The sequence below is a fragment of the Camellia sinensis genome, chromosome 10 (assembly GCF_055761805.1).
Source record: "Camellia sinensis isolate YWXY chromosome 10, ASM5576180v1, whole genome shotgun sequence".
Lineage (NCBI taxonomy): Eukaryota > Viridiplantae > Streptophyta > Magnoliopsida > Ericales > Theaceae > Camellia > Camellia sinensis.
Window position 1 is genome coordinate 6827035 of NC_138970.1, and position 72089 is coordinate 6899123.

The 72089-nt window shown below is 36.0% G+C and overlaps 1 pseudogene across 1 annotated transcript; it reads left to right on the plus strand.

The window, feature by feature from the left end:
- Positions 1-34441: 34441 nt before the first annotated feature.
- Positions 34442-40446, plus strand: LOC114307695 (protein argonaute 2-like; annotated as a pseudogene). Its single transcript, XR_014341585.1, has 5 exons — positions 34442-34999; positions 35279-36486; positions 37404-37534; positions 38862-39266; positions 39428-40446. The product of XR_014341585.1 is annotated as a protein argonaute 2-like (transcript).
- Positions 40447-72089: the final 31643 nt, after the last annotated feature.

A 72089-nucleotide genomic window follows, 5' to 3' on the forward strand; every position in this document is an offset into this window, starting at 1 on the left:
CAACAGTTATAGTTCTTCTAGATGGAGCAAACACGGATAACACATAACCAAGGGGTTCTAGATCTGTATTTAACTTCTCGGCAAACTTAGCAAACACAAATGAATGTGTAGAACCCGAATCAATCAATATATATGCATCTTGAGAGCAAATTGGAAGGGTACCTGACACTACTGTCTCGGCGTTTTGAGTGTCTCCTAGCACCAATGCAAAGACTCTGCCCTGCCTCATCTGCCCTTTCCCGACATTACCTTTCTGTGCAGAACCCGAGGTACTCCCGCTTTTCCTGCTATCACTAGCCTTTGTCTTGGGACAGTCCATGACACGATGACCCATCTCTCCGCATTCAAAGCAAGCTCCGGATGCCCAACGACAAACCCCAAAATGTGGCTTCCCACAACTGGAACATGTCGACCTAGTGTCACCTTCCTGATTTGAGTTGCTTGAACTGCCCATATTCGTCTTCTTCTTGACACCAAATGGTACTTGGTGATTGTCATAATTTTGCCTTTTTCTCTAGCTCTCTCCTGAACTCTGGTATCGGTTTAAGTTAGCTTCTTCCAGGATGGCCTTGTCTAATACTCCGGCATAAGTCAGCATGTTGAGCATGTTAACTCGATCTTGTATCGGTCCACGAAGCCCACTTTCAAACTTCTTACCTTTCCTATATTCATCATTGACCATGTGAGGTGCATACCTTGCTAACTCGATGAAAACACGATCGTATTCAGCCACGATTTTGTTACCGTGGGTCAAAGTCTGGAATTCTGTGGTCTTGCAATTTCGGACACTGAGGGGAAAATGTTTGTCATAAAATAACTCCAAAAATCTGGCCCAGGTCAAACCTGGATTGCCTTCTTGGATCATCATCCACCATCTTCGAGCATCGTCGTCCAATATGAATGCTGCCAATGACACCTTCTGAGCGTCGGTGCCGGAAAAAATCTTAAACAACTTCTCCATTTCCAAAACCCACGCTTCGGATTTCATCGACTCTATACCCCCACGGAACCTCGGCGGGTTCATTTTCTTGAATTCTTTAATCAAAGTTATCATGCTGTCCCCATACAGAGCTGGCTGTGAAGGCACCTGCAGTACTGGAGGAGGTGGAAGTGGAACCGCATGTCGGCCGTTCGTATGCTCGACCTGAGCAGAGATAGTACTAGCGTTCTGCTACCTTGCTTGCCTCAACTCATGGGCCAAACCCTCTACCATCCTTTCTAATCTGTCCAACCTGTCCTTAGATTGATCTCGGCTAACTAGAGGTCTAGCCCTTCTCATGATGCTAGGAGTATACAAAATGCGACTTTAAAGCAAAATGAACAAATAGACATATATGCAAGTACCAAATGATCATGCTGCGATGATGCACATCTTATCAAGAAGCAAGCAATATGAAGGAATCCTAACATCATTCTAAGGGACATCTTACGCTTTTTGGGACTCAAGTGTGTGAATAACGTACCATAAGGAACCGGTGCTCTGATACCAATCTGTCACGACCCTATTCCGCCCCTAGTAGAATGGTGCCATGATGGCCAGTAATCCGAGATTACCAAAGGCCAACTTACAAAGTTCAAATAATCAGAGTATACATATGGGGCTTACATGTGCGGAAGCAACGAATTTAAATCTAAGTTGTGCATAGATCAAATGAAATGACATACATTTTAACATGATTTTACAACTTGAATACAAATAAAATACATTACATGTTACATCTTGATCAAAAGGCTTCTCAAGCCGAAATGTACAAAAGACATGAATTACAACTAAGAAGCATAATCTTCGAGATGGTAGAAAAACATGAATCCAAAACAACTTGCAAATAACATCTAGGCATCACCGCCTTCTTGCTCGTCACCTATATATATATAAAGGGGAGGATGAGCTTGGATACTCAGTGAATGACATTAGTAATAAAGGTTTGAATAGATGATATTCAAGATTTTATCAAAACAATAAATATCATAGCTTGTACAAAATCAAGGGGATGAATCAAGTTCATCTATCAAGTCTTTCAAAGCTTCAAGGGATGCGTACAAGCATTAATATAATACAAGGGATGACATTCCTGACAAAACAAGGAAATAATCGATCCAGAATCGATTAGACAAACCCACCCGTACAAGACTGTCGGTGGCAAGGGAGATATCTCAAACAAGGGTACTAGTTGCATTATAGTCCCCTAGCACTAAGGACTTTCCAAGAATGTCATTAAAACAAGATAATACTTGATACAAAACTAGGAATAATTATTCATACTTGAACAAACACTTTTCCAAAACGAACAAGCAAAGCTTTTATCAAAACATTAGAGCATAGCTTTATTAAAAATACCACTCACATAGCTCTTCGGGTGCAGGGATTAAGGCAAGAATCCAAAACCTACAAATACATGACAAGGTCCACTGAACGCATTTCAAGAAGACAAGAAGAGATGTTCAAAGATGGTTGTGCAATGCATTCCTAAAACAAGCTTTGCATGAGTGCAAATGATCTCGGCATTTCTTTCAAAACTAAGTCAAGATAAAGCAAAACATGTGCTGGGGAGTTTAAAACATTACTTCTCATCTCGGGAAAACATGCTAGGTACCAACCAGGTCTTGGTCGAGGTCCCACACCTCTTGGCCGAGGTATGGTCTCCTAGGCTTAGGTGCACATGCAAGATAGACTAAGGTGTCAGTGATCATGCAAGGTAGGCCAAGGTGAGATACGATGTTTAGCCTAGGTGTGATATCTAGGCAAGGGTGGGTCTCGGTGACCACACTTAGGGAAATGAAATCTAGAAAATCTTGGTTTCGTCTAGAAGAACATGAATGCTAAAATCATAGCTTCTTTATTCAAAATCTGAGATTTCACGGCATGAGTTCAATAACATGGACCTAGGTACCCGTGGTTGAAGATCTCTTGGAAACAAACACAAAAACATGGAACTTGTTATAACTTTCGGATCAAAACATGGTTTTCCTTCAAAAACACAAGAACATCATTTCCTCTTTCTAAACAAATTTCAAATCAATGCATGGCTCATGAATTATGCTAGATCATGCAATGTAATCGGATCAACATAAGGAACAACAAGAGTAGATCAAGATTCTAACCTCAAAACACGAATCAAACGGATCAAACTCTAAGGATCAAGCTTGGAAATCTATTTCTCTCTCTAAGATCTCCTTCTTCCTCTTCCTAGAGCTTCTCTCTCTTCTAAGGCAAAGATATATAGCAAATGATATGTTTTCCCAATAGCTTACTGACTTAACCCTCTGCTGGGACACGTGGAAACGTCTGGTTAGGTTTCCTCAAAAGGTGACTGAATGACAAGACAAGAGCATGACAAAGGGTGTACAACAAGTAAGGTGACAAGGGCACTCTAACAAGGCAATGACCTCGGATCAAGACATAGGTTTCGGGCAAGAAGGTTTCGATGATCTCAGCTAGGAAGGATAACACTTGGCCTAGCTGTGCCGCAACTCGGTCTAGGTCATACCAATCCAGGAACAAGATCACTAGGTGCAAGGATCAAGGATGTTGGATGCCTAAATGATAACATCTCGGCCTAGATGATACACAGCTCGGCCTGGGTGTTGTACACCTCGGTATAGATGAAGACATCTCAGCCAATATGCCAGGGTAAAGGTGGAGGTCAACCAAAGTGGTTCCAAGATGGTCCTAGCTGTAAGATGTTCAAAGGTGTGACCTAGGCTTAAGATGACCTCGGCTTAACACACACCAAGCAAGGAACAAAGCATACAAGCAACACTTAGACAAAACAAATCAAGGTCTGTAAATGCAAGCTTAACAAAACAAAAATCATGTAAATGTATGTGAGCATGGCTAAGACGAGGATGAGGGTCATTACAAGCATAGTATATGATTCAATTCAAGACATGTGATAAATCATGTATTCGAGTAAGAATTTGGAATTAATATCAGTTAGTATGATGAGCCAAACCCTAATGTATGCAAAACAAATGTATACAAACATGAGAAATGCTAAGGAAACATGATGCCCTATGTTACCATTATAAGCCGGTAAATAAAAGGGAGAAAGAAGTGGGGTTGGAAATCATACACAATTATTACATATTTTGCCCTCGTGCAAGAGGGTTCGAATGAGTGTTCAAGTGTCTGGATTAAACTAACTATTGCAAATTCAAATAGATGAATTACTTTAACCAAACTAACTATTAACTAGATATCTAAGTTGTCAACTGGCTATCTAAGTTATTACAACAAGGGTATTAACCATAAACAACCATAAGTACAACAAAGATATGATAATAATTACAACAATACGAATTATTACACCAATGATAATTACAACAATGCTAATGAAAATATTAATCCAAGCAACCATAAGGCACAATAATCAAACGAGAAGTGATTCGTAGCATGAAAGAGAGCCTATGCCTTGACGATGAACCTTCGCAGAGATTAAGCCATTGAGCATAGGTCTCTTTCCCATGCCTTGAATAAACATCAATCTTTTAAAATAGCTTTCGCACAAAAGAAAAGAAAAAGGGAGGTTGCAAAGATGATTGTGCGAACTTAATTATTAGGATGAGACTCTTGATATGAAAACTAAGTAAAGAAAAGCCATCAACTCAAATGACTTGGTGCGAAGGCCTAAACAACCAAAACCATGAGGCCTTACAACATGGCATGCTAGATATTTAAAGCATAAACTAATTTAATAAATTAGGACAGCCCCTAAACAGCCCCTAATATACAATAAACAGTAGCTAAAGTATGTTTAAAGCGCATAAAAGATAGGTAAGAACAAGGAGACATCAAACTAGTAAGCAAGACCAAGGAGGGGTGGCTAACCCCTCCACTTTTTGGACTTCTAAACCATGTTTTTCAGCCTTTTTAAACTCTGAAAATTAGTTTGTAAGCCAAGAAAATAGTGGTAAAAGCAAAAGAAAGTAAGTAAAAAGAATAGAGAAAAGTTATGGAACAAAGCCTAAGGAGGGGTGGCTAAACCTTCCACTTTTTGCAACTTTTAATCACATATTTTAGCCCCCAAATAGTCCCAAAATAGTGGCTAAAACTACTTCAAAAAGGTGAAGAAAGTGAACAAAAATAAAAGAGAACAAACTATACAAGAAAGCTTAAGGAGGGGTGTCTAACCCTTCCACTTTTTATGAATTAAATCACATATTTCAGCCCTTTTAAGTAACCTCCAGCAGTGCACAAATTCAAGGAAAATGAAGAAGATGATTAGTAAACACAAAGGAAAAAGATGGGTAAGAAGTATACTTCTTTAAAGAGTATGTATGGTTGTTGATCAAACTTGATTCCAAACACCCTCAAGTTTATGAAATATGGTTTGAAACTTCAACAAAAAGCTTCAAGAACAAGCTCTAATGGTGTATGTATTGTATATGTATTGTTGAAGAATGTTTGAAGATCAAAGGAAGCAAAGAGGATGGTTTTAGTTCTCAATCTCCTTCAAAGCCTTTAAGAAAATCTTCCAACCTTAAAATCTGAATGTAGGGGGTCTATTTATAGAATTTGAGCCAATTTGGTCAAAAATATCTTCAAACAAAACCAGTTGTCCAATTTTCGCCAGCTGCCTATTTGGCACGAATATATCTCCCTCATCTGGACTCGGTTTTAGGTGTTTCTTGAGTCTAAATTAAAGCCCCTGAAGTCTACTTTCCAATGGTGGCAACCTAACATCTAAATTCTAAGTGTGAAAATAGATATGCCTAATTTAGTGAAGGTTGCTCATTCTCTCTTAATGGTTTGATGCTCAACTTCTTCCTAAACTAGTTTTCTTCTCTCCCCTCCTATTTCCTTCAACTCCAAACCTATAACTAAGATGTTTTTAAATATTTTTCAAAAATTCCACCTCCCTTCCATTCATTTCCACTTGGTCCTTACTCGGTTTACCGAAAAGTGCAATATTTTAAACGAAATGCAAGCCTCAGGACATCGTAGAAACATTTGAAAAAAATATTTTGAAAAAAATGGTTTTGAGGTCTAAAAAATAGATTTGGTCAAAATGGGGTATAAGGTTTGGGATTAGAGCTTGAATCCAAATTTCTGCACTGAGAATTCAAAAGATTGCGCAGTGTAACTTTCATCATCGGGTGTTTGGAATAAAACGCCCAAGTCTTAAGGGCAATCAAAATGGGGGTGTCTACAAGGGGGTGTCAATTACTGTAAACTCCGTGCTTACCTTCTTGGTGCTTGCCTACACCTCCAGATTTGTGGCTTCTAGAGGCCATGTCGGCGTTCCATTGAATCTAACCATCGGGCTGTCGAATTGTTCTAGATCATCTGGGTAAAGGCCAAACTCCTTGCAACATCCAACACACATGATATCACAAGAACTGCCTTGATCAACTAGTATGCGCCTCACTTGGAATTCTCCAATCTTTAGTGTTATCACCAGGGCATCGTTGTGTGGATGTTGTACCATATCTAGGTCAACCTCAGTTAAAAAAACCATTGGTCCCTGGGGCTCGTTTGTCTTAGGCTTCTTTTACTGGACCTAATACACATGTTGTAGGTGCTTTACTCTCTAGGTCTCCCCCCGTACATCATTCTCATTGACCTTCGAGTGAATCACATTGATCACCTAATGTCCATCTACTTGCTGTGGTGATGGTAATAGAGGTGGTGTTGCTGGTGCTTGGGAAAGCCTTGCATGTTTTTCCCTTGTCCTGGCCTCATTTACTAGGTCTCTTAAGTGACCTTGCCTAACCAGATCCTCCAAGTGTGTCTTCAGGGCCCTGCCCCCCTGAGTCAAGTGCCCATACTCATTGTGGCAAGCACAGTGCTTCCCAATGCTCCTTCTCATAAACTCGCCAGGGATTTTCTTTGGTGCTCTGTAATACGGCTGGTTCCTGATCCTTTCCAGAACTTTGTAGATTGGGATCCTAAATACGGTGGTGATTGCCTATGCAGCCCTCAACCTTGTCTCCTACCTGTTTGCACCGGAATTACCTCGGCCTCGCTTCGACGAGCCGTTTCTCTTCTATTGCTTTAGTGTTTTCATTTCTAACGTATCCTCTTCTGCTCTGGCATATTTCTCATTCTGTGCCATAAGCTCCTCCATACTTTTTGGTAGGGCCTTTACCAACAATTTTCGAAGCGAGCATTCATCATCCAGGCCATTTTTGAATGATACGACTCCCAGCTCCTGGTTACATGTCAGAATTCGGTTGAATACCTTATAATATCTCTTGGCATAAGCCCAGAGGCTTTCACCCTCACTAATGTTCAAATCCAACAAGAAGTCTACCCTTAGTGGTTGCAATTTGTTCGTAACAAACCTAGCAACAAACATCTCGGCTAGGCCTTCCCAACTCTTCACAGTTCCTTTCGGCAACTTATGGAACCAATCTGATACGATCTCCCTAAAGGATGAGGGGAACACCTTGCACAACAACCACAAAACCGTTGAATTCAAATATAAACTAACATAAAAGTTCAGATCAAACTTACCATTATAAATCTGGAACCTTGACATGTGGAACCTTTTTGAGGCCTCAAACGTATCCAAATCCATCGAGAACGGCGTCCTCGGCTTGATGGGGGGATGTGATCTCGGCGTTAAGTCGCTTCTTCTAGAGGTAGACTCTCAAATCCTCATTCGTTCGACCAAGAGCTCGGCTATCAACAAATTTCAGCCTTTTTGGTGCACTGCTTCCAATGTCATTGTGCGTCCTTTTGGCCTTCCAAAGTTCTTTAACATAGGTCCCTTTGGTTCGCGGTGTCTTCTGCTACTCACCTCTTACTGACTTTGTTCGCCTGACATCCCGTGAAGGCCGATGTGAGCGCTCCTTTTCTTTGCCATACTGCGGGACTACTGAGATTGTTTTATGTCCCCCTTTTTGGGCATCAGTCTTGGCCGCTGGTATCGGCGTGTCCTGCAATGCAAAAAATGGTTGCATCATGACAACCGATTGTAGGTCTGCCAACTTGTTTGCCATCCCTTTCATCTCGGCGTTCCTCCTTAAGCATCTATCCTTTCACACTTGGAGGTCACTTTCATTGTAATGCTCATCTCGGCTAGCTTTCTTCGGGGCATTACCGTTCTTGCCAACGTCCTTCTCCCTAGGATTCAGATCTTGTGCTCCTTCATTATGGTTTTCCTCTCCGATGTTGGAATCTGCATGTTCATAACTCTCACTGTGGATGTCATCCCCAATATTCTCTTCTTGCCCGTTATTGGCCATCTATTCTCCTTAAGTTTCCACAGATAGCGCCAGATTGTGGGTGTTGATTTCCGACCACACAACCAAAAAGGGAACTCAACTAGAGAGCACCGACAAAATAGATTAAGCCCAATAACCTATAACAAAAAGATGAGAATACAGCGGTGGTTCGTCCAACAGTGACATGATCCCTTTAGAAGCCTTACTTTAATGGACTCAGGCTCAATACTTATCATGGGCACTCATCTAGATAGAGATAAACTCTTCTTGAGCCTTATCTTTATCCAGACTGAGATCCTCTCCCGTCCTAGGACTCTTGTCCCTTATTCGTTTATCTCGAATTCTGGCATCTCCGTAGATAACCTCGGCCTAGTCGAGATCATCTCGGCAATATGGCCAAACCACGTGACACCTCAGCTGACACTTCGGCGTCACCTTAGCCACGTGCTGTCATTCTCAAAATCTTTCTCTATACGAGTCATTCCAAATAAAACAAATTCCCATATAAAAATCCATCCCAAATTTGATCCAAGAAGGAAACAAAATAGAAATAAAGATATAACCGTAAACCTAATGTTCAAATAATATATTAAATTTACTTTTCTAAAATTAATGGGACTACATGGTCTATAAGAAAATTTTTGGGACTAAACGGATCACCATTCCTTAAGATGGAATTTATAAATAAATTTTCCTTTAACAAATATATATACCAACACTAAATTCAATAAACAATGTGAAGCATTTTTTGTTTTAACAATTATAAACTAGATTATAGCCTCTTTTGGAACTACCTAAATAAGTAGTTTATTGACTTGTTGATTATGACCACTTTTTTAGTATTTTACGAAAAATATTGTAACAGCGCCCGCGTGGGCCTCGTGCTACAGTTCGGACTCGATTTGTGTCACGGTTCTTAATCTTGAACCAAAGAGTCCAAATCTGGCAAATCGTTTTGAGAAACAAATTTTTTTGAAAAGAAGTGCCAAACACGGACTGCATTGCCAGATACAGAGTCGCCACCTAAATATTTTAAAATGGAGAAATTTAGGAAACCCTGACTCGGTGCCGAAGGCCACATGTCCGTCATCACCGGAGTTGTCTCGGCTCGGGAGCTTAGGTACGATCGGGGAAGGTCAGCTATGAGCACCCCCTTTCGCCCGGTCCGAAGACCGGCCTCTACTAACCGTGATATTCTGTTTTGAAAACGTTTATGTGTTCTTATTCCATTTATTAGTCTAGAATTACTATGTTATGCGCACAGCAAACAAGTATAGACCAAATCGCCCAAATTGGAACAAAACATTTCATGTTTGTTTTGAAAATGGTTTGCTACTCGCAAGTAGGCTAAAATGCGGATTTTGCCACCCTCAAGTGGGCTTTTAGAAAAGATGATTTTGCCACTATCTAGTGGGCTTAAAACTCACAGTTTTAATGCATTATTCCAATTTAGGTAATTCAACCTCCATCCACAGGCATTCAAGCAGTTATATCACATAAGCAGCTAGCCTCATGGTGATCATGCTATCATGGCAACATTCACACGCATGCGATATGCTAAAGCATAAAAGCTTACCTAGTACTCCATGCCAAAACAGTAAACTAGTTAGCAAAAATGTGCGTGTCCTAGTTCATGTTAAATTGCCTAATGCAACACATACAAGATGCAATTTAGATAGGCTCGGTTAACCTAAGCATGGCATATGTAATGCGATCAACTAACAAGTACTCAACTTGGAATTGAAACATACAATATAGTTTGTATGATGTACCGAGCCCGGTGCATGTCAACAAATGCATGAATGCACGCATGCATAGCATAAGGTATGCTAAAATAAATATGCCCTAATCTATCATCATAAGCAGGTAAATAAAAGGGAAGAAAGAAGTGGAGGTTGGAAGACATGCACACACGGACCCACACTTATTACAAGTTTGCCCTCGCTCGGAGGGACCAAAATAATAATACAAATTAATTAACTACGCAAGCTAATTAAATATTACAAATTGCTTAATTAATTAACAAATTAACTAATCTAGGAAAACAGGTAAACCGCCTCGGGAAATGCGCCGCCATGCATAGGCTGCCTCTGTTTTCTTTCCTCTGCTCCTCTGAAGGCTACCAAAACCTCAGGAATGCTTCCTTGGACACTGAGGAGTGCCACCGGCTGAGTAGAATTGCCACCGGCAGTGTGGTGTAGTCACCGGCACAAGATGAATCCATCGGCTGCTTGTTTACTGCCGGTCGGCAATATATACTGCCGGTCGGCAAGGAATGTCTGCAGAACCTGCAATTGACAGCAACAGAGTGCAAAGCAAAGCATGGCAGCACAATTCAAGGCATATATGCACCATTCATGTCCCTTATCATGGTAACGACTCAAAGGGGCATGTGCCTCGATTCTCGGACCACCAATCACGCATTTCCATGCATGATGGCCCAAAGAACCAAGTATGTAACTTTGATTTCAAATGCATGCAAACCAAATAAACACACAAGGAGGCCTAACCTCTATCATACTCATCTCAAGAGGCAAGGTGATGCATGCAAGATGCAATGCAACTTAGGCACACGAGCTAAGGATGCAACATGCTGATACAAGCAAACATGCAAGATGAGCATGCAAATAAGCAAAGGATGGTCTTAAACATGAATTAGGCAGCTCTAGTTAGGCCCAAAACAGTGGCCATAATATGAAAATGAAGTGCCTCGAAACGCGTGCACACGGGCACGCAAACCGAGGCAATGGCATATGCAATGCAATGGCTAAAACGGCATATAGAATGCAACATGGACTTATACTAACATGAGAGAGCCTCAGCCACACTCACATAAGAGGCCGATGAATGAAAATGAAGTGCCTCGAAATGCGTGCACACGGGCACGCAAACCGAGGCAATGGCATATGCAATGCAATGGCATGGAAAATGACATGCAAATATGCTAATGGGATTTCAGCACTGAAATATGGGGGAAAACAGCCCCGGAATGAGGCGAAAACACACCCGATGCATGGAATAGTCCCGAAACATGGACTTTGGCACCCGAAATGGCCTATAGCTATATCAAACATGCACAACATGGATATGAAATGAATAGACAGTAGCAAGGCAGTCCCAAAATTAGCATTTTACTAGTACAACTCATGGCCAAAAAGCAAACAAAGATAGGGCAACAATGGCATACAAAAAACGGCCCTAAACATGAGATTATGAAGCAACTCACAGCTGCTGTCTCCAAACATGTTAGGGCCCTTCAACAACATTGAAGAGGGGCCCAAAATATGCACATTTACAGTTCATGGCAGCCCCGAAATCAGTATACAAACATGCTAGAAATACAATGCAAAATGAGGCTCAAAAGTGGCTACAACATGAGGTATACAAAACATTCACCAAACAAGAAAATACCCTTAATAAAACATGTTCAGGAGGTCAAAATAAAGCCACTTTTAGTTCGGACCAAGGTCCAAAAACAGCAACATCAGGGGCTGCCAAGACATACAAAAATGGGACCAAAAAAAGGATATAAAGGGAAGTACAACATGGAAGTCCCAAACAGTGTTGAGCCCTTCTTCAATGTTGAAGAAGGGCTCAAAATAAGCCTATCTACAGTTTACTACATCCCCAAAAACAGATTACACATAGGCCAAAAATAACATGCAAGATTAGGGCCTAAAGGAGAGATAAAGAAGGAAGTGCTAGCTACTATCCTCAAACAGCAAGAGGTCCTCAATCAAACATGAAGAGGACCTCAAAATATGATGATTTAAATTTTAGGTCGGAGCCCAAAAGTGCAAGCAACTATGGCTTAGATATAAGCCAAAAAAATGCGCAAAAGAGGGAAAATGAGACTCACCCTTGTAGAACCAAACTTTAGCAACCTTTGGACTAAGTTTGGGAGCTTTTAACCTCTGGAGGACAGCCTCAAGCTGCTGGAATGGGCGTTGGATGCCTTGTGCTATGAGTTGATGAAGAAATGGCCCAAGAACAAGGGTGTTTGATCACTATAACACTTAGGGCTGTTCAAAAATCCGTTCAAACCGGTAATCCGGACCGAACCAGACCGAATCATACGGTTTGGTTTGGTTCCATTAAGAATTGGTTCGGTTTCGGATTAAAAAATATGAGAACCGTAAAAACGGTTCGGTTAATGGATTTTATGAGAAAACCGCGGTTCGAACCGAACCGAACCGAATTTTAAAACATATATATATATATATATAATATATTATCAAGTTTTATTTTTATTAATTGGTTTTTTATAATTTTAATGATATTAGGATGGTATAGATATGTAATATTAAGTAATGCCTTAATATTATTAGTTTTATCAAGAGTTAAATGTAATTAGTTTGAGTAATTATTTTGCTAATATTAACAATTTATTCTTGTAAATAGAAATTTTTGGAACCGTAAACCAAACCGAAACCGAACCGTTTTTTCGGTTTGGTTCTGGTCCGGTTTTACAAGTGTAACGGTCTGGTCTGGTTCTCAAAATCACAGAACCGTTAGGATCGGTTCGGTTCTTGGATTTTCTCAGAACCGAACCAATCCGAACCGTGTACACCCCTAATAACACTCCCAAATGTAGAGAGAGAGGGAGATATAGAGAGAGAGGGTGATATATATGTTATATGTATGTATTAGGTCTGGTTTTGCTGAACCAAAACAAAGGAGGAGGATGGCTTCCTTATATAGGCAATACTAAGCTTCCAAGACAAGCTTCAAAGGGTCAAAGGGGTTTAAAGGGGAGGTCAAGGCTTATTGGAGAAGCTTGGACAGCTGGTAGGCTTCTTGAGGAAGCCAAGATAAGGGGTCAAGGCTTCCTCAAGAAGCCTTGAGCAAAGGGTGCAAGAAAAGGGGCCAAAGGGTGTGCAAAGGCTCAAAATAGCCACATATATGCACGTGGAGTAGGGTCTGTGCAGTTGGGATGCACCAGGCTTGGAGGGTGCAAATGGTGCAAACCGACCAGAAAATTTGGTCGTCGGCCAAAATAAAGTGCCGGTCGGCATAATATTTTTCCGGTCGGCAAAATAGATTTCCGATAGATGATGCCAAGGTCAAAAAAATGCCGGTGGGTGTCCAAATTGAAGCCCCGGAAGTTAGCTTTCCAATGGCGTAAACCTTGCATTAAAATTCCTCCTGTGGAAAAAGTTATGCCCTTTTCCGTGAAGCCGCGCAGATTCGATCCAACCGGGATGATGCCCAACTTCAACTAATCATATCTCCCCCACCCGGACTTGGTTTTAAGAGATTCTTGAGTGAAAAATGAAGCCCCGGAAGTAATCTTTCCGACGGTGGTGGCCCCATAGCTAAACTCCAAGTGTACAGATAGATAAGCCCGATTCAGCGAGGGATGCTCGACTCGCTTCTACCCGGATTCATGCCGAACTTCTCCCAAACTAGTTTTCTCCTCTCATTTCCTCTTTTCTTCAACTCCAAAACCCTAAACAAAGTGTTTTGAAAGATTTGCCTCTCTTCTAGCTGAAGAAACTGATTCTTTGCCCTGCACAATCTCTCAACACCGAGCAAACCATCAGTAGTGCCCAAGTCTTAAGGGCGGTCAAAAATGGGGTGTCTACAGTTGCCCCTCTTTGACAGAACTCGAAAGTCATAACAATGACGGGAGTGAATGTCAAAGCCCAGAGACGACCCATTTTTGACATGGCCGAAGACTTGGACAAACAAACAAAATACCGATAAATAAATGGTTGTGCCCACAGGCTGCCTACGTATCCCTTTGTAAGGAATCAAACCAGCGTAGTTCAGGGGCAGGATGCAAATGATATGCAGGAAGACTTTGATAATTGGACTTATACGCCACGCGAAGCCAGTTTTGAAAGTTGGACTTATACGCTACGCGAAGCCGGTTTTGAAAGTTGGACTTATACGCTACGCGAAGCCGGTTTTGAAAGTTGGACTTATACGCTACGCGAAGCCGATTATCACTCATGATCATGTAAAGGGAGCTGTAATGAAGCAATTATGTGAAATAAATGCAACATTTTAAGCGAATGCTATGCCAGCAAGTAGACATGAACCAAACTACATCTCATGCAGAAAGGATGTAAGAGAATTATGCAATTCTCACGAACATGTGCGTTAGATACACAAAAGTGAACGAAGTGTGATAGATACACTAAGTGGACAAATATGCGTGATAGATACACAAAAGTGAAGAGAGTGTGATGGATACACTAGGTAAGCATAGTGTGATGGATACACTAAGGGAGCGTGTGATGGATACACAAAGTGAACGTGTGATAGATACACAAAGTGAGCATAGTGTGATAGATACATAAAAGGTGAAGCGAGTGTGATGGATACACTATATGAAGCAAAGTGTGAGCGTGTGATAGATACACAAAGTGAGAGTGTGTGATTGATACACAAAGCGAGCATGTGATAGATACACTATATGAAGCAAAGTGTGAGCGTGTGATAGATACACAAAGTGAGAGTGTGTGATTGATACACAAAGCGAGCATGTGATAGATACACTATATGAAGCAACATGTGATACATACAGTAGTTGAACGTGTGATAGATACACTAAGCGAGTATGGTGAGCATAGTGTGATAGATACACAAAGGGTGAACACAAAGTGTGATAGATGCACTAAGTGAACAAAGTATGATAGATATACTGAAAGCGAACACGAAGTGTGATAGATGCACTTAGTGAGCAAGTATGATAGATATACTGAAAGCGAACACGAAGTGTGATAGATGCACTTAGTGAGCAAGTATGATAAATATACTAAAAGGGAACACAAAGTGTGATAGATGCACAGTGCGAACAAAGTATGATTGATATACTGAAAATGAACACAAAGTGTGATAGATGCACTATGTGAACAGAGTGTGATTGATACACTAAAAGGGAACACAAAGTGTGATAGATGCACTATGTGAACAGAGTGTGATTGATACACTAAAAGTGAACACGAAGTGTGATAGATGCACTTAGTGAACAAAGTGTGATTGATACACTAAAGGTGAACACGAAGTGTGATAGATGCACTCAGTGAGCAAGTATGATAGATATACTAAAGGTGAACACAAAGTGTGATAGATGCACTTAGTGAACAAGTATGATTGATATACTAAATCAATGAAGTGTGATTGATACACTGAAAGTGAACACAAAGTGTGATAGATGCACTATGTGAACAAAGTATGATTGATATACTGAAAATGAACACAAAGTGTGACAGATGTACTTAGTGAACAGAGTGTGATTGATACACTAAAGGTGAACACAAAGTGTGATAGATGCACTTAGTGAACAGAGTGTGATTGATACACTGAAAATGAACACAAAGTGTGATAGATGCACTATGTGAACAGAGTGTGATTGATACACTAAAGGTGAACACAAAGTGTGATAGATGCACTTAGTGAACAGAGTGTGATTGATACACTGAAAATGAACACAAAGTGTGATAGATGCACTATGTGAACAGAGTGTGATTGATACACTAAAAGTGAACACGAACTGTGATAGATGCACTTAGTGAACAGAGTGTGATTGATACACTAAATCAAAGAAGTGTGATACAGAAAACGAGAATGTGTGTGATAGATACACAAAATGAAAGAAGTGTGATTGATACACTAAGTGAGAGTGCAATAGACACAAAAGCGAATATGTGCGTGATAGATACACAAAATGAGAATGTGTGTGATAGATACACAAAGCGAGTGAAGTGTGATTGAAATTAGAGTGTAATGGATACACTAAGTGAATGAAGTGTGATTGATACACTAAGCGAATGAAGTGTGATTGATACACTAAAGTGAGTGTGTGTGATTGATACACAAAATGAGAATGTGTGTGATAGATACACAAAATGAAAGAAATGTGATTGAAGTGTGATTGATACACTATATGAATGAGGGCGTAACCGAAGCGTGATTGATACACTAGGCGAATGAAGTGTGATTGATACACTAAAGTGAATGACCTTAAAACGGAGCTTCTTCGAATGAACCGTGCATACAATATCGTGCACGACTGAGGAAGAAACTTGATAGGTATAATGCATTACAATGCAAGTGAAGTGGGTGCATAACAATGTAAGTGGAAGAGTGCATAACCTTGAAGCAGGATTGATCTTGCGCCTGAGGTAGAGGTACACTCATATTTCGGAGCATTGACAAGGCCCTGAAGAGGTACGTCCGGAGTACAATCACGGAATTTTCTGAAGTTAACACAAACTCAGATACCTCGATTTTCGCTCTTTTGTCTTTGCTTTGCAGTCTGGAACCATCATAGCTTCAGATAGGTCCTGGTTTCACCGTTCACACTTATCGGGGGTGGACCCTGCAGTTTTATGGAAAAAAGAATCTTGTTTTGCACAAACGTGAAGGATGGCACAGCACTCTGAGCACAAAACGATTTATTTTTGAAATTGAGAGATGAGTTTTCGACCAGGTATTGAGCCTACGACTGAACACAGCGAGAAAGACTCAACAACGGAAAACAAAAGGTAAACAACCTAAACACGTCGAGACACGCTCGGAACGACTCAAAGCAAGAATCGAGACAAACAAAACAAAAGACACGGCACACAGACGTGCACAGGGAGCCTGTTTCACCGGGTATTATTCCCACCCTTTCTTATTTGTGATTCTCACATCACTCGGCTCTCAAGCTCGGTTTTTCTCTCAAAACCCTTTTCTCGCTTTTTCTCTCAGCGCACATCTCTCTATTCTTTAATCTCTCGTTTTTCATCCCTCCCATGGGTGGTTGATGGATAAGTTGGAAATTGTGGGCTCTTGCCCCTGGTATTCTACCAGCTTTTGATTCTTGTTCACAACAGTGAATTCCTCCCACAGAGGGGGTTGCGCTACAACTGGGTATGTAGCACATCTGTAGTTGACATCAGTTGATGATGCTCTGCTGGGAAGTTCGGACATGATCAGATCTGTCCAAACAAAGGAGTGGAATATCTTGATCTGTTCCCGTCCGTGCTTCGCACTTGGCTTGATACCTCGTTGCGTGGAGGATGTGAGAGCCTTCTGCCCTTTTGCGGTCAGCTTCAGAGGTGCCCTTTTCTGGCAGGTGCCCTTTCTGGCAGATGCATTGACAACGGGGGAAAGACAGGAAGCCTGACTCAACTGTGCCCCTAGTTCACCATTTTGACCATTTTTTGTTTTGGTTTTCTACTAAAACAATTTTGACCAACATGAGAGTTAGATTAACACACTTGTTCGATTTTTGATTTGAAATCATGCAAGTCAGGCTATGAGCACTGAAAATTTTCCTTTTTTGAGTCCAAGACATGGTCCAGTTTTTGGAAAAGATGGAACAATTTTCGAGAAAAGTAGTCAGCTTTAGTAAAAATTCTCAAAAACTATTTTTGCAAACGGCCGATGCTTAACAAGCGCGGAACTTACTCTTGAGACGTACAACCTCGGATCTGGACAAAAATTGTCCTCTTGCTCGAAGAGAGCTGCATGGCAACGGAAAGTTGCCCCTTGTTTGCACGGCACCGCAGCGCATTGAATGGCAACGGAAAGTTGCCCCTTGTCTGAATGGCCCCGTAGTGTATTGTAATCAGTCCTCAGAGCGATGATTGCAACCGAACTCCCGGATACAGAAAAGACAAAGATGACTAGAACCATCACATGGACACAGTTGAATTTGAAGTATTTTACGGCTGGACTTCAGAATGAATTTGCCTACGTATCCCAAACATGGGAATCAAGCCTTACGTAGTTCCGGGGTTAAGGTACACTCGGGTATTTAACCTCTCCTTTTTAGGCTCTAACTTTTGCCAAGGCGCCCGATGCGGGTTTTCGACCTTGCGAGCTTTGTTGTTCTTTTCTTTTCAATTCTTTTCATTTCTTTTCTTTTCATTGATTTTCTTTTTTTGTTCTTTTCTTTCTCTCTTTTTTTTCTTTTTCTTCTTTTTTCTTTTTTTGTTCTTTTCCTTCTTTTTCTTGCTCTAACTTTTGCCTGGGTCGCCCTTCCGAGTTTTCGGCCCAGCGAGCCTCTCAAGGGTAAAAGTGTAGCTTGGTCCATGCCAAATGGTTATAGGGTTTCGAAGCCATCCGTATCCAGGAGAGTGGCTGTTGATTTGCAAGAGGACTCATCTTCAGCTCTTCGAGCATATCTAACATTTTTGCCCCTAGTTTGAGGGGGGGCTTCTGATTTAGCTTTACAAGCTTCCTTTGATCTGATCTTCTTGATCTGACTTTGGGTGCCTCTTGTCCGAGGGCTGCTTCGAATCTGGCCACACAGGCCTCACATTGTGGTTGATCGTTGAACCTTCTGAACTCAGGTTCAAGGTTTGAAAGTGAGGGGTCGAATCTCGAGGCTGAGAGCGATCCTAAGCTGCACAATCTCAAGAGCGATTCCACACAGGTCTTCGCAGGACTGCGCAAAACATTTTGTTTTTGAAAGTTTTTAAGAAAGCGACAGATCGCTCGTGCTGAAGACAGTGTGGGACCAATCTGGATCAAGTGAGGATCCTTCTCAGTACTCACATTAACAAACATGATCTCATTCATTAAGGGCTTAGCACGCCTCTCTCTCTCTCAAATGATCAAAATTTTGCAAATCCCGAGGAATTCCTTCCTCTTCGTTTTCACCACAGTGTTCAAAAAAAGTTTTGAAAAAAACTTAGGTCGATACAATGATTTCAAGGCACAGAAAAGGCAGGCGAAGAGCACTGTCATTCCATTCAATACTTCTGGCACAACTGGCACACGGCAGAAGCAAACACAAGAGTGTGAAAATCACTGCTGTTCATTCAAATCTGTTGGCACAACTGGCTCCCTGGCAGAAACAGACTCAAAAGGACAAACACAAAGCAAAATAGTGATATCCGAAGTAACACCCCCGGAATCACCCGACTTTAACAAAACAGGACTGACTCGATACAACAAGACAGACCCGACTGACTCAGTATGAAAAGACTGACTCAATACAAATTGAGAAGACTGACCCAATACCCAAGTCAGAAAACACAAAAACTAGCATTCGTAAAATGCTCGAAACAGTGCGTGCCAAACGCCACATCTAGAGTAAACTGAGTGCCGCCCACAGGTGGTTCATCCCCTGATCACATATTTGTACTATCCCCCGAGTTCACTGATCCAGTGGTGATAGACTTTACTGAGCTGGTGCGGCAATGACCTTGTTGTCAAACAAATCCTGTACATCATGGCGCAGACGAAAGCAGCTATCGGTCTCATGACCGGTTTGTTGGTGGTACGCACAGTACTTAGTCTGGTCATGCTTTGCAGGGATAGGATCGGGTAGGGGCCGTTGTTCCAACGGTTTCAGATGTCCTTTCCGGAGTAAGACCTCTAGAGCCTTTGACAAAGGCATATGAAGTGGAGTGAAGACCCTCTTGACTCGAGGTGGATATTTGGTTTTTTGTGAGCTACTTCCGGATGCACCGGTGAATGGGGTAGCTGTTTTTGGTGCAGTGGTGGTAACCATGTCTACTTCAGAAGATCTTGAACCTGCATCACCACTGGTGGTCGCATTCGAACTGCGGGAAAATGCCCTCCTGGGCTGCTCCTTATCCTGGTCAAACAGACCTTGCCTCATTGCATCTTCGATTTGTACCCCCATATCGTGTAAATCTGAGAAAGTGGGAAAGGGGATTACAATCATTCTCTGCATTAGCTTAGGCTGGAGATTGCGCACAATCATCCGTATTTGATCCTTATCTGTTGGCCTAATGGTCATCATTGAGGCCTTGGCTCTCCAGCGGGCCACGAATTCTGAGAAGCTCTCCTTAGGCTCCTGCCTCGTCGTCTCAAGATCACGGGTCGTAATCTCGATTTGTGTATTGTATGAATATTGTGCGACGAAGGCCTCAGCCATCTCGTCCCAACTTCTCTTGACGTCATCCTCCAATTTGGCATACCATGCGGCCGCTACACCTGACAGGGTCCGGCCAAATAAAGATAGCTTCTGCAGTCTAGTGAGGCCCATTGGCCTTAGGACGTCTGAAAATAGTCGTAGGTGCACCATGGGATCCCCAGACCCGTCAAAACGATCAATTTGTGGCATCTTAAACCGATCTGGCAGCGTCACGGCTGCGTCAGTGTATCCGTCTCCAATGTCTGGAATGGACTTCACACCTTGAGATTTCTTGAACAGCTTTTCAAGCTTGTGCATTTTTAATGCCACGGGCTCCACCTCGGGCTCGAAGGGAGAATCTGATTGGTTGATAGGAGTGGGTGCCTTGGAGAGTTGAGGCAGAATCGGGGGTGGAGCTGGCCCGACTGGAATGTCCGTATCATCCTGAACATGGGTTGCCTCCCCGAGTATGGGAACTCTTGGTGGGGGAGGAGCCTGGTGCGAAGTAGATACTCCAGTTTGCTGCTCCAATCTGGCAATTGTCTCTGCCTGTTGGGTTATGGCCACAGCCTGTTGTTTGGCGAATTCCGTTTGACGGACAGCGTCTTGCTGCATGGCTTTCATACTATCCTGGAGTTGGCACACCATCTCTTCCAGACTCGACATACTGTTCTAATCTAACTGAGCAACCGGTATATCTGTGTCGGTAATAGGCTCGAAAATCTCAGCCCGACTACTCGAAGATCACTGATCTGGTAGCTGTTGTACTGGTGGTCTGTGCCTGACTAGCCTTCTCTGGCCCTGATTACCCTTGAACTGAATCTCTGACCTGATAAAGTCTATCAGCACAAGTCCGATGTACCCCGGGGATATCAGAGCCTTCTGAAGCTATGGTTCCGGGACTACCCCCCTGCAAAAGGGAAAACAGACAGCATCTCAGCTCGGATATGATCATAATGGAATGACTGTGCTCAACACTGATCACTGTTCCCCAAATATCTGCCTGTAAACTGATACCCTCGGGTAAAACTGATTCCCCAAATACTGATGCTAATGCCCACAGGCCTGATGCCCAGACTTGTAAACTAGTATATGCATTCCTGTAGAGATACACTCTAAAAGCACATAGCAAGTAAGAGAGAGCCAAAACACCCCTATGTTGGGGTAGGGTTTCCCTGTCCTATTTTGTCAGGAGCTAGGGTTTCACTACGCACGCAGCGGTTTCAAACAGCCTATAATCGGGTAAGCAACCTGTCCTAGCTGGGGATGGTCACTATGGATTCCGAATATGCACTAGGTCGAATGGTCAAAAAGGGTCCCCCGGTAAACCGGGGTTTGTGTTCCCATACTGTCAGAGCCCATAGCCGGTAAGCCTTATGGACATGCCTTGACAAGACAAGCCTCCGGCAAACCGTTCAGGAATGGCAGATAGCAAACACGGTGTCCTAAGCGCACCAATGCACATGCAATGCGAAGAAACACATAAGTGAAATCAAAATAGGATATCACGAGTTCGAGTCAAGCTCTCTAAAATCCCCAGCAGAGTCGCCAGAAACTGTAACAGCGCCCGCGTGGGCCTCGTGCTACAGTTCGGACTTGATTTGTGTCACGGTTCTTAATCTTGAACCAAAGAGTCCAAATCTGGCAAATCGTTTTGAGAAACAGATTTTTTTGAAAAGAAGTGCCAAACACGGACTGCTTTGCCAGATACAGAGTCGCCACCTAAATATTTTAAAATGGGGAAATTTAGGAAACCCTGACTCGGTGCCGAAGGCCACATGTCCGTCATCACCGGAGTTGTCTCGGCTCGGGAGCTTAGGTACGATCGGGGAAGGTCAGCTATGAGCACCCCCTTTCGCCCGGTCCGAAGACCGGCCTCTACTAACCGTGATATTCTGTTTTGAAAACGTTTATGTGTTCTTATTCCATTTATTAGTCTAGAATTACTATGTTATGCGCACAGCAAACAAGTATAGACCAAATCGCCCAAATTGGAACAAAACATTTCATGTTTGTTTTGAAAATGGTTTGCTACTCGCAAGTAGGCTAAAATGCGGATTTTGCCACCCTCAAGTGGGCTTTTAGAAAAGATGATTTTGCCACTATCTAGTGGGCTTAAAACTCACAGTTTTAATGCATTATTCCAATTTAGGTAATTCAACCTCCATCCACAGGCATTCAAGCAGTTATATCACATAAGCAGCTAGCCTCATGGTGATCATGCTATCATGGCAACATTCACACGCATGCGATATGCTAAAGCATAAAAGCTTACCTAGTACTCCATGCCAAAACAGTAAACTAGTTAGCAAAAATGTGCGTGTCCTAGTTCATGTTAAATTGCCTAATGCAACACATACAAGATGCAATTTAGATAGGCTCGGTTAACCTAAGCATGGCATATGTAATGCGATCAACTAACAAGTACTCAACTTGGAATTGAAACATACAATATAGTTTGTATGATGTACCGAGCCCGGTGCATGTCAACAAATGCATGAATGCACGCATGCATAGCATAAGGTATGCTAAAATAAATATGCCCTAATCTATCATCATAAGCAGGTAAATAAAAGGGAAGAAAGAAGTGGAGGTTGGAAGACATGCACACACGGACCCACACTTATTACAAGTTTGCCCTCGCTCGGAGGGACCAAAATAATAATACAAATTAATTAACTACGCAAGCTAATTAAATATTACAAATTGCTTAATTAATTAACAAATTAACTAATCTAGGAAAACAGGTAAACCGCCTCGGGAAATGCGCCGCCATGCATAGGCTGCCTCTGTTTTCTTTCCTCTGCTCCTCTGAAGGCTACCAAAACCTCAGGAATGCTTCCTTGGACACTGAGGAGTGCCACCGGCTGAGTAGAATTGCCACCGGCAGTGTGGTGTAGTCACCGGCACAAGATGAATCCATCGGCTGCTTGTTTACTGCCGGTCGGCAATATATACTGCCGGTCGGCAAGGAATGTCTGCAGAACCTGCAATTGACAGCAACAGAGTGCAAAGCAAAGCATGGCAGCACAATTCAAGGCATATATGCACCATTCATGTCCCTTATCATGGTAACGACTCAAAGGGGCATGTGCCTCGATTCTCGGACCACCAATCACGCATTTCCATGCATGATGGCCCAAAGAACCAAGTATGTAACTTTGATTTCAAATGCATGCAAACCAAATAAACACACAAGGAGGCCTAACCTCTATCATACTCATCTCAAGAGGCAAGGTGATGCATGCAAGATGCAATGCAACTTAGGCACACGAGCTAAGGATGCAACATGCTGATACAAGCAAACATGCAAGATGAGCATGCAAATAAGCAAAGGATGGTCTTAAACATGAATTAGGCAGCTCTAGTTAGGCCCAAAACAGTGGCCATAATATGAAAATGAAGTGCCTCGAAACGCGTGCACACGGGCACGCAAACCGAGGCAATGGCATATGCAATGCAATGGCTAAAACGGCATATAGAATGCAACATGGACTTATACTAACATGAGAGAGCCTCAGCCACACTCACATAAGAGGCCGATGAATGAAAATGAAGTGCCTCGAAATGCGTGCACACGGGCACGCAAACCGAGGCAATGGCATATGCAATGCAATGGCATGGAAAATGACATGCAAATATGCTAATGGGATTTCAGCACTGAAATATGGGGGAAAACAGCCCCGGAATGAGGCGAAAACACACCCGATGCATGGAATAGTCCCGAAACATGGACTTTGGCACCCGAAATGGCCTATAGCTATATCAAACATGCACAACATGGATATGAAATGAATAGACAGTAGCAAGGCAGTCCCAAAATTAGCATTTTACTAGTACAACTCATGGCCAAAAAGCAAACAAAGATAGGGCAACAATGGCATACAAAAAACGGCCCTAAACATGAGATTATGAAGCAACTCACAGCTGCTGTCTCCAAACATGTTAGGGCCCTTCAACAACATTGAAGAGGGGCCCAAAATATGCACATTTACAGTTCATGGCAGCCCCGAAATCAGTATACAAACATGCTAGAAATACAATGCAAAATGAGGCTCAAAAGTGGCTACAACATGAGGTATACAAAACATTCACCAAACAAGAAAATACCCTTAATAAAACATGTTCAGGAGGTCAAAATAAAGCCACTTTTAGTTCGGACCAAGGTCCAAAAACAGCAACATCAGGGGCTTCCAAGACATACAAAAATGGGACCAAAAAAAGGATATAAAGGGAAGTACAACATGGAAGTCCCAAACAGTGTTGAGCCCTTCTTCAATGTTGAAGAAGGGCTCAAAATAAGCCTATCTACAGTTTACTACATCCCCAAAAACAGATTACACATAGGCCAAAAATAACATGCAAGATTAGGGCCTAAAGGAGAGATAAAGAAGGAAGTGCTAGCTACTATCCTCAAACAGCAAGAGGTCCTCAATCAAACATGAAGAGGACCTCAAAATATGATGATTTGAAGTTTAGGTCGGAGCCCAAAAGTGCAAGCAACTATGGCTTAGATATAGGCCAAAAAAATGCGCAAAAGAGGGAAAATGAGACTCACCCTTGTAGAACCAAACTTTAGCAACCTTTGGACTAAGTTTGGGAGCTTTTAACCTCTAGAGGACAGCCTCAAGCTGCTGGAATGGGCGTTGGATGCCTTGTGCTATGAGTTGATGAAGAAATGGCCCAAGAACAAGGGTGTTTGATCACTATAACACTCCCAAATGTAGAGAGAGAGGGAGATATAGAGAGAGAGGGTGATATATATGTTATATGTATGTATTAGGTCTGGTTTTGCTGAACCAAAACAAAGGAGGAGGATGGCTTCCTTATATAGGCAATACTAAGCTTCCAAGACAAGCTTCAAAGGGTCAAAGGGGTTTAAAGGGGAGGTCAAGGCTTATTGGAGAAGCTTGGACAGCTGGTAGGCTTCTTGAGGAAGCCAAGATAAGGGGTCAAGGCTTCCTCAAGAAGCCTTGAGCAAAGGGTGCAAGAAAAGGGGCCAAAGGGTGTGCAAAGGCTCAAAATAGCCACATATATGCACGTGGAGTAGGGTCTGTGCATCCCAGCTGGTGCAAATGGTGCAAACCGGCCAGAAAATTTGGTCGTCGGCCAAAATAAAGTGCCGGTCGGCATAATATTTTTCCGGTCGGAAAAATAGATTGCCGATAGATGATGCCAAGGTCAAAAAAATGCCGGTGGGTGTCCAAATTGAAGCCCCGGAAGTTATCTTTCCAATGGCGTAAACCTTGCATTAAAATTCCTCCTGTGGAAAAAGTTATGCCCTTTTCCGTGAAGCCGCGCAGATTCGATCCAACCGGGATGATGCCCAACTTCAACCAATCATATCTCCCCCACCCGGACTTGGCTTTAAGAGATTCTTGAGTGCAAAATGAAGCCTCGGGAGTAATCTTTCCGACGGTGGTGGCCCCATAGCTAAACTCCAAGTGTACAGATAGATAAGCCCGATTCAGCGAGGGATGCTCGACTCGCTTCTACCCGGATTCATGCCGAACTTCTCCCAAACTAGTTTTCTCCTCTCCTTTCCTCTTTTCTTCAACTCCAAAACCCTAAACAAAGTGTTTTGAAAGATTTGCCTCTCTTCTAGCCGAAGAAACTGATTCTTTGCCCTGCACAATCTCTCAACACCGAGCAAACCATCAGTAGTGCCCAAGTCTTAAGGGCGGTCAAAAATGGGGTGTCTACAAATATATATGAAAATATTGACAAAAATTTGACTTTTTTATAATCAATTTTAGATTTTTAACTATTTTAGGGTGTTTGGAGTTTATTTCTTTTCTTATTTTTTGAATTTTTTTGAAAAAATGTTCAGAAAATAAAAAGAGTGAAATGACAATTTATAATGACTCTTAATTTTTTTACTTTAAAATAAAACTAGTAGGTTATTCGTGCGATGTACGAGAATTTATTTTTAAAATGAAAAATTAATTTTGAATCTTAATACCTTATGTTTAGAAAATTTAAACAATTGAAAGCCAAATACAAACAAATTTGCTAATGGTTGAAGAAATTTTTTATCACTGTATGTGTGTGCAGACACCTTATTTTTGACCGCCCTCACGACTTGGGCACCACCACTTGCACACCCAATGATGAATTTGTATATGCTTGTCAAGTGCTCAAAGTCCTCAACAGAATGCCACAGCTTTGAACCTTCAAACCCTGCACACCTTTTGTCTTGTCTTTGGGCCAAAAAAGCAAATTTTCAAGCCTAAAGACCCTGGGACCTACCGGCCACCATTGTAGGCTACCGGCCACCATTGTAGGCTGCCAGCCATTTTTGTGGCCTATCAGCCACTTGTGTATTTTTGTAGATATTTTGGCCAGCTATGCCAGCTGTTTCCACAAATGCATGCACCTGCCTACACGTGTATGTATTGATATTTCTGAGGGAGTTTCATGTTTTTCTATATATAGAAGACCTTCCCTTTCATTTTTGAGGGTTGGAAATTTTATAGCAAAAATATATATCTCTCTCTCTACAATTCTCTCTCTCTCTTGCAAATTCTTAAGCTTTTGCCTATACACTCTAAACCAAACCTTGTGGTCTTTGAGCTGAGGTACTTTTGAGCTTACTTTGAGCTCTTGAGGGTATGTAAGTGTTGATTTAACACTTGGAAAGGGTTCTCCTCTTCAAGAGGTATAAGTCTTGGCTTATTTCTTTGCTTTATTTGCTATTTTGCCTACTATTTTTGAACTGCTTTTAGGTTGAAACTTGTGGTTTAAGGTAATTAGGGGTGGAGAGGTGGATCACTCTTCTTTTTACCTCACTTCTTAGGCCTTTGCCCTTGTGTTTCCCACCTCTTTATCAACTTTTTTTGAACTTTTTAATATTGAATCTCAAAGCTTTTTCAGTGGCTACAACCATGTTTTGAAGTCCCAAAAATGGAGAGGGTAGCCTCCCTTCCTTGTGGTTGTTTACTAGCTTAGCTTGCTCCATGTTTTAGCTTATTGTTCTAGCTATTTTTGTCTTAATTCCAACATATTTTAAGACTATTTTAGGATTGTTTTAAGACTGTTTTTGGTTTTTCATTGCATTTGAGCTTTGTATAGTATACTTGTAGTGTAATAGTCCTCATAAGTTTGGTGGTTTAGGCCTTAGCCATCAATCTATTTAAGGTAATAGTATTTATTTATTGCTTTCCATACTTGTGATCACCTCTAATCACCTCTGCAACCTCCCTCATTTCTTGACTTTTTCTTTGCTTTGAAAGTTGTTTCAAACCAAGTGTTTGTTTAAGCATGAGATTGAGATATTGTGCTTAATGGTTTAATCCCTTTGGGGGTTCAGTACCAACGATATGGTGTCTCTTTCATGCCTAAAGCAACTCTTTGTTTGATATTTCTTTCCATTAGAGGATGAAAAATCTAGAAATCCCCTAGATGTTGATTTGTGATTATGTATCAATTTTAAGCAGAATATAACAATCTCAATCAAACAATCAAGACAAAAAGACACAACTATTTAATGTGGAAAAAATCACAATTGGACACCTCCAACTGTGATCAAAAAACCACGGGCAACAGCCACAAGAACAATCCACTAAGAAGATTTAAAGGAATTACACAGGTATACTCTCAATTACCTAGCGAATCCACAACGCCTAATTGAACCAACCTCTATGTGCCTCTTCCAACCCCATCTTCACCACGGAATTGTCTTTCTGATGAGCCACTCCGGATTCCACCAAAGCTTCAGGCTCGAATTCTTCAGAATCCACAACTGAAGAATAACTCTCTCTTTTGTGTATAACAAACAAACCTTTGATGTACTCTTTTTAAATCATGAGTTGAAGACTCAAAAAAAACATCAAAGAAAACAAACAAAATATCCCCAGATATAAACCTTAAGAACCAAAAAGAAGATCTGGAGGACTTCAATCAATCCCTTAGTTTAGGGAGAAAACCAAGTTTTTATAGAGAACCAAAAGTAATCCTAGATTGGGAAGAAAACAAACTCCTTGAGAAATCCAGATTCTGAGGCTCGCTCGAGTGACGATTTGCTGGCTCGAGCGAGGAGTGTATTTTTCATGATTTCTACTAGTGCCTTGGCTCAAGCGACGGATCCTTGGCTCGAGCGAGGAATACACTCTTTCAGGTTTTTGTATGGATGCAATCCTTGGTTTGAGAACGCATTCTTTGGCTCGAGCGAGCAAGCCTTCGCTCGAGCGAGAACTCCTTGGCTCGAGCGAGCAACGACGGACATGCAATTTTGAATGCAATTTTGCATTTTGCTTCGGCCGTGAGCTGACCGGGCAGCTCGACCCCCGTAATACTCAGCGAAGTGGCAATCTTGAAAGCATTAACATCACAAACTTCTCTGCATGGTTCGATTCGGGTTTGGATTCGCATCTAATAAACTCATAGCCTCACTGAAATAAAAGTGCGAAAATAAATACATCTGAAAGGAGTTTTGTCAAACGGGATTGCCAAGAATAAAAACCTAACAGAGGACTTAAAGCTCACTTTTGGACTTAATTACCTAAGGAATGGTTAGTAATTAAAATAAAGCGATAAAATTGGGACTAAAAATGATGCAAGATAATAAACAATTTGGTGTTCAATCGGACGTTAATTGAACACATGGAAACTTAAGGCATTTCATACTTACTAGTGATGAAATGGTTCAAGTTTCTAAGGTTAACCACTTCCCTTAATCAATCCATGATGGGGAGGAGGTTTGAGAGTCTTTTATGTTGCATTTATTGAAATTGTACACCTTGGTTCATAGGCCATCATGCAATGAAATTGCATCGATTGATGGCTTGTGAATTGAGCTTGCCACTCCTTTGATGTTATTTGATGATAAGGAGGGGTAAGGTGTACAAACATACCTTGAGAATACCCTGTTTGTGCTCTATATGCTTTCTGTTGCAGCAGAAGGAACCAAGCTTCAGTGGCCGGCAGACCACTATTTCTAGACAGCAGGCTACCATTTGTGGCCAGCCAGCCACTACTTCTGGCCTGTCGGCCACTTTTGTCAAATTGAGCAGTAACTTTTTGGAACAGAACAGAGCAGGGGCTGAGGTGAAAAGATGTTCTACTGGCAGCAGAACAGTGGATTTTTCGGGTGGTAATCCATGCATGCATGAGCATTCCTCGCTTCCCGAGGCTGATTAGTTCGCTTAGTTATTGTTTTCGTGTTGTATTCATGTTGTAATTATTTAGTTAATTCTAATTTGTAATTAATTAATTAATGTACTTACTTCGGTAGTTCTATATTAATGTACTAATTAGCTAGAGTAGTTCATTAATTGTGATGTTGTAATAACTAGCTAGCATAGTTAGTTTATTCAGCTTGTAATAATTAGTTAATTTGTTTTAAAAGTTAGTTAATTCATAAGAATTAGCTTAGCTAGTTAGTTTATTCGGTTTGTAATAATTAGTTAATTTGTTTTGTAATAGTTAGTTAATTCGTAATAATTAGCTTAGCTAGTTAGTTAGTTTATTCGGACCTTCCTACGTGAGGGCACAATTGTAATAATGTGTATGTCTTCCAACCCCACATCTTTGAATATGTACTTAGACCGCATGCTATCAAATTGATTCATATGCCATATTAGTAACCGAGCCTAGGTATTGCATATCGCATGTGTTGCATTAGTCATATCGCATAGTTAAAATCATGCACTATTCTAACTTTGTCATCTTTTTTGACTTGGAGTACTAGGTGAGCTTTTATTTGTTTTGTGGTTGTTACCATGTCAAAGCATGTTCACTATGAGGCTAATTGCTTAAATAATAAACTATTTAAATGCCTGTGGATGAAGGCTAGTTGCTTGAATTGGCATAATTTGAGTAATATACATAGGCTAGTTGCTTGAATTGAAATAGTTTGAGTAATGTACATATGCGATCACTTTTTCAAGTGGTACATATTCGAAATAATTTTGCAAACAAACATGGAATCAAATTGTTTCAATTTTTGCAAATAGTCTATACTTGTGTGTGCATCACATAATAAGTTAGCCTAATAAATCGGAACAAAAGCATATAATGTAAATAAGATTCACATCATGATTAGTAGAGACCAATCTTTGATCGGGCGAACAGGGGTGTTCAATTCATGACATTTCCCTCTCGTACCTAAATTCCCGAGCTGAGACAATCTTGGTGATAACGGACACATGACCTTTGACACGAGTCATGGGTTTCCTAAATTTCCTAAAAAATATTTAGGTGGCGACTTTGTATCTGTCAAAGCACTCCATTTTTTGCTATTTGATTCAAAATCGATTTTTCAAAAGATTTGTCGGATTTGGACTCTTTGGTGTTTATCTATTTCACATTGTACTTGTGAGATCAGATTCAGAACCGTGGGAGTCCGATACTGTAGGGCTTATTGTCTACCGAAAGGAGTACGAAAAGTCGAGCTATAGTGTGATCCTATGTAAAAGGCTCATAAAAATAATTTATTTTAAAGTTTAAAAAAATGTGTATTCTTAACCTGAAATCAAATGTTTATTTATATTAATCAAATTTATCAAAAATCATGAATTCCACATGTATCAACAAAAAAAAAAAAAATTGAAAAAATAAAAAATAAAAACAATGATAAATTCTATATTATTCAAATTATGACTTAGTCATAGCTCATGATGTATTGTTTTGGTTATTAATCTAAAAGTGCTTTGCTAATTTCTTATATATTTGCTTATATATAAAGCGGTGCATCGGATTTTTAATTATACCTCAAGTGATGATTGATTATGATCTATTATAATACTTTTATATAGGAATATTTAATTATTGTATTACACAAAAAAAGTGCTTAAGGTGGGTTGACTCAAAAGTAGAATTTATGTTTATATTGGTAAGATCATAAAAGTTATTCACATTGATACATAAAATATTACAAATTCAAATAATAAACAGTATCCTCAAAGGGAATCCAGTACAAAATCTCTATAATCTTAATAATTTCAGCGTTCTGATTAATTATGTGACACATCATAATAACTGCAGAATTTTTTATTTCAACCAAATTATTTTTGCATATCTTTCTGACAAATCTCATAAAAGTGCCTTATCAGTAATACTATAAATTCAAAATTTCTATTTAAGAATTATTCAAAAAAATCAATAGGTGCCTTAAATATCCACAATCATTTTTGATGAATGATTATATTTTAAAATAATACTCCACACTTTTTATCATTTGACATTTGTTAATTTATTTTCTAAAAGCGTAACAAAAGAGTATTGAGTTTCATTATTTTAATCAATTATCAAATTGGATACTATACATGTATGTAAATCACTTTTAGAAATATAATATCTGACGTAAAATTACAATGGAGTTAAGTTTAATTACTGTAATGATATTTTATATATATATATATATATATATATATCTTACAAAAGAATAATATTAATTTTAATTTAAAATAAATTTTAAATTTTAAATTATTTATTTTAATAATCTTAACCTTATTATTCTATAAAAGTACTTGAATACTTATATATAATAAATTTAATAAAATCATTTATTGGTTTTGATAATTTTAGTTGTATAGTGCTAGAAAAATATAATTATCATATAATGATTTTATAAGATATATATATTAAATTATAAAATATAAAATAAACACTCATTTTGATATTAAAACAATAGTTAAATTAGAAAGATAATTAGTAATATAAAACTATATGTGATTCTAATTATTTATTTTTATTTTTATATTTATTTGGATAATAAAAATACGTAGAAATAAAACTATACAAAATTTATTTAAAAGATTAAATATAAATATGTTGTGATTGGATTAAAAAGAAAATACATAAATTAATTACGTAGAGTATTGATTTTTTTTCTTTAATATTCTTTTTGAATTATTCATACATATTGTATATAGGTATATAAAATTTAAATTAAATTATATATATCATAATAATTAAATTATAATTATATATATTAAAAATAAGTATTTCTCAAATATAATTATATCATAATAATTAAATTTTAATTATTAAGTATTTCTTAAATTATAATTATATATATGGAGTATAAAATTGGTTATTATAATTGAAATTGAATTCGTATAGAATTTTATATGTAAATGAAAAATGCATACTGATATAGCTTTTTTAGAAGGAAAAAAAAAAAAGCATTTAGAATGCTACTTAAGTAAAGAAAAACAGTATATATATATATATATGTATGATGGGAGAATTACATCCCAATGGGACATAAAAAAAAAATTCTACACAAGCATGGAAGTGTGCAAGTAACACTTTCACCTCCTAGAACTTTTCACTTGTACCCCACCATAAAATGACTTGCACTCCATATATTTTTGCAATTTTTTTCTCTATACCACTATACTATAATTCTCCCAAATAAAATCTGTAAGGCTCAATTTGTTTAAAATGAATAAGGTAGAAAGTGAGGGAAAAAAAGAAAAAATAATAATTTTCTTGAAAGTGATAATTTTTAAAGTGAGGGAAAAAAAGAAAAAAATAATTTTTATGAGTTTGATTAGCTTGAAAGTGATAGAAAGTAGAAGAAAACTAATTTTCTTGTACAACTTATATTAACATTGTAACTAATTTTTAATTTCTTGTAAAAAAAAAACAAGAAAAATTGAATGTGAGTTATTTATAACTAAATTTTTTAATTTTTTTCTCACAAAATTTTCATCTTAATTAAATATTTATGAAAAATATTTTTTTTTTATTTATTTTCTTTCGGTTCCACTTTCTACTATTTTTTTTTTTTTTTTTTATAATCAAACAGAGTCAAACAAAATAGTGTGTTAAAAAATTGGTAAAAATGTGACTTTTTAATTTTTTGACTTTTTTTAAAAAAACTAAATTATTTTAAATAAAAAAAAATTAACTTTTTTAATTAAAAAATTAAAAAACTAAAAAATTAGCTTTTTACCGGTCTTCCCAAAGTTAGTTCCCAAACTTGCCTTGGAGCACATGTTAGCAATAAGCATGGGAAAGTCCAAAGAATACGCCATGGTAACCACACGTCCAAGAAAAAAAGAATTCTTTCGTGCATAACCGTTTTGGACTTTGAACCCTCATAATATTCCCACGCAACAAAAAAGAATTCTTCCGTACACAACCGTTTTTAACTTTGTCCCTCCAATCATATTCATGTATGTTACTCCTTGCCTCATAAATTATTAGTTATTTATTTTATTTTTTATTATATTAAAATATTAATCTCTTTTTTTTAAAATTAAAGAATAAAATAATATAAATATTTATTTTGCATTTCTTTTAAATTAATTAACAACACTAAAGAGACAATTATGACAATTAATATTCTCAAAAAAATAAAATATCAAAGGATAATTTCAAAAAATTAATATTTTTAAAGTGTAATAATTATATTATCAAAAAAAATTGAGTTTTTCAAAAAAGACTATTATTTTAGGATGGACGAAGTATCATTTTGTTTTCATTTTTATGAGCAATAATGAAAAACTTTAATATAATTATATTGATATTTTTTTAATAAGAAAAAATGAATAAGAATTAATGCAAATGATTTAAAACTTACTATATTTTTTTATAATAGTTAAATATTCCTTCCATTTTCATCGATCCTTCTGGAATTTTCCGGACACTTCCCTCTTTCCCACTTTACTTTTGAACAAAATTAATCCATTACTTTTGACTTGTAAAGTGAAATGTTATTGGGATATTTTATTTATTAAAACTTACTATATTTTTTTATACAAAAGTTGAGTACCTACTTACTTTGCTTCTATAAATAATTAATTAATAATTAAATTTTAAAATTTTAATTCTTATTTCATACACTTTAATATATTTTTGTATAATTTTCACATATTTAACAAATATATATCAAAATTAAATTCAATAAACAATGTCAAACATTTTTTTTTACAATTATGAACTAAATTAAAAAAAAATTATGTATAACATTTTTTATAAAAATAAAACTAATTTGCTACTTTTGACTCGTAAAGTGAGAAATTATTAGGACATTTTATTTATTAAAACTTACTATATTTTTTTATATAAAAGTTAAGTGTCTATTTAGCATCTATAAATAATTAAATAATAATAATTTTAAATTTTAATTTATATTTCATGTACTTTAATATATTTTTATATAATTTTCACATATTTAACAAATATATATGCCGATCTAAAAAAAAAACAACAAATATATATACCAAGACTAAATTAAATAAACAATGTGCAGAATTTTATTTTATTTTTACTCACAGTTATGAACTATATTATAATAATAAAAAATAAAATAAAATAAGCTCTTTATTTTCATGGATCCTTCTAGATTCACCTAGATTATTCCCTAACCTTTATACCACTCACTGTTGAAAACTTAGGCCCCAAGCCATGAGGGCATTTTGGTAACTTCATTTCCATGCACACACACTCCTCCCTCACATCACACTATAAATACCGAGCAAGAATCCTCTAGAGTTTTTTTTTTCTAAAGTTTCTTAGAATGGTGCATTGTGTGGTTGAGATTTAATGACAAGTCACATCAATTTTTCAACATTAAATCTCAACCACACAATACACCACTTTGACAAATTTTAAAAAAAAAAAACTCTAGAGGATCCTTGGTGATAAAAACCTGCCTCTTCTAACCTGCATGCAAAGCAAAGCAAAGCAAAACAAACAAGCAAGAATTCGCTGATCAATCTAAACATCTAACAATGACGAGAAACGGAGGACGCAACTACAATGGCGGTAATCACAGCGGCAGAGGCGGAAACGGTGGTGGTGGAGGAAGAGGAAGGGGTCAAGGTGGTGGTGGAAGAGGAGGGACTAGGGCTCGGGGTCCTCCTCAGCAGGGTCAGAATCAAGGTGGTGGTGGTGCTTACAGGCCACCAGCGCCATTGCAGCAAGTTCAAGGTATCGGGGTGGGGCTAACAAGTGGAGAGTGGAGTGGGCAACCATGGAGTGCGAGCTCTGTTGCTGGTCAGTCCACGTCTCAGCCTGTTTCTCGGAAGCTTCCTGAACAAGCTCTTCCTGGTAGATCTCTCTTAGTCTTGGCCTAGATCTTAGTTTTTACATCTTGTTTTTAATTGTTGATTTTCAGTTTTATCTCCTAAACTATAGTCAGTTTTGTTTATTGAATCATTTGGTTATTAATTTCATCTTTAATTTCAATGCAACTCAATCGAAAACGGTTGTTAAACACAATCTACAAAAATATACCTTTGCTACATATGATCTTTTAATTTTATGAAATCAACTTTTGATGGAAATCCTCAGATTTGACTAAGCATTTCTTTGTTTTGTTGTTCCAAGATATTAAGGAATTGGAAATTTCAGAAAAGAAGCCGTCATCATCTATTCCGGGAGGAAGTTCGGAGAAGAAGATTGTTCCCATAAAACGACTTGACAATGGGGCCACACTTGCTTTCAGGAATATATGGCCCTTGGCGAACCACTTTCCAGTGAAATTCAATCCACAGAGCATCATAATGCACTATGACGTGGATATCAAACCAAATATGCCTCCTGGCAGTCTCGCTGCAAAGAGGACAATTTTGAAATCTGATCTCCGTTTGATTACTGACAAATTATTTTCTTCTGATCCCATTCGATTTCCCGAGCAAATATCTACTTATGATGGAGAGAAGAACATCTTCAGTGCAGTGCCACTACCCACTGGGACGTTCTATGTGGAGTTGTCAGGTGGGAAGGACACCGTGCCTCGCTCTTATAGATTTACTATTGAGTTAGTGAATGAGCTGAAGGTTTCGAAGCTAAATGATTACCCACAAGGAATGCTCTCGAATGCCCCTCGTGAAGTATTTCAAGCGATGGATTCGGTAATGAAGGATAATCATATTAGGCATATGTTCCCTGTTGGTCGAAGCTTTTACTCCAAAGAATTCAGACCAAACGATGACCTTGGCTATGGCATTGCAGCTTCCAGAGGCTTTCAACAGAGCCTAAAGGCCACTGCCCAGGGTCCAGCTCTATGTTTGGACTCTTCGGTGTTGCCATTTCGCAAGCAATTGCCAGTCCTAGACTTCCTTACGGAACAGGGTTTCCAACTAAAAGATGTGAGCACGTCGAGAAGAGAAGTAATGCGAGAGGTAATGCATGTATTGAAAGGATTGAAAGTTCATTCATGTAACTCACCGTCTGACCAACCAGAAGTACACTATAGCAGGGTTCAGTGATCAAAATACGCGAGATATTACATTCACTCTGGAAGATCGAGAGGTTGAGAATCCACCGTGGGAAATTAGCCTCGGCGAGTATTTCAGGGAGAGATATAACAGGGAACCAAGGTACCAGGACATGCCTTGTGTGGATTTGGGCAAAGGTAATAGAAAAAATTATGTGCCTATGGAATTCTGTGTTTTGGTGGAAGGGCAGAGGTATCCGAAGGAGCATTTGTATAGGGATCAAGCTCTCTCCTTGAAGCAAATATCATTGGCTCATCCAAGGGAGAGAATGAACACTATCTGTGGGATGGTGCGATCTGAGGATGGTCCTTGTGGGTATGTTATCTTATTTAATCTACCATTTTATTTTTTTCTTTCTTTTTCATTTTTTTTTTTTTTTTTTTTTTTTGTCCTACTATTAGTTCCAAACACAATGCCTTGATACTTTTTGTTTCCGTTGTTTTTATTTTATTTCTTTTTATTTTATTTTTTATTTTGGGGCGTTTGCATAATGACCGAAAAACCAATTCTCTTCTGGTAAGACATGGTAGTTTTTTTAATTTTATTTTGTATACTAGATAACTGGCGTTCAAGAAAATTATAAGGATTGAAAATTTTGATATTGATGATAGCAAATTGTTATCCTTATCTATAATAAACTTGTTTGCACCTATAACTAATAGCTAAAGCATTTTTTTTCTAAAACCATGACTAACCGATAGAAAATAAACACTTAAAAATTTATGTATCCTAAAAATATATTAAAGATTATTTTCAAGTAGACTTCTATTGCAAACTGTGAGAATTATAGTAAGGTTTGTAGGTGGTTGCTTTTATTTATGAATCCAAAGGAGTATATTAAGCTTGAATGCTCAAACATTTATGTGTTGCATTTAATTGCCAATTATAAACTTATACAAGCGAATTTTTTTTTTTTTCTTCCAAAAAAGTAAAAATAAAAAAATAGTCCCTTCCCCATTTTTTAAGCACACCTCCTTCCGTACCAATCCCCTACTGACAATCAAATGCTACTTTGGGAGTGGAACTTCAGGGTAGTGGTTCATATTGTTTGGTGCTCCATTCACATAACATCAAGCGAGATTTTGGAGAAAATTGGTGTTGCATATACTGTCATCAAGCTCTTATAGTTGCTTTCTATATCCGTCTTTATTCTTTATTACTTAATTTCATTTTATTTATGTAGGAGAATTCAATCCTCTCTTTTTTCGTTTTCTTTTTTGGTTGTCTTGCAGAGATGTTTCTCAAAATTTTGAAATTGAAGTTGAGAAGAACATGACAAGAGTGTTGGGTCGTGTCATTGAGCCACCAGATTTGAAGCTGGGTACACTACAACAAAAGCCACTTTTGGCGATTAAAATTGCATTTTTCGTCGCTGAAAGTAGTACAATTGATGACTCAAATGGAATTAGTCGCCAAAATTGATCACTTTTGCCGACTAAAAGAGTTTAGTCGCCAAATATAAAGGTATTAGCGACTAAAAGGCAGTTTAGTCGCCGAATGTAGGGGTTTTAGCGACTAAAGATTGTTTAGTAGCCAAAAGTCATGGTTTTTGGCGACTAAAAATGATTTGGTAGCCAAAAGTGATGGTTTTGGCGACTAAAAACAGTTTAGTCGCTGAAAGTGAAGCTTTTTTGCCACAAAAAAAATAGTAGCTAAAAACAGTCAATTGCCGATTAAAATTCAGTTTAATAGCCAAAAAGGGAAGTTTTTGGCGACTAAAAACAGGTTTAGTCGCCAAAACTACTTATTTCTAGGCGGAACTTCATTTTTTAGCGACTAAATAATAATTAGTAGCCGAAAATGATAGAATTGGCGATTAAAATTGAACAACAGACTTGGAATGCACAATTACACAATCGTTTTAATAAAACACATTGTAATTAAAATACAGAAAATAACTTACAATTACAATTGTAGCAACTGCAAGGATCTTAACTAGGGTACAGAATGGGAAGGTGTAATTGTCACTCAGAGCACTCTGGTTTTTTCTTACAACACAGAAAAATGGGAAGAAAATTGAAGATTAAAATTTTAATTTAGTCGCCAAAAGTGGCCTAAATTTTTTTTAAGTAAATAATTTATTTTTTACATAAATTATATTGAATTAAAAAAATTATATTTATATATATTATTTTGTATTAATACCGGTTAATATATTATATAAATAATATATATTGCATATATATTCATGTGATGTTGTAGTAGCATAGTGGAGGGAGTGTGTTGCAAAAAGGTTCGGAATGTGGGACGGTTAGGGTTCGAAACTCAAAAAAAAAAAAAAAAAAGTGGGTTTTTTTTTTTCGACGGAAACACTTTTGGCGACTAAAATTATTAGTCGCCAAAAGTCTTTATTTTGGCGACTAAATGGTTTAGTCGGCGATTGGGTGAGTATTGGCGATTAAATTATTAGTCGGTAAATGTATGATTTTCAAACATGTAAAATACTATTGGCGACTAAAATTTTAGTCGCTAAAGACTTGTATTTTGGCGACTAAAACTTTTTAGTCGCCAATACCTCCGCCGACCACATATACGCGACAAATGTGGCGACTAAAAAATTTTGTCGGGAAAAGTAAAATTTCAACTTTCGGCGACTAAAAACGGACTTTTGGCGACTAAAAATTTAGTCGCCAAAAGCGCTTTTTTTTTTAGTGATACTCCGAATGGCAACGTGAATGTTCTAAGAATTAATGACAGGGACAAGTGTCAGTGGAACCTTCTTGGGAAAGCAGTTGCGGGTGGCAAGCCACTCGAGCATTGGGCCTTGATAGATTTCAGTTCATATGATGGTTATAGACTGAATCCCGGTCATTTTGTTCAGAATCTGAGAAATAGATGCCGAAATATGGGGATCCGTGTTGAGGAGCCTGTGGTGCGTCGTTTCACCAACATGAACGAATTCTCATGTATGGCTGCCATTCAAAAACTACTTCACAACGTAGTTGAGGGGACAAGTCAGAAAAATAAAGGCCAGCTACAACTTATTGTCTGTGTGATGTCTGCAAGACATGATGGTTACAAGTATCTCAAATGGGTGTCTGAGACCCAGATTGGAGTATTGACTCAATGTTGCTTAGTCGGTAATGCCAACAAAGGTAATGATCAGAACCTTGCGAACCTTGCTCTTAAGATTAATGGCAAGATTGGGGGTGTGTGATGTCTGCAAGACATGATGGTTACAAGTATCTCAAATGGGTGTCTGAGACCCAGATTGGAGTGTTGACTCAATGTTGCTTAGTCGGTAATGCCAACAAAGGTAATGATCAGTACCTTGCGAACCTTGCTCTCAAGATTAATGGCAAGATTGGGGGTAGCAATGTGGAATTAAACGGCCCGCTCCCTGGTTTTGAGGGTGACGAACATGTTATGTTTGTGGGGGCTGATGTCAATCACCCTAAAGGAGAAGATTGTAGATCTTGTCCGTCAATCGCAGCTGTTGTGGCATCAGTCAACTGGCCTGCTGCCAATCGCTATATTGTAGATTTTGGGGCCATGTGTTTGGATCTAGTCAACACTTATGCTAAGCTTAACAAAGTCAAACCGAAGAAGATTGTTGTTTTTCGTGATGGGGTTAGTGAGGGTCAATTTGATATGGTTCTCAATGAAGAGGATCTGAAGAATGCTATATATGAGGGAAACTACCGTCCTACAATCACTCTTACTGTCGCCCAGAAGCGACACCCGACCTGTTTGTTTCTGGAGAATGAGAGGGATGGGGGAGCATCTGGCAACGTGCCTCCAGGAACAGTTGTGGACACGACAATCGTTCATCCCTTTCAATTTGATTTCTATCTGTGCAGCCATTATGGAAATCTTGGGACTAGCAAGCCAACCCACTACTATTGTTTGTTTGATGAGACCAAGTTCACTCTGATAAGTTGCAGAAGCTCATATACGACTTGTGTTACACCTTTGCTCGATGCACCAAGCCTGTCTCGCTCGTCCCTCCGGTTTACTATGCTGACCTTGTTGCGTACTGAGGACATCTGTATCAAGAGGTTGTCATGGAGTTTCAGCCACCTCCTTCAGTTTCATCTTCATCATCGTCCCCATCTTCTGCTGCTTCACTCAATGAGAGGTTCTATGCTCTGCACCCGGACGTCAAGGATACCATGTTTTTCATTTGAAGCGGCCAATATGGCCATTCAAAAAGTCTCATTTCCGTCTCTCTTAGTAGTGAAGTGGATGAGATTTAACTGTTCACCGTTGGAAATGCCCAAACGCAATTTAACCACCTTTCCTGAGCAACTAGTAAAGGAGTTTGTGCGTGAATCTAATGCGATTTCATGTTTAAACACCTAGTTCATGACTTCATGTCTTTGTGCTGCCTGTTCTCATGGTGCTGAAAATCATGTTCGTATGCATCACGAACATGATTCTTAAACCATGTAAACTAGAGGCATGGTAAGAATCACCGGTAACTAGTCAGTACCGTGTGTTTTGAGGTCTTGTTTAGAGTCTGTTTCTGAGGTCTTAGTTTGGTGTCTATTTTCATGCTTTTTTCACTATTATGTGTGTTTAAACAGGAGCATATGATGTCCTGTACTAGGTTTGCTTTGTGTTTCTGAATTTGTGTTGCTCAAATTATGGTTTATGTTTTGTAACAAATAAATGTATGGTTTTGCTTGGACAAGTTTCATGATTAGTTTCGTTTTTATTGCTCAGGTTTGATTCCATTTTGTAGGAGTAAACACAAGTTCTACATCTTCTGGTTGGTGGGTTGGGTTGGATGTGGCTGCGCTTATTTTCCAATTATATAACCAAATCTGCATCCTTGCATGATTTTGCTAAATGTATGTTGCAACAATTTTACCAATTTTTTTACCAAATTGAAGGGGATATAATTTTTTCATTCACAATCACACTATTCACCAAATTTTTAACATTCATATTTTTTTACTTAAATTTTATTTTATTTATATTATTATTTTTTAAGTAATGATATGATGGACATGTATTTTCGATCCTTGAATCAAATTTTATCTAGCCCTTTAGCAAATATGATCCACTTTTTCATTCAAGCCTGGCTATATAAAGTAGAATAATTAAAACTTTGAGGATTAAAGCGTATGAGAATCTATACTTTGGACATTGTTATTGTAATTATCCTTAGATAATAATTAAGGGAGGATCTAAACTATTAGATCAAGTCTCTATGATAAGTGATGGCTTGTGTGATCGAAATTGACAGTTTTGACAGCGGGCAAGTAAATATGTTTTTGGCAATTTCTAAAAAAGTGATGGATATATAGGATTACTCATATGTTATATTTATTTATTAGAGTATTTAAAATGATATTTTTTTTCTTTGAAAAAAAAAATAAATAAGTCCAACCATAAGTTTTTTTTTTTTTCTAACAAAAAATGAGAAAAAAAAATAAAATAAAAGCCAAAAGAAAGCCCAAACAATGAAGAAAAATAATTAAGAAAATAAATAAATACTTAAAATAGTAAGGCTCAATCCACCAACTTAATCTGTATCCACATGTCAAACTGCTCAACTTGTTGGTCAATTAAGAGATAGACATGCAACCCGATTCGACTCGCAAGCACCCCAAAAGGAGATTTTCCTTCCATTTTCTTCTCATTTCTTTTTTTTTTTTTCCGCTCACAATTAGGTCTTCGGTGTACTTTTCCTCCCCTCTACTCATGGCTCATGGTTAAAACAAAGTTCATTTAGAGATCATTTGATAATTGAATATTTTAATTAATTTTATTTTTATTTTTATTTTTTTAAAAAGACGTTTAGAAGAGTTGGGGAAAAAAAAAAAAGGGTTATGTTTGGTAGAATTTTAGAATTATGATTTGAGAATAAAGTTATATTTTGAGTTTGTGAATTTTAAAATTATGATTTAAGTGTAAAAAATTTGTTTAGTTGTGAGTTTTGAAAAGAGTTTTCAATTGATGTAACATATGATATTTGATTTAAAAACTTATAACTCATAACCAAAAATACAATTCAAAATTCTATTCAAAACTCATAAAAAAATTTAAAAATTTTGGAACATATTTTTTATTTAATATATAAAAAATAGCATGTGCCAATTGCTAAAAAAAAAAAATAATAAATTACACTGTTCCGGTCAACTTGCAGGACGATTAGCTAGATGTTCGGAAGGACAACCGGATAGGCCAAATTTCAAAATTCAAATCCCGCTTGAAACGGATTTTCAAAAGTGGTTTGGAATTAATTTTTTAAATTGTAACCAAACACTATACTCAAATATAGGTGTGGAGCCATGATTAGAACTCTACTTCAAACGCAGCCTAATTTTTTGATAGTGATTTTGTATTATATTAATTACCTCCAAACAACCTCTTAAAATTCGTGAATTTGATGATTCACATTTAAGAGCATGATAGGACTAGTTAATTTTGTATTTAATTTTAGTTGAATAAATTGTTTTCAATTTTATTTTAGACTAAAAAAATTAAGTAAGAAAACTAAAAAGCCAACAAATATATTGAACATATTAATTTTTTTACATTCAAAGAAAATAAAAAATAAAATAACAATCGCCAAACTTTACCTATATTTTTGTTACTTATCACTTTTTCTTTTTTCTTTTTTCTTTTTTAATTCTTTAATAATCGCTTTAATCAACACTGTGACTTCGTGTCTCTACGCTTCTCCATTTTTATTATTAAAAGAATAAAAAAAATATCCGCTGAGTTGGGAACTTCGTCTTCCACGTGTTCCTCCAATCATATTCATTTATATGATAAATTTAAAAATTTATTCGATAAAATTTAGGTGATAAGTTAAAATAAATTATTTAATATAGAAAATATTAAATTATTCTCTTTTTTTTTTTTTTGATTTTATAATTTTTGTTTAATTTGTATATTGGTGGCGGTGGTGATGCAAGTGGAGGAAATGACAATGACCATGATAAGTATGGTGCTAGTGAAGAAATAGTGGTTTTAGGAGAAATTCTATTTATATACTGTCAAATCTCTCATTACATACTATTTTTATAAAAGAATTTATTTTTCTTATATCGCTTTATCAAATTACTATTTTGAACATATGTCTAAACCTTAACTCTCAATACACATCTTTTGGCACCATCACCTACCACTAGCCTTCGCTGCTTGCTTTCCACCTTTGGCCATCGTCACGAGCACCCACCACCACGACCATCCTCGCTAGCCACCATCGTAGCCCTACAACCTTCCTACTTCATTATCTCACTGCCTCTCACCGCTGCTACCACCACTCTTATAACCACTCATTCGCCAACGACCCCTTTCCCTATTGCAAATCCCTCCTATTTCTCCCACCAGCATTCCTTACCAACGTAAATAGCCTTGTCTTCTACTCCTTCCATCTCGAACACTCTGCTCTCCACCACCGCCATCGCGATCTAACCCCATTATTCTCCTCCACTGCTCGAGTGGGTGCGCACACGTACACGCGCGGGTACGCGCACACGAGAGAGAGAGAGAGAGAGTGAGAGTAAGAGTGAGAGAGCCATATGGGCGTAGGGAAAATGGCAGCGAGATGAGATTTGCAGAGTAGGCGACGGCTGGAGAGAGAGTGGAGGCCGACAGTGATGGTTAGGGCATTAGGATTAGGGTTTGGGATAGATGGTTAAAGAGTTGAAGATGAGGGTAATTTAGAATTTTTAGAAAATTAATAGTGTAAAGTGAGAAAAAAATTAAAAAATTAAAAATCTGTGTGATGTGTGTCAAGAAAATGGCGTGTATTGAGACGTGTGTTGTGTACATGGAGTTACCCATAATTTAGTGGATGTAAAAAAAGTGGTAAAACATGATAGTAGAATGATGGTAATAGTAGTGAAGAAGTAGTGTAGAGAACTAGCGGTAATGACATCAACAAATATGGTGGTGGTGGCGAAATTATAAATATGCATGTTGATACTCATAAATATTTATAAATTCAATAATATTATTATTTCAAATCTTCTTAACTTTTAATTTATATTTCAAGTGTCACTTAATATGAATTATAGTTATTATAGGGGCAATTACACATAAGCGGGATCTTTATAAAATATTCAAGTGGAAAAGTTTATGTAGCGTAGAGAACTGGTGGTAATGACATCAACGAATATGGTGGTGATGGTGAAATTATAAATATGCAGGTTGATACTCATAAGTATTTATAAATTCAATAATATTATTACTTCAAATCTTCTTAACTTTTAATTTATATTTCAAGTGACACTTAATATGAATTATAGTTATTAGGGCAATTACACATAAGTGGGATCTTTGTAAAATATTCGAGTGGAAAAGTTTATAAATTTAATTAATAATATTTATAAATTTTATCATTGATTTGAAAAAAAGATTAAAAATATACTAACTTGTAATTCCCCCTATTTATTAATTATCTTCACTTGAGTTGTAACCTAAATATCATGTCAGGGATGTCTATCTATATTTATCTAAAAAAAAATAATGATAGAGAACTCTAATTTTAAAATTCTAAAGAGAGTTCATGTGGCAAGAGGAAAAATAAAAAATAAGCACACACATCACATCACATGTGAGCCCCACTCTTTGTCATATCACTAGAATTCTCTTTAGAATTTTAAAATTAGAGTTCTCAATCTTTATTTATAAAAAAAATAGAATGACGCTAATTTGTTGTAATGATCTTTTATTGGCCTATTAAAAAAGATAAATTTTAATACACATTTATAATAAATATTAATCACCACCTAATGAACAACAATTAACCATATGTATGACTTTATATCACAATGGTATAGCCTCCACTCCAACTCCTATTGTGATTTGCGAATTCAAACCATTGAGGCGATCCTACTTATTTTTTCCCTTAGATTAGGTTCACCCAAATAAAAAATAAAAACTAAAAATAAAATTTAAAAAATCATTAAAATTAACAAAATGTGCTTGTAGTGAGCAATTATTTGGTGTAGTGAACCGGCATGGATAGGTACCCCCTTGATATTTGTGATTAGCAGTAGATGTGAAACTCAGTATTTGATATTGACTGATGAAGATATAAAATGGGACATGACATATTATAATTGATGTCACTATTGGCACTGAATAATTTTTTGCGTGAAGCGTCAAACATGAAGTTTCTCATATATCAACAATGTTATATCTCTTAATTTGTTATTTTTTATTTTTAGATGATGTGATATTAAAATTGGACCTCACATAATGAAATATTTGATAAATTAAAATTTAACACTTATCACACACATCATTAAGAATGATTTTTAAGATTTTTTTTTTTTTTTTTTTTTTTTTGAACGAAAAGAATTACGCAAAAAGAAATTACAGGGATCAGATAGAGCATCCTGCATAACAATTTCAGAAAGAGCCAATGGAGGGTGCTAAACCCAATCTGCTGGAAGGTCATTATGGGCACAAGCTTGTGCTACCCAATGGGCAGCCTTATTGTTCGATGGGTCAAGTATTTTTCTATTTCACACATCCACATTGATGACGTGAAAAACATTACATATGAATGACTCCGTATCTTCCTCGCATTTTCTAACCCCATTAAATTAATGAGAAATTAAAAATTATGATTTTATTTTTTAATATTTATAAAATTTATTAATAATTTAAAATTATTTTTTCCTTAAATTAATAATAATAATTGAATAATAGATAAACAAAAATGATATCTATATAATAAGGAAATAAGGTTTTTGAATATTTGATGGGACTTTTGTTTATTTGTCAAAGTATGAACCGTTTGATTGGTTCAATCCCATGGTTGAAAATGTTTCCCTCACTTGGACATTTCAATGGTTGAGATTTTTTGAGTAAATATCAATAGTTGAAATCAGTTTTCCATTTAGCTTTTAGATTTTCACATATTTACATAGACATCTTCTCTCTCTCTCTCTCATTTTGATTTCAAAATTTGAAGCTCCGCTCTGTCACACCTCTTCCTCTTCCCACCACATATCTTCCTCTTTCCACCAAGCTTTCTCTTTCCGATGGTGATTAGCTCCGACGGAATATAGCCCCGGTGGTGATATCCGGAATATAGCTCCATCTGCCTCAATCTCTGTCTCCTCTCTCCCTACACAGCTCCAAGGTAGAAAGCTATCCTCCATGTTGTTTTTTGTTGTTTTTTTTAGGTGGTGTAAGAATCTAGGGTTTCCCCCCTCTTCAATTTCCAGAATATTGCTCCATCTACCTCAATATCTTCTTTTATTTCTCCCCCTTCTATTTGGGTTTTGAAAATAGGGGTGGAAGTTGTAGTGATTAACCCTAATGAAATCTAGAAAACCTAATATGTTGTTTTAGTGATCAACCCTAATGAAATCCATAATCAATATGTTGTTTTAGTGATTAACCCTAATAAAATCCATAATCAATATGTTGTTCTAGAATTGGGTATTATCAATTTCTTTTGTATACATAAAATTGGTTTAAAGTTGTATGTAAATACTAGGTTTTTGTTTATGGTTAGTGATTGATTTGCAAAAGAAGCACATTTTGCCCCTGTTTTTATGATTTCATGATTTAATTCATAACTAAATTTCCAGAAGTTTTGAGGAGTCTATTATGTCTTCCATTTGAAGAGGGGCAAAAAGAAAGAAAGAATGTAAAGACTGAATGTAAAGAATGCAAAGATTTGATATTTAATTCATAACTAAAGTTCTAGAAGTTTTTCTCTCACTTCCCCCTTCCCCCTCTTTTATTTGGGTTTTATTTATTTTTTCTTTCTTCCTGTTTGGTTGTCGAGAAAGTGGCAGCAGAAGTGGAGAAAATGAAATTTTTGTTACTGTCATTTCTGGGTTTGACAGAAAGGTTTGTTAATTTTTTTTTTTAATTGGTTATGTACTCAAGAACAAGTGTCGATGTTCTTAATTGTTACAGTGGACCGGAGACAAATTCAACTCTATTTAAATTCTGAATATTTTTCTAAATAAATCATATTTATGAAGAAAGAAATACCAGCTTCTTTTTTAAGTGTAACACATTAACCCCAATCATCCATTCAGGAGAGGTGTCTCTTAGTCTTAGATATGGATATCTCAAGGAGCTTGAATTTATTGACTTTGTTCTTGGCTTTAAACAAGGTCCTTTGAAACTTCCTCTAATTTCAACTTCAGCACCAAAGAAAACAAAATGACTACTCCAACTTTCAAAGGCTGTAATGTAACAATCACTGATTTGATATAGAAAACAACAACCCTCCCTAACTGTTTCCAACCCCACTTCTTTATCCCTTCTTTTCATTGCAATTAGAATCGAAACTTTGTCCATTTATTTTATTTAATGCCATTCTATATTTACCTCTGTTTCACATGGCTCCATGTATCCCCTTGCACCCAACAATATCACTTCTTTTTTAATTGAAATCAGGAACTTGGAGTTAATCATTTAATTTGTTTATATTAATGATGCCACAAGTTTTTAGGGCGGAAGGTTAGTAATTGTAAGAACTATAGAAAGGTACACTTGGTTATTTCATTTCTAAATAGAAAACTATTAGATACTCTAGGAGTACCATGTAATATAGTTTCTTTTTTTCTTTCTACTACATCTTTCTTATAGGTTAAGGCTTTTATTTATTTATTATATCTAATTTCCTCTTAATAAAAAGCTTTTTCTATAATTTACAGGTGGATGAGACTTAAACCCAGGTAAAACTCTATGCTTATTCATTTTCTCAAAATTTTCCCCTCGCATACTATTTTTGATTTTATTATATATAATTTATAGTCAAACTCTTATGTTTTTGTGTGTTGCGATTATATAGCATATTTTGTAATTTTGCCAGTAGAATGTTTGATAAAATACCTAAAATAGAGTCTTTTCTTTATTTCCTTCACTGTAGTTACTAAGTGGAAGCATAAGCTTGACTGCCTTCGGAGTTTTTGTGCTTTGAATTTGATATGGTAACTCTCTCTATTTTATATCAAATAATACTTTCGTGAGATGCAGTTTGGCTTTGCAATATTTATGGCAAATGATGCCATGGCTTTGACCCATTTTCGTAATAGGATGGTGAAAGAACATGTTGTGGATAGCTTTGACCTTTTTAATTTGATCTTAATTTTGTTTTCTGCAATTGAACCCGTTGCTCCATAAATGTTTTGGTTAGCAGATTGGTTTTCCATTGTATATGGAATTTTAATGAGAATGTTGCGAGTGTAGGAAAATGTCATTGGAGCTATTTCCTTCCCAAATTCGCATTTCATTTTTTATAATCTATTTTCAACAATGGGGTATCTTTATAAAAATTCCATCCTTAAAGAAAAGAATGGTCGGGATAGCTAATAATGTTCTGTTACATATTTTTTATATTCCTCTTATTGAAAATTAGGTCGTACTGTGTGCCTCTATAGCTTGCTTCTACTCTATGATAAGTTTTTGATCGGTCATGCTAATTTGGGTCTGATGAAAATGAGCAACCTTGGTTGTGGTGATGGAGTTGATGTCATTACTAGGTTGTGAGCTACTTATCAATTACGACAGTTAGCAAAATTGGTGAGTACTCTATTGAATTTGGTAATTCTGTTAAACCCAGTGAAGGTTGACAAGTGCTACCGCTTGAGAAATCCCAATAATCAATGTTATCAGTTTTTTTTTTTTTTTTTTTTTGGGATTGCCTTCAGGCACAAGTTATAGGCTAGAAGAGCGTAGGCATCATTAGCTTTACAGTTATTTTTGCCCTTTTGTTGATGAAGAAACTTATCTTCATTTGTCATTTTCAAGTGTATAGAACTATGCAGTTCATTTTTAAGTGTAAATTTAAAACTTTGTCATGTTTATATGTGAAAGTAGTCTATATAATAAGGGAGAAGAGTTTTTGAATTTGTGTGAAATTGTATCAGAGATACATTTCAATTTAACGGCTGAGATGAGTTGTTTTTAACCATTAAGGGTTGAGATGGTTTGTGATGTTTTCAACGTCCCGCCCAAAACAATCCTCTATCTCCTACACCCAAACATTATTTGCATACTCTCTCTCTCTTTCCAACTTCTCAGTTCTTAATCTCTCTCTCCTCAGAGCTCTCTCTGTCTTCCACTCCCTTCTCTCCACTGCTGCTCCGCTTCCACCGTTGCGCCGCCTCCGATCTCCACCGACAGCCACTCCTCATCTCCTCTCCCTCCCAGATCTCAGACCGTCCTCCGCCGTCACCATGTCTTCCCAAAGCAAACGCAAAGAGATGGTGAAATTGTAAGTCTCCAACTTTAATTTGGTGTAAACTATTTTAATTTGTTATGGTTGGAGTGGTTGTGATTTCTGAAATGGGTTTGATGGGTTTTGATTTCTGAAATTTGAAATGGATTTGATGGGTTTAATTCGCAGAAATTAGAAGTTAAATGGATTTCTAATAATTTGATTTCTAATTTCTAATAATTTGTCTTGCCAAAGTAAACGCAGAGAGATAGTGAAACTGTAAGTCTCTAACTTTAATTTGGTGTAAACTATTTTAATTGTTGTGGTTGGAGTGGTTGTGATTTCTGAAATGGGTTTTGATTTCTAATAATTCGAAATAGATTTGATGGGTTTAGTTAAATTTGTATGAAACAATAATATTAGGAGTCAATAACTCAAAACGCACCCACACAAATATGAAACAACATTTGATGATAAAGAGGATTACATCTTATTGCAACCATGGTATTCTTCTTCCCATAAAATTGTTGATTTGTAGGTATATGATTGATATCCTCTGTGGTTGGAGTGGTTGTGATTTCATCCATAAACTATTTTGATTTGTAGGAAATTATCATCCATCATGCTTGCTATAGGTATGATTTGTGGGTATATGATTGAACACAATAAAAATACTTTTTATTTTTATTTTTTTGGTCATGTGTCATGTGTTAATGATGAAATAAAAAAATCATACCTACAAATTCATTTGATGAATGAATGTGTTAATAGTTAGGATTTGTATGGTCAAGTTAGACAACCATGGCTTTAAATTTTTATTCTGTTAATTGTTAGGATTTGAATCTTTTTCAGTTAATTGATTTTGAAATTCTGTTAATTGATTTTTTTTTTCTTTTTCATGTTATCTCGTTACCTTTCTTTTGTTACTATAAATTTTTCTTTTGTTCAACGCCAACCAGGTGTAGCATACCTAAGTGAAATCTGTATGAGAAAGGTAACGGGATAACATTAAATTTGAAACTCTTTTTAATTATTTTGTGATAACCCTCACCACTGATTACTGATAAACCACTGATTACTGTTAAACTGAGACTGATTATGATAATTGACTGAATTGACTGAAATCTTGAACTAATTGATTGTCTGTATCTGTTTAAGTGCAATTCTATCTGTTGACTGTTAAATTATCTGTTCATGTTTTAAGCTTTAAATTGCAAATTGAAGGCCTTATCGGCGGCCGAATCGGAAATTGATTAGTGTTTTAGGTTAACTGAGATTTAAATGACTTTATGGTGTATTTAATTGAAATGTGATTTGGTATGATTAAATTAGATTAAAATAAGTTAAACTGCATAAGTTGGACTAATTACCACTTTGCTATGCCTAGTGGCCCACTTCATATAAAACATATTGAGCCTTTATTTCATGACATTGCGCCAGCCATTTTAAGTACATAACCGACCAAGAGTGAGAGAATTGAGTTCAACTTGATGGTTTACTTGGAAATTGGAAGAATTGTTAGAGAATTTGCCAAATTGAGCTTCTAGTCTTGTGATTGAGGACCCAAGGTAGGATATTCAACCTCTCATTGATGTATGTAAGTTAGTTCTTGCATGGTTCATTCTAAATTGAAGAGTTGAGCCTAGAATTGGTCCTAAAATGTTGAATTGTAGCATATATCATGCATGCATGTCTACATTATTGCATTTTGAAGTTGATTACATGGAATTTGGTACATGCATGTTCATATTATTGTTATAGTCCGTGTTTTCATCTTGTTTTTGGAAGTTGAGGCTCATTTGAGCAAGTAATTGAAGCTTTGATTTGGTTTAAACTCATGCATGTCATGTTTGAGTTATGTTCATGAAAATTGGTTTGAAATTGGATTTAATTGAACTACCTTTGGGCTTTGATTTCTCAAATTGATCTTTGAAACATGTTATATTATGAGTTTTGAAGTGTTTTCCAGAAAATTGGCCCAAAGGGATCGAATTTGGTACATTGAAACATATTTTTGAGCTTCAGGTTGGAATTTGGAAATTCCAGATTTTGGACTCACGCTCGAGCGGAGTGACTAGCGCTCGAGCGTGAAATTCGTGCATCCAGCACTTTACACTGTTTTACAGTCCGCTCGAGTGGGGTATTGGATGCTCAAGCGAGGACTTGTGTCACACGCTTGAGCGGGTATCGAGCACTCAATCGAGCGTGATTTTCACACATCCAGTACTTTTGGCATGTTTTACAGTCCGCTCGGGCGTGGTAACTCACGCTCGAGCGGAGTATTTTGTTTGCCTGTACGCTCGAGCGGGTAAACCCATGCTCGAGCAGGAACCCTGTTTTCTGAAAATGTTTTTAAAGTGCATCTTTGCATCCTCATTCCATCCTAAGCATTCTTAGGCCTAGTTTCAGGCATCTTAATGAGGATATTGATGTAGGACCACATCGAGTCGAGTTAGGGATTAAGTTATTATTTTCCCAACTGTGTAGCTTAGTGTGTGTTCACTCTGTAACTGTGTAGAGTTGGCATCCGGAGACGCGCTCTAGCTTATCTGTAGCCCAGAACTCTGTGAGTAACAATGTTATAAAGATATGTTCGAAAATGAATATTTTCTGAATGATCAACTGAACTGTTTTCTAAACTGTTTACTATTAACTGAATGAATGTTTATCCTCTATTCTGAATAGTATTGTGGCATCCTTAGCAACGACTGTTACTGTTACTGCTACTGTTACAAAGATCTCAGCCAGTTCCTATCTTGGAACTTCTGTTTACTGTTACAATGGCCATCATTGACTGTTCGGTCTTTCAAGACCTACTGTTTACAGTACTGTTCTACTATTGGATGTACCACATATGACTGTTATGACTGAATGACTGATATACTAAATCAATTGACTGTTTTCAATACTAAAAGGACATTCATTCTTAACCTCTTTACACGTTATGTTATTCACTGGGCTTTAGCTCACTGCTCATATATATATGTAGGTGTACAGGCACCAGATCGGAGCTAGGAGCATGGGTTAGACTCCCTTTTGCCAAAGCCAACTATTGTGCCTCACTGCGAGGTTTCGAGCCTGTCAAACTAGGGCTTTTGGAGTGTTTTAATTTTCCCCCTTCTTGGTTATGTTCTGTATAGACTGAATGTTTTTGTACTGTACTGTTTTAAATATGGATTAAGTCCCTGTCCTGAATGGTTGTATATATTATACATACTGTTTTGGTACTGCTTGTATATGTGTATATGATATGAAAAGTCTTTTGCATACAGACTGTCACAGCTCATTGGATATATTTTAATTACTGTATTGGCTCCTACCAGCCCCCGTACTCTGTATTACTATATTACTGTTAAGCAGGCCTTCGGTAATCTCGGATTACTGGCCGGTTACGGTACTAAACCCATAGGGGCGGGTTTGGGTCGTGACATATTTGAAGCAGATAATTTGGATTGGAGGGTGGTTGCATAACTGAAGACCTCAATCTTCTGGACACATCAGCAATATTGCACATGGAACCGAGCAATCGACCTGATTTCTATTTACCTAATTAGTTTTGTGTTCAGTATAGAAACATAAATTTACTGTTTTTTGATATATTCAATTTCTTTTTGCGTTGCTGCTTCTTCTCATGTTGACTTCTTCTCATATTGTCAATTTCTAAATGTAAATTTTTTCTCTTTTGTGATTTGTTAAGATTTTTATTGGCTTTGAACATGAATTTAACCTATTTTCTAGCTTCTGAATGAATTTCAGTTTTTTCCACCTAATTCCCAAATCATAATATCTTTATGAAGTGGCACACACACAGGTATATGATATCTACACACAAGTGTGGCATCTCCAATGGCTATTGCCACATGGTACAAATGTCTTTTTTTTTTTTTAACCACCATATGATTCAATCTACACCGTACAACGTGTTTATCCGTGTGTAAATGTAAATTCTGAAATTGGAAAAATAACAACTTTGTAAATTTTAGGCAAAATATCAACTGATCAAATGTGCTAAAATTTGGCAGTTTGCTACACTTGGTGCCCAAATATATTACAATGCCAAATTTTGGCACACCAGTGGAGCAGTTCTTCTTCTATGCTCAAATGAATATGAATCGAGAAAAAAAAATGAATATGAATTGCTAAGTATAACTTTTCTTTTCTTTTTTCAATTCAGCACGAAGGATTTAACAATTTTGGTAGTGCGTATGGTTGGGGAAAAAAGTAAAAAAATAAAGTACCATAGAACTTATCCTAACTTAGCATCGTCGGTTGATCTCACTCCATTTGTCTACAAAATTGGACCGCTGTAATGGTGTATTAGTAGTGGACAACACACACTATCACACAATGGTTTCTCTTTTTAATAGACAATGGCATTGTCAAATGAGAAAAAAATAGCAACGAAAATGAATAAGGTTATCAATGTATCAATCGGGAAGCCAATCACCATGGGTCCATTACCGCCATGGGTCTTCTCAATTATAGCAACTACTGCTTTCCCTTAAGGAAGACTAAGTAAAATATGAGCGAGAGTTTCAAATTCAATTTTAAAGATCTCAGCTTCTTAACATTGTTCGACATTAAGAAATAAAATAAAATAAAAGAAAAAAAAAAAAAAAAAAAAAAAAAAAAAAAAAAACGTAGCCTTTCACATAAGAACAGAAAAAGAAGAAAAAAGATGTCTTGTAATCACATGAACAAAAGAATATCTTGTAATCCCATACATACTAAAGAGGGAAATGAGCTCAAATCTTAAGTATAAACTAAATATTTAAAGGGGAATTTTTTATTAAGGGAAGGGCGAAAAAAAACTTGAATGTGATTTTTTTTTTTTTTAACTTGGAGTGCCGTAGGCATGGGTGGTTATTTTACGATGAAATGTGGTTCTTTTAGGATGAAATCATGCAATTATCCTATTTATACCCAAAAGACAGTGAAATTATGGTAAGTTAGGAGATGCATACAATTGGAGATGCTCTTATTTGGAGATGCTCTTATTTGCATCATATTAAGAATGGAGAACGTTAGGAGATTATGGTAAGTTTTACATGGCCATCAGTGAAATTATTTTTTCCCGTTAGTAGAACATATCAATGAAAACCATTTATTTTCCACGCCTCAATTGAAAGCACGGGTAGGAAGAGCTGAGTAACTGAAATTGAAATTTGGTTCTTTGTTAGGCATATACTTCACATTCATCATTTCATGATATGTAAGCCTAACAAGACTGACCAACTCTGCTGTCAATTTATCTAAGTAAAATATTTGTTTGATTTATTGATGTGTACTCCACAGGAAATGATGCACATGCAAATAAACAGCAGAGTTTTGGCTGACATCTAAATCATTTTGACCCTAGAATTAGTTTTAAGATTCCACCATTTGATTTGCATTTGTTTAACGCCAACCAGGTGTAGCATACCTAAGTGAAATCTGTATTAGAAAGGTAACAGGATAACATTAAATTTGAAACACTTTTTAATTATTTGAAGCAGGTAATTTGGATTGGAGGGTGGTTGCATAACTAAAGACCTCAATCTTCTAGACACATTAGCAATACTGCACATGGAACCGAGTAATTGACTTGATTTCTATTTACCTAATTAGTTTTGTGTTCAGTATAGAAACATAAATTTACTGTTTTTTGATATTGTCAATTTCTTTTTGTGCTGCTGCTTTTTCTCATTTTGACTCCTCTGAGTATATCGAGTATATCAAGTATACCATCATACTGTTCAAGCTTTAATTAATCTCATTAGCGAAGGTCTTTTTATTTTCTTAGAATTCTCCATTAGTATGATTTTTAATTTTTAATTTTTTCCCCCATCGTTTATTGTTTCAATTATGAAGTTATTTTCGAATTCCAACTTTGGTTTTAGATTTTGATATCTGCATTTTAGTTGTTTTTTCCCTCATTGATCTGTAGGTAACATATTATTAACTTAATGAAGAATAATATATACAAAGTTCTAAATTGAAACTGTATTTGTGTTTGTGTCGGAAAAATTAAACATTTTTTATTTCTGAAATGTGAAATGGGTTTCATTTCTAAATGTGTTTTGATTTTTGAATGTCTAAACTATGTAAACTGTGTTCACATTTTTTTTTTTTCCTCTTCTCTACTCTTGCCTTCATCCGTTGTTTTTACTTTTGCCTCTACCGAAACCACATGGAAGAAGTGATCAAATTTTGATGACATCCATTGTGTATAGCATTATAATGCTTGGACAAAATATTGCATCTTCAATTTTATAGTAACCGTCATCTCAAAATGTTTGGAGATATTGGGATTAATCTTGGGATAAAATATAAATAAAGAACTGAAAATTCATTTTTAAAATAAAGGCACGGTGTAAATAAAAATTACAAAAGTACAAAATAAAGGAGAAATAATCTTGGGATTAATCTTCTCCTGTCCAATCTTCTCCTGTCCAATTTTATTACGGGTTTACACTGTCATCCTAACATTAATCTTGGGATTAATCTTGGGACAAAATGTTTAGAGATATTGGGATTAATCTCGGGATTAATCCCAACATCAATTTTATAGAAACTGTCATCCTAACATTAATCTCAAAATGTTGTCATTGGGGTTTGAAGTAATATTTTCATGTTATAGAGGAGATATTATATAAATTTTTCTTTCCTCTTCACAATGTTTTATTGATTTTTCAATGTTTGTTTTAATGATAGAAGAGTTTTCTTTTTCAATGAGCTATTTTTTGATTGTTTTACCTGTTTTAATGATAGAGGTTTATTTATTTTCTATTTTTTTTAATTAAGGTGTGAATTGTTTTACCTGTTTTAAGATATTATATAAATTTTTCTTTCCTCTCATTGCTAAAGGAGAAATAACCTTGGGATTAATCTTCTCCTATCCAATCTTCTCCTGTCCAATTTGATTATTTGTTTTTATTGATTGATTAATAACATATTTTGTATAAGCTATTTTTTTTATTTTATTAATAGTTAGTATAGAGTACGTGTGTGTTCAAATTGTGAGATGGGTTTTTATATTTGGTTAAACATTTTGGAGAGTAATTGAGTAATTGAGGGAATTACAGACTTCTTTCAGTTAGCAATGGGTTTAGTTATGAGTTTTTGAATTTTGCTTCGAAGCTCTTGCAGGTTTGATGATCTTCACAATCTTCTCTTTGTTATGTTTCTTTTTCATTTTTTATTTATGTAGCTTTCAATTTATTTGGATTGGTGTTTCTAAACCTTAATATGTATTTGTTTTTCTTCGGCCTCCTATAATTTATTTAACAATGGGTTTGCTTTTCCTTAAATGGGTTTTGTTAGCAATGGGTTTGATTCTCAAATATATATCAGTTAGCAATGGGTTTTGTTTTTCTTTGAATCACCTATAATTTATTTGGATTGGTGTTTCTAAACCTTAAACCTTAAACCTTAAACTAATTGTGAGATGGGTTTTTGTTTTTCTTCTGCGCTAAAGGAAAAGCAGCAGCAACAACAGATGCCCAGCTCTTCGGCCTCCTCTCCAATCTCCTCCAGCAGGTATGATTCCTGACATATATAATATCCTTATCTATGTATTTGTACCGTTTTTGTTTGGTAGATATGAAATTACAGAAGTGGAAAAACATGCATAATGATTAAGTTCTAATTATTTCTGAATCTTTGATGAGATCTGTCATCTTGGTATTTGAATTTGATAGATTAGGTGATCTGGGTTTTCTCTTTTTTTTTATCATTGAGTTAGGTTTCAATTGTTAGGGTTAGATTCTCATTCTCAGTGTTCCTTTTGCTGCCATTTTATTGTTACAATCCAGAGGCTTCAATGTTATTTTACATTGTTTATGGGTCATTTACATTGGGCTCCATACTGTTATTATTAGAATTCCATGCTCTCAAACCCACAATTTTATCAATTGAACTCAACTCATCTCAATCTAATACATTTTATCCAAGCACCAAGAACTACATTAGTTTTTGAACTAGTTGTGGTGACCATTGAGTGTAGAACACCATTTAGTGTACACTGGTTAGTTTTTTATTTTGTTGTACACTAGTTAGTTTTTCCAATGTTCTGTAGAACACCATTGACTGTTTTTTTATTACCACTGGTTAGTTTTTTATTTTGTTGTACACGGGTGATCCTCCTGTTGTTATCATAGCAGCCACAAACCTGGGGTGATCCTCCTGTTAAAATTAGAATTGGGTTATTGGGTTTTGATTAAAATTAGAATTTTCTTTGATTAGAATTAGAATTATTTGATTAGAATTCTAAAATTAAAATTAGAATTATTTGATACAATTTCAATTTTTCTGTTATTGGGTTTTGTGAATTTTCTTTTTGTTTCAGTGGCTTCAAGGTTCTGATAATTGATCTGTTTTTGTCCGATGTTGCTCTCTAGTTTTGCAGTCCTCGATTTTTGCATCTCGAACTTTGCTCGCAAGGTAACCTTCATCATCTTCTGAATTTTTTGGGTCTATCTTTGCGCCTTCTTCCAAGGTATTAATTCCCTTTTCCTACCACTTCGAATTGTGTTGATTGTGGACATTTGACAAGTTCTTTGCATTTTCTTTGAATTATTTGATTCAGTTTCAGTTTCTTTGCATTTTCTCTGAATTTTGTTAATGGGCATTAGTTTTTTTGTTTCAATGGCTTCAAGGTTCTGAGACAAATTAGATCTAATTTGATATAAATGGTGTTTTTTTTTTAATATAGAAACTGGGCAAACCTTTTTTTCCATTGGATTGATAATAGTTTATTACTTGAGTCTTTCAGCTCACAGTTAGTTGGAATAAGTTTTTTTTTTTTTTTTTGTGTCTTTTTATAAAAAAGACAAACTAATTTCATGACTCAGAAATTTTACCAAGTTTTTCTGCTAAACTAACTAAATTAAGTCTTAGAAAATGTAGGCTCACACCTTCTTTACCATTGGTTTTGACAGAATGTCTGTGAGTCCTTCATATTGGTTTGGAATTTTAGGAAATTACGAGACATGAGCATCTTGAAGGAATTGGAAAAATTTGTTCTTTACCTACTCGCAAAACTTTTTGCTTTATTGTTGACTATAAACTGTGTTCACACCAATTGTTTTCAGTTCTCCTTACAATATCTGTTCCATAAATGAAAAATAATACATAGAAGTGAAAGGTATGCATTCCTTTTTTAAGCACTAAATTGTACAGATCCAGTCAGTTTGTTTTTTTTTTTTTTTTTTTTGCCAGCAAATAACAACCACTTTCTATAATAGGAATGCACTTACAAATACTTGGTAGCATGGGATTTGTTACATTTGAGAGGGACACAAATGCCTTGAGAGCCAGAAAAGTATTGATACCTAGAATAATAAACTCTAATTCCCTCTCAAAACAAGAATGAAATCAGAATCCAGAAAAGTCCAGAGCGTTGCAATAAAAAATAAAGAATAAAAAGACATACAAAGGGATTGCCCCCATTTTGGTCTAATAATAACCCAGACCCCTGTAACATCAATGGGGGCAATTTTGGCCACATTATTCTCCAACCATGAAAGCAATATCAGAATAATGGTTCCAGACCTTTCTGTTCAACTCAAAAATAAATAAACTTATCATTTCACAGCCATTTCCATAATATAATTTTGATTTCTGACAAACAAATAAGGTATGTGTATAGTACTTTTGAGATCACATAGTATGAACAAATATCAAAGTTCCGTTTCATTCAAGCTAGAATAAGCTCCTTTTGCTTAGGATATACATGTTTATAAACCAAATTCAATAGTATATCACATAATTCCTAACCATATAGTCAATTTCCTATTAGGAACAGAATCCCAATTTAAAACAACATTATGCCAATAGGTGTTTAAACAATCATCTAAATATCGCTGACCTCTAATTCCAGTTTTGTATGCTAGGCTGTTTTGGAAGATGATGAGCAGAAACTGGTTCAATGAAAGAAGAATAGTTTTGGCATCGGAGAGAGAGGATGACTTATTGAGAGAGTTCATGAAAAGGCAAAGAATTGGACATTAGTTAAGAATTGTAGGCAAGTAATCTTATTAACACTTTTTTTTTCTTTTTCCTTTTTTAAATGTTGTGACTGAGGAGGATGAACCAGACACTTCCTGCTATTTTTGGTCGCAAAGGTACTGACTCAACACACACATAGTTAATGAAATATTTGATTCTTTAATGAGAAATGGGTGTTAATTTTTTAATTCATAAAATGAGTTTTTCTATATCATGAGTTTTTCTATTGTTTGCTAAATACTCATAAATATATACGGATCTATAAATACTTTTGAGTTTACTAAATACTCTTTAAATGCTTATATGGATTTTCCTATATTTATTGGGCTTTTTGTGTTTTTCTACTCTTTTTTTTCCCTTTTATTTGGGAGTGGGGATTGGTAAGCTGTGATATATATATATATATATATATAGTTTCAGCATTGCCTATTACTTTTTTAAGACCCTATAAACAATTGTCCCCTTGCTGTATGTTGTTGATTTGTTGTTTTATCCATTGAATTTTATTATATCAGTTTAGTCTTATAGTTTATTTAATTTCAATCTAAATTTTGTTGGCTGGTGCCCATGAGCTAACCAAATAAATCCAAAGGGGGTGGTTTGATATTTTGCTTATGATCATGTATTGCTTAACAAATATTCAAAATTTATTTAAGGTTGGAAGCAAAATGAATCTGAATGGGTGTAGGTGAAGATTGAAGAAGATGATGGAGGGTTACATATATGAGAGGGTAATTTTTGGGAAAAATTGGGCCGAGCTGCAAGTTGGGCTTTGAGGCCCAAAACGCGAAGGACTAAGTAAAAAGGCCGTAAAGGATACTCCGGCCCAGAGAGCAATGTTACTCCGGCTGGGAGAAGTAAATGTTACTTCGGCTCATGGATGTAAAACTACTCCGGTCTGGAGGCAACTCATAGTTAGGCCGATCTCAGAGTTAGTCCGGTCGTGACTTACAATGGTTAGGTCGGTCAGAACTTGTTACTTGGAAGTTTGATCTAAGCGCATCAAGGTTGAACAGGGCAGCCGAAGTAAAGAGTTGGAGGAGAGGACCGAGCTAAGGATAGTTCGGCCCTCTGTGGCTCGGTGTAGCCAAGGTTTATTTCGGTCAAAAGGAAGTTCGGCCGTAAAGAAAACCATCCCACTTGGTTTAAGCAGTGGGGGAGGGTGTAAAAGGATAAGCATTATCCTTAAGAGATTGAATCCTAGGAGGACTCTGTATGGAGAAATACAAGTCCTACTAGGATTGTGCCATATGAAACTTATAAAAGCTCACAAGCATCACCTTGGAGGAGGTAATTGAACACAATCTTTCTGAGAACTTAGAGCTTTGTCTATTTGTCAAGTTTTCTGACTTAGGCATCGGAGAGGTTTCCGGCACACACCCGCCGGCTAGCTCACGTTTGTGTTTTCAGGTGACAAAGCGACGTCGTACGGAGGAGCGTGAACTTGGTCAACAGGATTATACGAGGAGAATTATTTCCTCCCCGTACAATATACAAAATTGATGGGACTAAACTGATATAATAAATGGCTTTGGGGTTTTGGAAGAAAATAAATGGGGTTTTTTAAGTTGTATTGATTTGTAAATGATGGGAGAATTAAGTTAGTTAGAGTTTGCTTTTTGAATTTTATTTTATTAAATTCTTTCTTAAGAACACGTCTTTCTTAAATTTTCCCTCTAACCTTATGTGATCAATTAAAGGAAGTTCCAAAAAGAAAGAGTTGAACACGTCTAACCTTATGTGATCAACACGTCTTTCTTTCTTAATATTTTTATCAATCATTAATTTGTATTTGTGTTGATAATGTGTTGTGTTTGTTCGTAGTGTTTGCATTGGGTAACCAATTATTATTTTGCAACAATGTATGTGTTTGGTTTGAATTGGGTGGTCTATAAAAAAACATTTCATTAGTGTGACAATGTGTGTTTGTTTTGAATTGGGTAGCCTCTTTTAATTATCATATTGGCTTTTTTTCTATTTTACAGGTGGATGAAGACTACAAGCGAATGGTAATATTGACTCCCTTTTTACAAGTCTACATTTCTTCAGGCTTAAGTTTTTCTTATTTCTCTAATGATTTTGTATTTATTGTTGTATAAACTAAACGTGCACTTCTTTGATTGATGAGTGTTGAAAGAGGGGCAATCTCGAGTGAGCAACAATCTCGAGGGCAGAATTTACACTATTTTTGGTTTTATCGTTGACAAACTTTGAAAATGATTGACGTTGTATAAAGTTAAAGATTATGACAGATTGACGTTGTAGAAACTTATATAGATTTGGTTTGGTTTGAGAGGTAAACATTTGAAGGTGTTTGTCAATTAGATTTTGATCAAAAATACTATTTTCGTATTGGCATGGTGTGCTCCAAAGGGAGAACATCATTTTGTTGTTCCTTTTATTTGAAGTTGTGTTTATAATAAAGGGGATCCCCTTGCTCAAATGTATGTTATCTATTCATTTTTTGTATGTCATGGGAAAACAGATTAGGTATGCTTGATTCTCAGTGTTCCTAGCTTAAGAGAGAATGGCATATGAAAATTATTCAAACAAAATATTATTTATACCGTGCCTTTAGGCACGGGTATACACTAGTACATAAATAAATAAAAACAAAATAATGTAATGTATTAATATTCATTCATTAAAATTTAAAATAACTATTTTTTCTTCAAATTTTAATATATTTTCTTTTACACATTCTAACATAATTTATATAATAATTAAGAATAATACTATATGTATTAATTAGTGTACTAAATAGTGTACCAATTGATAATGTGACATGTTAAAATTTGTAATGTGATTAATGAGTAGGGTCAATAATAATATCATAACTAGTATTAGTACACTAGTTAACACACTAATTAGTACATGTAGCACTACCGAATAATTAAAGCTTTTGTTAACATTTGCCCTAAGGGCATATGTTAAAGAAGTATTAAATAGGTACAATTATCTCCGCTATTATAGGAAATTGTAAAAACTTAAATAATGTCTAAATTAAATAGTTATTTTTTTATAATAAAACCAAAATATCTTTCTTGTTTTTCTTTTTCTTTTTTGATATAGAAATAATTTTCAAAATAATAAGACCAAAATATCATTTTTCCTTTAAATATGTTTTATATTATTTTCAATTTGACGTGTTCCTCATTAGTTGTACCAACTTATACTTCAAATGTATTTTATCAAACTCCATATATATATATACATATATATATATATATATATATATTTTATCAAACTCCATATATACATATATATTGATTGAGTTTTTTTAATATAATTTTCAAAAAAATTAAAATTAAAATTAAAATTTAGTTCAGTGAATTTTTATTAAAAAAATAATTTTTTTTGAAACATAAAATAATATTTTAAAATTTAAATATATATTTATATTTATTTTTGTCAAATTAATTTATAATTATTTAAGAAATAAATTCAAAATACAAATTTTAAAAATTAAATCAAATAAATTTTTTTTATTACTTTCATAAATGTTGATGGGGTTATCATTATATTAAAGGGGGATGCACCAATAAATCCCAAATTAATAACTTATACACTGTTTAGTCCTAAAAATTTTCTTCTAGACTGAAAGGTCCCATTACAATGTTTCGAATATCAGATTAATGTTTTGAACATTAGATTTCGAACATCAGATTAATGTTTCAAACATTAAATTGATGTGCAAATGGGACTAAATGGAGCATAAGAAAACTTTTAGGACTAAATGGTTCAACTTTTCAAAAACTAGGACTTATAGGTAAATTTTCCTATATTAAAACCGTTAAAAATATATAGAGAGAGAGAGTATGGTTTTTTTTAATTTTCTTTATCATATAGTCTTATTAAGACCAGTAAAGCCTATGCCTTAGGTTTCAAAATTTTGGCCCAAAAATAGGGTTTTCAAATTTAGTAAAATGTTTTAGGCCTAATGTTGTTTTTTTTTTTTATGGTTTTAGGATCAATTTAAAGGATCCCAAAATATTTTATTGGGTCCATGTATGATTTAGCCCATATTTATTTATAAGTGTAGTTTGGCCCATATTTATTAAAATGAAAATATATATTAAAAAAAAGTGTTTAGGCCCAAGAAGAACAATACATACAATATATGGGCCCTAATTTTTATTTTTTTTTACCTTCTTTATCTATTAGATTTTAGTGGAATAAATAATTTTGCTCTAATTTTTTTACCTCGGTCATTATCAGTTTTAATTAAATAATTTTTTTCTATTTTTTTTACCCTAATTTTGTTTCGTTAAATTGTTTTGTTTATAATTTAAATGATTATATGTACAAGTAATTTTTTTTATAGCTACAAACAAAAAAAAAAGTTATAACTTATTATTTTAAGGGTATTTTTTTTAAGGTCCCTGATATTATGATTTTATAGTATAAAGGACATCAAATATTTTCATGATGTCTAAGGTCCCTTAACAGGATCTAGAGAAATTTCAGTCCCAGAGAAATTCTCTCCAGAGAAAATTGAAATTTCTCTGAGTACCAAATAAATCTAGAGAAAATTGTGAAAAGGAAATTTGTATGGCTATCTAGGAAATTTCTTTGACTTCGCAAATTTCTCTGGCTCTATTAACTACAATTAAACCCATGTCTAACAAACCCACAAACCCACAAATTTCTCTAGTCCAAAACTAGAGAAATTCTCTTCAAACCAGAGAAATTCTCTCTATTTACAGTAAAGTTGTATTTTTATGAACAGGACTTGGTGATTGTACATTGATCTAGGAAATTTCTCTGACTTCACAAACCAGAGAAATTCTCATCTCCAATCCAGAGAAATTCACTTTACCTAGAGAAATTTTCCCTCTCCAACCCAAACCAGAGAAATTCTTCCTCTCCAATCCAGAGAAATTCCAATTTCTGTGATTGGGATGCCAAAGATAGAGGCAAATTTCTCTGCTTTAACATCATGGGCAACTTTGTATACATCAAGAAGATAAATAACTAACAAAAAAACCTCAATTCAATTCAATGGGATTCTTAAACAAGAACCAACCATTTATGTACTAACTAACAAAAGGCAGTTTCTCCTTTTCTTTCTGATTTTTCATTTCGTTTATTTTCTTCCCCCTACCCTTCATGCTTTGTTTGGAGAATAGATTTATGTAGGGATTTGTTGATGGAAAAAGTGAAGGAAAAAAAAAAAAAAATTCTACTTCATTCACTTTTCCATTCATTTTTCTTCTCTTTCCTCAAATCCTTTCACTAATCCAAAGTTCCAAACACAAACACCTCCTTTCTTGGAGAATAGGCAAAATATGTCTTCTATTACCTTGGTAGCTGAGAAAGAGAATGCTGGAAATGAATTTAAATTGGAGAACCAAAAATTCACAAAACTGTTCGAACCATAGAAACATGCAGTTCTTCCTAGATCAGGTTGATTTGTCTTTTGGATCCTCCTCTCCAATCAGATCGTCGTAAGTAACAGGTACCCTCATTCTATCATGAACAGAAGCCCGTTTCCTCTCAACATCAGACTGCTCAAGTTGGTTTTGCACATGAGCTTTCGGCCCTCACGTCCGCCGTGAAGAACCTCGGCAGCATCGCCCGAGAGACGAGCTCGATGTCGCGGATCTTCAGTCCAGCGTAGGAGATGAAAATGAGCGCTTGGATCGCGAGGGCTTCAGAGACGAAGATGTATGCGATTGCGATGAGAGGGAAGGAGAAGAGGAGAACGAGGCCGGGAATCTCCACTGGGTAAAGCTTTGGGAAGTGTTGGAAGATGAGGAGGACTGAGAGTCGGGTTGTTGGGGGTGGCGGTGGGTCAGATGATGAAGATAGTATAAAGGACTGAAATTTCTCTGATGTATGTTTAGGGACCTTAGACATCAAAAAATAATTTTGTGGATCTCTTCCATTACGAAAAGTAGGAAAGGGACCCTAGACCAATTTTTTCATTATTTTATCCATAATTTTTTTTTTCAATGTAAAAGAGACTCCCATTTTCAAAATTCGCCATAAACCTCCTAACTCTCAATACCGCGCTATATGAAAACATAGTCATATGAAAACAAGAATATTTATGTACGTATGAAAAAAATTAACTTTCTAGTTACATCATAATTAATTTTACTTTTGTATTTATATTTTTTATACAATTGGAGGAAGTTAAAAGAATAATATTAAGAATTCTACATGCTTTATCAATATTTTTATTCAACATCTTATATAAATAAAAAAGTCACATAATGTATAAATCTCACATTTATACAAGACAGGCATGTTTGGTAACGTTGACGTTTTCAATTTATATTTACAAAAATTTTATAAACTGGTTTTTGTTTATTTTTAGAAAAACATAAACTACAAACGCATTTGATTTATACAAAATATTTAAAAAAATTTAAAAATATAAAAAAGAGTGAGAAATGACAAGTGGTGGTGGGTGGTGGGTGGATACGAGTGGTGGCGGCGAAAGACGGTGGTGGAAAATGATGGCGAGTGGTGGTGGCGGAAGACAAGGGTGGAAAATGGTAGCGAGTAGGTGGTAGTGGTGGTGGTGGGTGGGTGGGTGACGATGGCGGGTGGTAGCAAGTGGGTGGTGGTGGCGGGTGATGGCAGGTGGGTGGTGAGTGATGGTGGTGGTGGTGGTGGTGGTGGTGGTGGGTAGCAGGTGGCTGGTGATGACGGGTGGTGGTGGCAAGTGGATGGTGAGTGGTGGTGGCAGGTAGGTAGCGAGTGGTAGTAGTGGGCAGTGGATGGTAGTGACGGGTGGTGGGTGGTAGCGAGGGGTGGGTGGTGGCGGCGAGTGGGTGGCAGGTGGGTGGTGGAATATGGGTGGTGGTAGCAGAAGACGGTAGTGGAAAATGATGGCGGGTTGTGGTGGCGAAAGATAAGGGTGGAAAATGGTAGCGAATAGGTGGTAGTGGTGGTGGTGGGTGGGTGGGTGGGTGGGTGACGGTGGCGGGTGGTAACGAATGGGTGGTGGTGGCAGGTAGGTGGCGGGTGATGGTGGTGGTGGCGGCGGCGGGTGGGTGGCGGGTGGCTGGTGATGGCTGGTGGTGGTGGCAAGTGGATGGTAAGTAGTGGTGGCAGGTAGGTAGCGAGTGGTAGTAGTGGGCGGTGGATGGTAGTGGCGGGTGGTGGGTGGTGGCGGACGGGTGGTGGTGGCGAGGGGGTGGTAGATGGGTGGTGAGTGGTGGCGGCGGGTGGGTGGTGAGTGGTGGCAAAAGACGGTGGTAGAAAATAGTGGCGGTTGATGGCTAGTGTTGGGTGATAAAAAAAAAAAACTCAAAACTCAAAACATAAACTCATTTTTTGAGTTTATATTTTTTGGCCAAATTTATAAACTGAGACCATTAATTTATAAATTCAAAATTTATTAAATAAATTTTTATTTAAATTTTTATAAATATAAATTAAAAACTGAAAACATAAATATTACCAAACGATACCTTAATAAAACATTTAAAATTGCTAGTAACATTTTTCAATTTAAAATACAACAATGATTCATCTCCCCTTTTCCCCCACCCCCTTTGACCCCCCTCTCTCTCATTGGTTACATTTTCTTTTTCTTTTTCTTTTTTTTCCTACTCCTCCAATTACTACCCGCCACGTGACAAGGGGGTGAGGGGTGACCCCAAAGGGGTCCAAGCATTATTGTTTAAAATATCATTTATACATTCTGGATTCATCAGATTCTTCCCACATTCCCACTAGCCTATTATTGTTGAAAACTTAGTCACCAAGTCATTAGGCAGTTTCGTCATTTCAACCCCACTTCTCCCCCCCCCCCCCTTCACACCTATAAAATGCGTACAAAACCAACCCACTCTTCCTGACCCGTAAACTCCTGAAAAATTTTAGAAACTGAGTTGTCGTATTCGTAACTATAACCGTGGTAGTGGTGGCGCTCCGGCGACGGCGGCGCTAGCTGCGGCAGAGGTGGCGGTGGTGGGTTGAAGACATCATGTGGTGCATAGCAAAACGATGTGGTTTTGCTTTCGCCGGCACGCGTACCCGTTTCCACCGCCGGCGGCACTCTCCGGTGACCCTCATCAACCACCCCCACCAGCTCCTGTCAGCCTCAATCCAGAGCCGCCGCCTCTAGCCCTCTCTCTCTGTCACCACCACCGCCTAGCCACCATCGTCGGTCGCTGCTCATCCCAACTCCGGCGATCTTACCCAATCCATCGCAATGATGTTCCTCTCTCTAGATCTAGGGTTTGTGCTTTTGCCGCGGCCCTAGATCTAGGGTTTGTGAGACCTAAAAATCGTGGATCTGTTCTCTGATGGGTTTCAGCCGCCTTCTTCAGTTTCATCTTCATCGTTAACGAGAGGTTCTATGCTCTGTACCCGGACCTCCTGCTTTTCTCTCAGTAATGGAGGAGAGGAGATTTAAACTGTTCACAGCAGTTGGAAATGCCCAAAGCCCAATTCAATCTCCTTTCCAAGCCACTAGTAAACGAGTTTGTGTGTGAATCTAATGGAAACGAGTTTGTGTGTGAATCTAATGGAATTTCATTTCATCTTTGAGCAGACACTTTAGTTCATGACTCCATACCACAGGGGTTCTTGTCTTCATGTTGTCTGAGAATCATTTATGTTTGTGTGCGGCACGAATCAGCTTCTTAAAACCATGTAAACTAGAGGCATGGAAAGAGTCACTGGTAACTAGTCAGTACCCTGTGTTTTGAGGTCTTCTTTAGTGATTAAGGGATCTTTTTTAGTGTCTGTTTTCAGGTTTTTTTGCTGCGGGTTTGCTTTATGTTTCTGAATTTGTGTTGCTCAAACTATGGTTTTATGATTTGTAATAAATAAATTTGTGGTTTTGCTTGGATAAGTTTCATGATTAGTTTTGTTTTTAGTTAAATTTATGATAAATTTAAATGCTCTGTCAAGTTTGATTCCATTTTTTTGTGGCTTGTCGTACGCCAAAGGATCATCGCCAAGTCTCTCCTATTCCACAGACATAATATTACCACTGTCATATTGCTTCGGAAACTCCATGCCATATTCTTAGACACTGTCCCTTCTCCACTTATATCTGAACTCCATGCTTATTACTGCAACTTTAGTGGACACTTTTAATCTTGCACCTATAATGGAATGCAACAATTGCATGAATCATCTGAGTAACTGCGAGGCCAATGGTTGCTCAGATTACTAGCTAATCAAGCATCTCATGTGACTGATAATTTGCACATTTTTCATTCCAGCAAGAAAGGCATATGAGACGAGCATCGATCAACAGACGCCTTTGGTTCATAACACCAGCCAATGCGTACAGGGGAGGCCTACCTCCCCGTAGCAGGTGTTTTTGGACCAATAAGTTTATGAACATATAAGATATAGGGCAAATTACAAACAACCTCTGAGATTTGGTGAAAATACACATTCTTCTTTGAGGTTTGAGAAATTACAAATTGCTCCCTGAGGGTCAAATTTTCATAACAAATTAGGGGAAATTAGGAGGGAATCTGTATGAAAATAAAAACTTCAGGGGGCATTTTGTTATGGAAATATAAACTTCAAGGGACGGGATGTAATTTCTCAAATATCAGGAAGGAATCTGTATTTTCACCAAATTTCGTGGGGTGTTTGTAATTTGCCCAATTTTGTGTTCATTTCTGTGTCTTGTTTGTCCATTTTTATGAATTTTGTGTTCATTTCTATGTCTGGTTTATGGTAGTCTGCCACATCTGATATGGCCTTTGTTTGAAGTCTCGGATGTGTTTAGTTTTTGTTTTGAAATAAATTTTCAAACAAAATTTTTTGAAGAGAATTTAGAAATTTTTTTGATTTGTTTGATTGCATATTTTGAAAATAATTTTAAAATTTAGGAGTTTAAAATGATTTAATATTTTATTATAATTGAGTAGACGGATAAAAAATAATAATTGAAAAAGAGAGGAGAGAAGAAAAAAAATTTGATTAATTCGCAATAAAGAGGGAAATAATTTTAAAAAAAAATTCAAAAAATTTATAATTAAATATGTTTTTGAAATTTTTTTTTAAAAAATATGTTTCAAAATACAAACCATACACACCCTTCGCTATTTGTGTACCCTGTTTTCGACCTCTGTTTTTTTAAGTGTATGGATATACTAATGTTGTGTTTGGTTGGGAGGATTTGAGGAGGGATTTGGAAAAGAAAAAGAAAAAAGTGTGTGAAATTATGTGAAATATAGGTATATTTTATTCATATTTTACCTAACTTTTCTCTTTCTTTTTCTAAATCTCTTTTCAAATCTTCCATCCAAACATAGCGTAAAGGTTTGGTTATTTTGTTCCATGTCTCAACTAGATTGGCTTTAAATAGTTGGATGTGTTTTGGGTCATGTATTGAAGAGAGTTTATTGCAGGAAATAACATTTTATCAATTATTAAAGTTACAATTAATTGATTTATTATAGAAATGAATCAGTGATTTTTTTTTTGAAAGTTTTGATTGGAATGGACCATGTAACTGAATTGTCAAGACCTTTACCATAAAATTATTTTCAAACATTGATCTGGTGAAACAATTAACATAATTTTTTCTATGAATAATGTTGGCATTTCACATTGATTGTTGACCATATTTAGGGTTGACCATTTTCATTACCTCAGGAACTCTGTATTCTCCTCTTTAATTTATGAAGTCCCATTTTACCAAAAAAACAAAAAGAAAAAAACACAGTTCTCTGAGTTAGTTTTTTAAGTTTTTGGACTATTTTAATTTAGAATTAAAAAGTTTTATTTGTGATAGATTTTTTAATTTTTTTAATAAAATTAATAAAATTATAATTTAAATATAATATTTTTTAATCTGAAATCAAATGTGATAATTATAATTCCTGGATGGTGAGTTGGGTATGTGTGCGCGCTTGTTTTCCTGAATTTTCATATACATTTGTTCTGGTATTTTCAATTATTATATAACCAAATCTCCATACTTGCATGCTTTTGCTGAATGTATGTTGCAACAATTTCACCAATTTTCTTTTATCAAATAGAAAGAATTTTTTTGTTTGGAAACACGTTGTTTTATTAAATTTTTAGTTTTTTAAGTTAAAATATGAGATAAAAAAAATTAGTATGTTTATAATAATTTTTTAATTTTTTATGAAAAAAATGTACAAAAAATAGAGAGAAAATAAAATCTTTAACTTTTTTTGTATAAATTATTAGTTTTTAAATTTTTTTTTAGTAATTTTTTGATTTTTAAGTTAAAACAGTGAGTTGTCAAACGAAACTTAAAACCTTGTTTGAGAACATACTTTTTTAGTAATTTTTTTATTTTTTGATTAAAATATAAGGTAAAAAAAATTAGGCTTTGTTTGGCATGTCATGTTTGGGCTAAAATAGACAAAATAAGCTTTTTAGCCCGATGAAACATAATATTCAAACTATAATCATTTTATTTTTTGTCTCACAATGTCAAAAAAGTCAAAGGCTTTTTAACCCCAGGTTAAATAGCAAAAAATTCAAAAAATCTATCCATATCCCAAACAAATGCTTTGAAATAATTTTTTGATATTTTACGAAAAAATATACAAAAAATAAATAGAAAAATAAATCTTTAACTTTTTGATATAAATTTTTAATTTTTTAATTTTTTTAATAACTTTTTAAATTTTAAACTAAAATATTAAATTGTCAAACGATTCCTAAATCAAGTTGGATCACATCATTCACCCAAATTTTAACATTCACATTTTTTTAACAATTGCAAAACTTTACCTATAAGTATTTTTGTGAAAAACTACTTATGAATGGTAATTTGAAAAAAAAAATTACATATATATATACATATAAATATTTATAAATTTAATTATTAATATTAATAAAATTTATCATTGGTTTATAGTTATTTTTTAAAATTAAACTGACTTGAACCTATCATTATTTTTTAAAATTATTTGGGCAAATGTTGTTAGCAAATGGCAAGAGAAAACGCAAAGAATACGCCACGATGACCCCACCACAGCCGAAGAAAACGAGTCTTCTGTACTAACCGCTTTGTCCACATATTCACATCCCACGCTGCTTCTACGCGTAAATATAAGGGGCGATATTTTTATTATTAAAGATAAGGATAAATTATAAATACATCTTTAAAATTTTATTAAAATACAAATCTCTTCTTATAGGTATGAAAATTATATTCTATCTCGTGAAGTTTCTAATTTCATAATAAATTGTCATTTTTATTAATAAATTATTAAGTTAATCAACAATTTTTAATGATGTTAAAAATATATTTCAATTAATAATTTAGATAATTTTATTATTGTATAGGAGAGTAATTATGAATTTTATTTTTTCAATTAATTCTGTTAAACAAATTTTTTTAATAAGGAGGTATTTGTAATTTTTTAAACTACAAAAATCAATCCATATTTTAAACAAATCTCAAAAAATGTATTTATAATTACCCTAAATATAAAATATGGTGAGTTGGGAATTTTGTTCTTTACGTATCCCTCCAATCATATTTATTTGGGTTAATTACACTATAAATCAAAATATTTATTTAATTTTTGAATTCTTGATTTTGTCTACTATATCTTTAAAGTATATATTAAAATTTATTTAATTCCTAAACTATTAATTGAATTTATTAAATCTTTAAATTATTTAATCCAAACTTATTTAGTCCTTAAAAATATTATAAAAATATAATATAAGTTTATAAATATTATAAATAATTAAAGGACCTTATCTAGTTAAAATTTTATTTAAAATAAATTTTAAATTTTTATTATGTCTTTGAAAAGTGGACGTTAATCCATATATTGAATTTCTTTTATAAGGATAAGAGAATTTATCTAAAGTATTTTGTTACTTATCTTCTACAATGGATACGTGTTTACTTTTA